Source organism: Notamacropus eugenii, chromosome 6, assembly GCF_028372415.1.
Source record: "Notamacropus eugenii isolate mMacEug1 chromosome 6, mMacEug1.pri_v2, whole genome shotgun sequence".
Classification (NCBI taxonomy): domain Eukaryota; kingdom Metazoa; phylum Chordata; class Mammalia; order Diprotodontia; family Macropodidae; genus Notamacropus; species Notamacropus eugenii.
Genome location: NC_092877.1, coordinates 85,872,228 through 85,944,316, shown reverse-complemented (window position 1 = coordinate 85,944,316; position 72,089 = coordinate 85,872,228). Strand labels below are relative to the sequence as shown.

General features: G+C 34.5%; 1 pseudogene; it reads left to right on the top strand.

Moving 5' to 3' along the window:
• Window positions 1-40,784: 40,784 nt before the first annotated feature.
• On the top strand, window positions 40,785-41,666 carry LOC140512077 (small ribosomal subunit protein uS2-like; annotated as a pseudogene).
• The last annotated feature ends 30,423 nt before the right edge of the window (window positions 41,667-72,089 follow it).

Sequence of the window (72,089 nt, the reverse complement as noted above, 5' to 3'; positions counted from 1 at the left end):
GACAAAAGGGGAGAAAATTTGGAACCTAAAATTTTGTGAAAATGAATGTTAAAAATTAAATAAATAAAATTTAAAAAAAAAAGATGAAAAGAAGAACTTAAATAGAAATCCCTTCCTTGAAGACATGCTCAATGGAAATGTTACCTGGAGCCCAGCTTTTCAGAATGGTGCTCTAGATTGCTGGAAGGGAAAGAATTCCAGGCTTTCTGTGATCTAGACTGTGTTGGCAAAAATATGTTGACTGAATTTGATTCCCATAAATACAGACAAAAATGATATCATCTTTCACTTTCTCATTTTGTTCCTTCTAATTTTCTAAAATCTTTATAGCTTCCCTTTAGGAGAATGACTTTGAAATGTAATTCATTCTAATTTATGGGATTTTAGAAATACTTAGGTGCCTGAGATAGCTCTGGAGTTCACTTATCGTATTTTCCTATAATGGAACTGAGTCCTTCTGGACGTCCTTAGTAATATACACTAACCACATATATTAACTAGCCATAAGAATCTCATACTCATAGTAAAATGAACCTAGCATATACGGATTGAGGGAATATATAATAAGGCCTTGAAGAAGCTTGTTTTCTATATTAATCATAACTTACTAAAGTAGAAAATCTTCAACATTTTTTGGGTCACAAATCACTTTGGAAGTTTGGTGAAGATCATATACCACTTTTCAAGAATTTAAAATGCATTAAATATATAAAGGAAATCAGTTATATTGAAAAAAGTACATTTTTCCTCACATAAACTCATGGATCTCCTGAAATCTAACCATGGATTCCATGGGGGTCGATGGATATTTAGAAGAGAATAATATGTTTAGAGATTATTAGGACAACTTGCTGTTTACTACACTTACTGAAGTAACTCTGAGTGTTTGATAAATTATGTGATGATAGATGCATTAAATACTACATTAGAACAGAATCCACAAATTAGAGTATGAATGGCAACTGCATTATATATTGTATGTATTTTAATTATATATTATAATGTCCAATTACAATTATATATTATAATGTCCAACTGACATTAAAGGAGTGATGCAACCTTTTGTCTTATATATAAAGTGAAAATAATGGCATTTTAGCATGAATGAAACATTGATATGTGCTAGAATCATTACGTATATTGGTTATTCTAAAACAACATAAGCATTCATCCCCACCTAACCCCCCCCCCCAAAAAAAAGAAAACTACAGAGCAAAAGTGAGCCAGCTGAGTTATTCTCTATAAAGTTAACTTTATTTCATAGCTTGATACTCATAGGAGGTCAATATCCTACAATGAAAATATCTTGGTACTAGAGTCAAAGCACTTAGGTTCAAATCTTACCCCCACCTTGATTATCTACGTGATTTTTGGCAAAGTACCAAGTAAAGCCTCAGTTTCCACATCTGTGAAATAAGGGGGTTAAATTAGCTGTTCTCTGAAGTCCCTTCTAGGACCAGATCTATGATTTAACAAGAGTTTGAAACAAGGTGACATGGTGGTCTTGGTGTTAAGAAGACAGAATAAATGAGTGACCATAGGTTAAATTACTTGATCTCTGTCTCCTAGAATACTCTTTAAGAGATTAAGTTAAAGATCATTTGTGAATCCATAAAGGCTGTGAGAGGTTATTCATCCTGAGTCTTCTCCAGTTTTCACTCATAGGTCTCTCCCTCCACATACATTTCCTTAAAACAAAACAAATCGAAATTCTTTTATAGAAAAACAAATGCTTTTCACAACTGCAGAAGGGGGCATATCTCTATTTTAATATTATGTTTGAAGTTATTTCTTAACACAGTATGTTTTCCTTTCTGTTTCAGAGAGCCATTATGTCTGTTTATTCATCTTTGAGCTGAAAGTCTTTTTTTATTAGTACCATTTTTACAAATTTAAGTCTAATAGATTCTTGTAAGAAAGGTCACTTTAAGCTTACAAGATGACCTTTAATTTCATACTATAAAGATTTCCCCCTGCTTGTTACATTGAGTTTATCTACTGGAAAGGAAGCTAAATAATGTCAGCATTCCTCTGGAACATCCAACTCATAACAAAACCTCTTGGGATTAGAAGCATTGGAATGATAAATGATATCCTAAAATTACAAATTACTACATTTAACCACAAAGGCACATATGCATTTTTTAATATAAAGTTTAAAAAAAAAATCTCCAGCACTTTTTATGCCTGTGAGGCAGATAGCACTTAAAATTAGAGTGGGGAAAATCTTTACACACCTACTTCCTTCATTTTAGCGGAAATGTAGTACTTTCCTTGGGAAAACAGTTTTTTTCAGCTGTCACTCTACTAAAATTTGACTAACTTCCTTGTCTTCATTGCCAAAGGCTTTTTCTACTGGGTGTTGGGTTAAAGAAGGAATAGATTTTTGTGTAAGTTGATAGCTTTCAAAGCATGCTGTAAAACTATTTTCTTAGAAGAAATGCACAGTAGATAGTTACTAATTTATAATATGCCATATCAGCCTTTCCTGTCAGAAAAGAATGCAATTTCAAAAATGGAAATAATAGTTAATCCTAATCACATTTTATTTTCCATGCCTTTAAAAAAACAGATACTACTCTTACCAAAGATGTTTTTTGACAAATGTCAGATGGAAAAGTAGGAAATATTATTACTGTATGTTTCTATTGCTTCCTCCATTATGTAAATATATGCCATTATAACTCTTTCATTAAGGATGTTAGGTCAAATATGATCATATGGAAAGTGGAATATATTATAATTTATTATAGTAAATCTATGCTATCACAGACATGCCTGCTCCCTCTAATGATAAAGAATGATACCCATATATATCTGTAAATGCCATTTCATAGTTGTCCACATTGCCCAATAAGCTCACACCAGAGGATGCTAGCAATGTGTTGTAGGCCTTCCTCATTTTGTCTTGATAATATGAGAATATAAATTTAAAGCCTTTCCAAAGGCCTTACCAAGATCAAAACCAAAGACCAGCTTATCTTAGTTTTTAAGCAACTGTATTTTTGATGACAGTCATTGCTCATTTTATCATTCATAATTCTTATTTTTAATGTGTTATAACTTATTTGTAGTGACTGTTGGCCTTTAGATGGTAATTCTAATTTAAAGAAGTATAAATAAGACACTGATTAATTATTAACTAGAAGTAATTTATTCATCTTATGAATGAAGAATTTGAATTCCAGATAGGCTTGGTAAAATCATTGACATTTGAAGTTGGAAATGACTTCAGATGCCATTTACTCAACTCATGCCTACAATGTGTCCTTAACTCTAGCATATCTTTAATACTTGAGGGTTTACTTGTGGAAAATATTTCAGGTTCATCAAATTTTAGCCTGTCTCAGTTGGAGTTCAGTAAGAGAACAGAGTTGTCTATCAGAAGATATCCATACATACATAGATTTGTATATACATATATGTGTGTATATGTAAGCATATACATAGATATAGATACAGATATCCTGATAAAAGGTTATCCAAGGCATTCCTCAATCTCTACTAAGTCTTCAGATCAAATGATGAAAAACTTTGTTCTTTCTCAAACAGAAAATGAAATTTAAAATTCTCTTTTGTAGAGTTAGAGAACTCCTTCACTGTACTAAAATAGTAATTTTAATGCTTGTATATTCCCTAACTGCCTTTTGGGCTAGATTTGATCTTTTTAACATTATGTGATATTGCAACTTTGTTGGAAACTGCATAGAATGTCAATGAGCAACAAACCAGTTTGTACTTCTAGTATTAAGGATTCATTTTGTTACCATATCTGTTCATCTACAGGGTGGCCTCCAAATCCTTTGGAGGCATTGGCAAGGATTCAGACAGAAAGAAGACTCATGACTTTTCTCATAAAAGGATGAATGGTGATCTTCTTTCTAGAATAAACAAACCTGCCAGAAATTCTATAATACCACCTATAATTTTCTAAGAATAAAATAAAGAAATGTTGCTTGAGCCTGATATGCCTAAGAAAAATGATAGACTGGGAAAGACCTATTTGCCTTTAAACCCAACCTCATGTTTCAGAATTCAGAAAGTTGAACTAGAAAATTTATTTTTTGAATAAAGTTCAAATCATATTGCATGCCAATAAATTATATTAAAATTCCAAATGTTTCTAAACTTCACAAGTTGGCATAGTGCACAATGTCAGCATTTACATATATTCATTTGTACCATTAATGCATATTATAATTTGAGTTGACATTCTTTGGGAAAGCATAATAATCAGAAACCATACTATTAACAGTGATAAATATATTCAGTTTTCTGGACATTAGTTCTTGTTAATGTATATTTGCAGCTGGTTGTCTGGGGGAGGGAGAAAGAGATACAGTCATACTTTAGTAATATAGCTAATATTTTCCCTTAATATTTATTGAAAATATTAAGGTGGTAGTATAAATACTTCTGATACAGGAAATAATTAAAGAATAAAGGAAGGAAAAAATGAATGAAAAGTTAAGTGTTAATTGAATAGAACAAACAAAATAGAATTATGGACAATATTATTTTCTGAGACCAAGGATTGAGTACAATATCATTGTTATTGTTCAGTCACGTCTGACTCTTTTTAGCCCTGTGAACCATAGTATGCAAATGTTGTTCATGGGGTTTTCTTAGCAAAGACACTAGAGTGATTTGCCATTTCCTTCTTCAGTGGATTATGGCAAAGAGAACTTAAGTACTTGTCCAAGGTCACACATGTAGTAAGTGTCTGAGGCCAGATTTGAATTCAGGTTGTCCTGACTATGGGTCCAGTGTTATTTCCACTGAGAAATCTAGCACTGCAACATACTGGAAGGTATGCAATCATCAGATTAGGAGAAGGGAGACCAAGTTCTCTCCTTTGTAATCTAATCAATTACTTTCATTTTACAGAGGAGGAAAACTTGGTTCCAGAGAGGTTTAGTGACTTTTCTAAGATCACAAACACAGATAGGCAATGGCAGAATTAGGATATAAAAGATCTCATGACTGCTCACTCTACTAAATCCCACTAACTTCCTGGGCCCAGAAGCTGTTTATCCCACATCTCAGTAACATATGTCCTCGTTTCTGGTGCTGCGACCCTCGGATGATAGGTTTAGAAGTAAAAGTATCCTTTGAACTTATCTAGTCTAACCCACTCCCTATACCAAAGAGAAAAATGAGGTCCTGAGAAGTTAATTGACTTGTACAGTATCATACCAGTGATAAACAATGGAGTCATGATTCAAACCTCTTTTACCCATCATGAACACACTATGATTCTACCCTATTGTGATAAAGAATGAGAGATGTCCAAATATGATTTATTTAGATTTATGTATTTGCTTGGTCATTATAGGCATCATTTAAATGTTAATACATGTGTATGTATGCATATTTCCCTCTATAATGTTCACTACACATTCTCATTTTAAGAAGTTAGGAAATGTTCTTTATATATTATCATTTTAAGAAATTAGGGAAAATCTCTCTTTTCATTGTTTTGTTTTCCCACAAAGAAACCAAATTTGAGAATCATGCTTCATGATATATTGAAGACTTCAACATGCTTTTCTTCTTTTTCTTCATAAATACTGAATTCCATTAACTATTTACAAAGCCTGTTAGGATGATAACATGACTATAAATAATCACAGAAGATCATAGAGCTATGCTGGCTCTATCTTAACCTATAATGTTTACCCAATTCTCTTGCTGGACAATGATACACATTTCCTGTGAATTGAAAACAAAATAAAACAAAACAAAAATTTACTTCTCTTTTTTTAACACAATTACCTTGGACTCATTGCCGACAAGAAGCATAATTATTTGAAAGGTCCATTATATTCTCTTACTTTATGCCTAAAGCTTACAGTACAAAACATACAATGCCTCAGAATTACAGCAGTCACTACTGAACATTCCTAACTCAAGGAAGGATTAAGCATGTCAAGAAATGGCAATTCTACTTAAAAAACTAAAACAATTGAAAGACCTACATTCTAGTAAACATATCATTTAAACAGATATACAAAAAGACCATTTCACCAAGAGATGAACTTGATTACTCTGGCCACTGACTGCTTTTTAAATGTATTATTTTTCTGACTGCCTACACATGAAATGAGTGTCATTAGAGAAACTGTCCCTGTTTGGTTATTATCTCAGATTAAGTAAATCAGATTTAAATTTTTTTCCAGCAATTCATGAAGAAAACGAAGTTGGAAGGTACCAAAATGATATCTTCCAGAAATATCAAATGCCTTTGACTTTTTCCTCCCTTTCTCTGTCATTCTCTGTTTTGTTTTCTGGAAGTGATGTGTACATTCTTTTGATTGACACATTTTCTTTGTATTAAAAAACTCTGAGCAGTTTTCTTGTATTGTTTCTTCTATTATGGTGTGCAGGTTTTGTGACCTATTGTATTCTGAGTAAACTATAATGAATAAGTTATTTATATAATTCCTATTTTTAAAATCAGTATATTTTGTTAGTATAGACATTATTTTCTCTATTTTATTTTATTTTATTTTCTCCAAGATTATCTTTTAATCAGTTATCTCTTTTTCCCCTTTGGTGAAACTTGCCAGGGAGGACTAAAATTATTCTATTATGTCAACTATTTCTGCCTTGTGGACAATAAATTTTATTTTCACAATTTTTACTTCTCTTTGAAACCACTTAAGAACTTTCTATTCTTGCTCCAAAATTTCAAGAATTCATTGAGTCTTCTACCTCATCACTGGTTGATTCATTTTCCTTTATATTTCAGTGTTTATGCATGGAAACCTGAACTCTTTCACCTGATCAGGATGTCACATTCCCTTCTGCTATTAATATCTTCCCTCTTCCTTTATTGCCTGTATTCAAAGTCTATCATTAAATTTCTTCCTCCTGAGATCTTTGGTAATTTTTGTCTTTTTTTCCCCTTTACACTATCGATATCATTCACTTTTAGATTCTTTTCCCTTTAAATATAATTTCCCTTGGATATGGAACTCAAAGTCTTCTCAGTCTTCCCTGTGGAGTAATTCATACTTCAGTAGCCTCAGTTTCTGCTCCTCATTGACTTCTGAGGGCTGGGTGGGGGAACAGAACTAGCCCCATCTGAATACTAGTCTCTTTCTCTTAGGTTTATTGGACTACCACACAGCCATGGTTCTCTTTATTTCTCAGTTGGCTGGCTGAGTTTTATTGTAGCATACAGAACACTATCACTCTGTCATCTTACTCCACGCAAGGTTCTGCCTTTTGTTTTTCTGAGGCAATAAGATGAGGGATCAAGGATGTAGAATGGAGTTCTGCAAACCTATTGTGTGTGTGTGTGTGTGTGTGTGTGTGTGTGTGTATACAACTTTCTCCAAGTTTGCTACATAGTGAGGAAGGGGATACTGAGCAAGTATGTTAGGGGTTCTTAAATACCTTACTCCAATGTTTTTGGTTGAATTGTTACTTTATTTAGGTTCTTGGTGTCCATGGCCATGGAGATAGCTAAAATTGTTTTATCTCTGTATAATTGCCTTCCTGCAGACAATCTGAGGATTAGAGAATAAATAGTCTTCTTATTGGTCACATAATTGGAAAGTTTGATTTAACTAATAAAGTGAATATTATATTCAATTCTAAACTTTGAATGGATGAAATTCAATATAGCAATTGAGCTTAATTTAGTGTTATATTGGGATATATTTTATTGTGATTATGAATTATTCTAAATGCTAATGTGATCAAGATAATTTAGTGTCATATTTGACCACGGAAAAATAGGTCTTTAAAGTGTCTTTGCTTTGAGAAAGCCTGCTAATTAACTACTCAAGAGCTTTCTATGAAGAGGTCTTTCTAAAGTAAAGAACCTGCTGAACTTCAAGGAATGAATTCTGATTAATTATTAAAAGGAAAGAAAGCTGACAAATGAAATTAATTTTAAATATTTTATGATATCGTGAAATTTCATGACCTTGCTGTTCCAGTTTATCAAAAGAATTGATAAAGCTGCTCTTTTCACTGATATTTATGATCGTTATTTTTTTAAATTGTCACCTTAAAAGAGTATTCTTTTCTCAATGTTTTTCAAAGTTAGAAATAAAAAGCATCATTCAAGTGTAATAAAGCATAAACCTGCATTACACGCACGCACACACACACACACATACTAAATAATATAAAAGTTTATTATCAATTACATAGTTACATCTTGGCTACTCTTAGAAAGGAGTACCTCTAGTTCACATGAAAATTCTACCTTTCATTGTGGCAGAAAAATACTAAGAGTTTTTCTGGCTTAGCCTAGGATAAGGGATGACTCCTACATATGTATTGAATATAAGAGTAACTGGAGTATAGCCAGGAATATGAGGGAGAGAAAAAATATATAAAGATTAAATTCAATACCAAAAGGGCACTAATTATTATATTCAAGAAACAAAATAAAGCAATGGGGCTTTTCACTACATAAACAATATTATTAAAGTTTAATAATTAATAGATTTTGATTTTATGGTATTTGGACTATAGAACTGTTAGCCTCCCCTAATTTTTGATTAGGATGGAGAGAGTAAAAGAAAGAGAGACAGAAAGAGAGAGAATAAAAGAGAGACAGAGACAGACAGATAGAGACGCAGAGATAATTTGGAGGGAGCACTGTCCCAAACTTTTGGTCTTTTGTATAGTTTCACCCCAAGAGAAGATTACAAATTTCAAATACATTTAAAAGACAAGATATAGGCTGGAAAAATGAGCAAATAAGAGAAACCGACTACAGAAAGTTTTGTGGGAACATGGAAAATCAAAACACAAATTCAGAAGGAAAAAAAAAAAACATTCAACCTCTGAAAATATCCCAAAATGAAAACTGCCAAATATTATATTATAGCCAAATTCCAGAGCTCCCAGATCAAGAAGAAAATACCTCAAGCATTCAGAAAGAAACAATCCAAATATTGTGGAGCTACAGTCAGGATTATACAGGATTTAGCAGCTTTTATACTAAAGGATTGAAAGACTTGAAATATGATATTCTGAAGTGCAAAGGAATTGTTAGCATAACAAATAAGAATCAAGCACCCAGCAAATCTGAATGTAATCCATCAGGGGAAAAAATAGATATTTAATGAAATTGAGGACATTAAAGCATTCCTGACTGAAAAAAACAGTTGAATAGAAAATATGACATTCAAATACAAGACTCAAGGGATTCATAAAAAGGTAAACAAGAAAGAGAATTCTTAAAGGCTTTAATAAGGTTAAACTGTTTACATCCCACATGGGAAATTCATATTTGTAACCTCTAAGAACTTTCTCATTATTAGGATAGTTAGAAGGAGTGTACATAGACAGGGGGCATAGGTGTGAATTGAATACAATTGGATGATATAAAAAAAATAAAATTAAGTGTGACAAAGAGGAATGCACTGGGAGAAGTGAAAAGAGAGAGGTAGAATAGGGTAAATTACTTCATAAAAAGAAGGTGTAAAGAGCTTTTAAAGTGGAGGGGAAGCTGGGAGGAAGTGGCAGGGGCCACTTTAACCTAATTCTCATCAAAATTGGCTCAAAGAGAGAATATCATACACACACAATTAGCGATAGAAACTTATCCTACAGGAATGTCAAAGGGATATCAGATTTGAGGAGGTAGTAGTCAGAAGCAAAATACTTTGGGGGATGAATAAGGCAAAAGGAGAGAAATAATAGGATAAATAGGGGAAAATAGGTTGGAGGGAAATATACACTAATCATAACTGAAAAAAAATTTACAGCAAATTTCTCTGATAAAGGTCTAATTACCTCAAATATATAGATAACTGACTCAAATTTATAAAAATAAGCCCCATTCCGCAGTTGATCAGTCTCAAAGAATATAACCATACACTTCTCAGAAGAAGAAATCAAAGTTATCTATAGTCATACAAAACATTCTCTAAATCACTATTGATTAGAGAAATGCAAATTAAAATAACTCTGGGGTACCATCTCATAACTATTGGACTGGCTAATATGACAGAAAAGGAAAATGACAAATAGTATACACAGTAACAGTAATATTTGAAGATGAACTGTGAATGGTTTAGGACATGATGGAAAATGTTACCCATCTCCAGAGAAAGAACTGATGGAATCTCAATGGAGATGGAAACATGCTTTTTATAAAAGTTTTGTTTCTCTTGACTCTTGTATTCGAAAAAACACTTTTTTCATTCATCTTAGCTTTTTATAAAAATGTCCAAAAGTTATTTATTTCTTTAAATATTCATTTTCTCTCTTAAAGACCATACCCAGTTTTGCTTGGAAAGATTAATAGTATAAATATTCTACCCCAAGCCCTCTGCTCCTTCAGTGCAGTAGTTGCTAAATCTTAGGTGATCCTGACTGTGCTACCATCGTATTTAATTTGTTTCTTTCTGACTCATTGAAGTATTTTGACCTTGGAGCTCTGGAATTGATCCTTAATATTCCTAGGGGTTTTCATTTTGGAGTTTGTCTCAGGAGGTGATTTTTGGATCCTTTTCATTTCTACTCTTCCCTTTCATTCTGAGATCTCAGGACAGTTTTCCTTTATAATTTCTTAAAATGATTTCTATGTTCTTTCTTGGAAAATAATTTTCAGAGAGTCAAGTAATTCTTAAATTAACTATGCTTCATTTGTTTTTCCAGATAAGTGTTTTTTTTTTCTGATGAGATATTTCACATTATATGTCATTTTCCTCTATTTGTTTAATTTTGGTTATTTCTTGATGCTTCATAGAGTCACTAGTATTCACTTGCTCAGTTTTATTTTTTAAGGAATTAATTTCTTCAGTGAACTTTTGTACATCTTTTTCCATTTGGCCAGTTATGGCACTGAGTCATTTTTCTCAAGTGCTGTTTTATAATATTTTTTTTCCATTTGGTCAATTCTGTTAAGGTAGTATTTCTTCATTAATTTTTTTGACTCTTTTATCAAGCTTGCAATTATCTTTTCATAATATTCTTACATTGCTTTCATTTTCCCAAATTTTTCAATTGATTTTAAATTTTAGCTTTCTTAGGAATTCTTCCCAAGCTTGTGTCAAATTCACATTCTTCTTTTAAGTTTTACTTATTAACTGTTTTGACATCATCTTCTTCTGAGTTTGTGCCTTGATCTTCCCTGTCCCACAGTGTTGTTTTTTTTTTTTTTTTTAATGTCCTGGTTCTTTGTTGTTGTTTGCTCATTTTTTCTTGACTTTGAACTATATGTTAATGTTGGGCTCTGTTCTTGAAATCATGGGGAACTGTCCCAAGCTTCAGGATTTTTGACACTACTTCATTCAGAGCTAATTTGGGAGATTTGTAAGTTTTTGGTGCTTTTAAGGGATGGCTGTAATCCAGAAAAAACTGTGCTCAATGCTGCCTTATAATCACAGGCAATACTACTCCTCAGTGTTCTTTGCTCCCTTGATATGTAGTCCTCTCTGTCTGTAGGTATAGGCAATAGATTTGACAAACAGTACCCCTTTCTACACCCAGTGCTAAATCAGGGATCCCTGTAGTTTCTTTTTGGCCAATTACTTAATACCATTCCTGTCATGGGTTTGAGGGCTCCCAAAGATAGGGGTACTCACTTGATGTAGTTGCTAATAATAACAAAGTGAATAGTTTTATTGTCAATGCATTTTTGCATAATGGGAAGATCTTTCCCATCAGTTAATAGTCCCATGTGACCTGTTTAAGTCACATGGAAGCCTGAGTCACATGAGTCTGCTCTGGGAGGAGGTTGACAATTAGATGAAGCAGAAAGAGTGGATACACATACAAGACCATAAAAAGAGAGAGGAAGTTACAAAAAAGCAGTTAGGGGTGAAAGAGTGAGAGGAAGCAGGCAGAGAGCTGTGAGTGTTCATTTGTGGGAAGGCTCTAGCAGAAGAAAGGTTTGGGGATGGTGGTGCCCCCTGCATTGCTGTTGTGTATAGATATCTTTGTTGCTATGATGGATTTGACTTTCTGGTGCTGGGATTCCACTTTCTGGTGTTTAAATAAATGTTTTTGTTCTGTTGTCCATGTGGAAAATCTGTTATATTTTGCAACTTAGAATTATGCTGGCATATTCACAGCTGCCATAGGCACTGCAATATGTGAAAAAAGAAGTAAGTAAATTGAAAAATAAATAAATAATGAAGTAAAAAAGTGACCTAGGAGTAAGAATACACTCTCTTTGGCTGAAAGGAATTAGAAATCACCTCTGATATTTGAGATATACACCTTCATTCTGAACAACCTATTTTCCCCTATGTCTTAGTTTTTCTGATCTATAAAATGAGAACCAAAAAAGTCTCTAAGATCATTTCCAACTATATACCTCTCATATTTACTCTACTTCTTTTATGTAAGTCTTTGTTTAAAAGACTACACAATACTTGAAACCACCATCTATAAAGACTCATAATATTGTAGTATGCATATGAGAAAGCAGGGTCACCTCAATGTAATAAAGCTTTGAAGGAACCTCATTTTACAGGTGAGGGAATTGCTAATTAGAATAATTAAGCATTAGTCTGTGGCAATGTCAATTGAGCTACCATGGGTGTTCCCCAGACTTCTTCAGATCCACTAGGATTCTAATCATTATTAATAGCTTGCTTTCTATGGGAAAATGCTTTCCCAGATTTGAATAAACAACTTCCAAATTTTTGGAACTCAACAATGTGTATGTTAAAGATTGCCTGTATTGAGGCAGATGAAAGAGGAACAGAAATTTCACTCAGAAGATATTACTGTTTTATTTTTTTAACCTAATCTTCCTCTATGATTTTATCAAAAACATGCAAGAACACAAAGGAAACAAAGATATAATTGTTAATTAGTAATGCTTTGAATGCATGGACATTCTACAACTGGAATAAAAAGCATAATTTTCTTTTGGTTTCAAATATGCACTGCCAGGCATATTTCATTTTCTCTTTTTGAACAAAGTTACCCTGGGCTTGGTTTTCACTTTATTTGCCTAAAATGAAAAGTCTGATTAAAAATTAAAAAAAAAAAAAACAGAGAGAAAGGATTGCTCCCCCACCCATATATCCTCCCTCAAATGGTTCTTTAATGTCTGGAGCAAAAGGAACAGAACCACTACAGAAATTTTTATCTTAGTCCCTAGGGTGAAGAGGAAGGGAGTGGTTCATCCAGACTAGTAGGATCCACTAAGCAATTTGTCTTCCTCAAACTCTGTAATGTTTCTTTCTTGAAACACTGTGACTATTCTGTGTCAAGAATGTGTGGAGCCTCATCATACCACTCCTTACATTTGAGAAATTGTGTGACCTTTGGCAACTGCTATATTTTGGACACATTTTCCTCATTTATACAATGAGGGGATTAGAGAAAATTATCTTTAGGTCTGTTCCAGCTTTAAAGACTGACTAAAATTTAATGTTAGTATCTAATGTTAAAAAGCAAATATGTAGATTTATTACTAATTTCCTGATCTCTTTTCCTCTTCATTCTCCCCTCTACATATTCACATAAGGTTCAATGTCGTATCTTTGAAATATCATCACCATAAAGATATTTATCAATTCAAACTACTTAATTATTTAACAATTTTTAATGTACCAATGACTTCCTTTGATCATCCAATAAGTAAGACATTCATTGTGTCTGGTAAGAACTCCTACTTCAATTGAAATTAGAACATTTAACTTAAGATTGCAAAACCATTTACTTTACTCTTTTACATATTTTTACATTTTTCATTTGAAAATGGATGTGGCAGTAGCAGAGAAAAGGAACTGATTCCCAAACAAAATGGTCGTATTAAATTAGACACATTTTATAATGTTATATTCTTGAAATAAGATATTTCTAAATCATGAAGTATTATAGGAATACAAATTATAACAATTACATTATATCATGATATTTTCCTTTAATTCTGAAAATTCCAATATATTCAGATTTATTTAGCATTAAATTTGTAGAATTTCTTACCTCAAATTTTAATTTTTGGTATGAAAAAAGATTAGTCAATATAAATATCATCTAAATACTTCCAAGACTGGCTCAGTATCATAAGTTCACACTGTTCTTCAAGCCATACATATTTGATTGTGGAATTGTTCCTTGAGATCCTTTGTTTTTTTGTTGTTTTTTTTTAATTTTAAGGGAGATGTTCTAAATCTTTAAGGTGACTTCCAACTGTCAAATTCTAAAGATGAACAGTTCTAAAAGGGAGACATATATGTGAATATCTAAGTAGAGACTTAAGATGCACAAGGTGTTGTACTAGGTGATAGATTATATACAAAGGTAAACAAGAGGCAAACTCTGCCTTTAAGATTACAATTTACTGGAGAGTGAGTTAAGATGGCTGTCTAAATAGCAATGGATTTTTTTTTTTTTTTACATAATGCCAGAGACTGGTGATTTTCTCAAGATGCAGAATTCCCTCTACCTATTCAGACTCCAATATCTTTATAGATTAGTCAGAGGATGTTGCCTGAAACAAAAGCAGGTTAAGTTGCTTTTACAAGAATTAAATATCAGAGGCAGGATTGGAACTGACATTTCCCTAACTCTAATCCCAGCATAGTACAATCTACACAAAGCTGTCCCTATAAAATAATTCAGTAAATACTATCATGTATAAAAAGTATATGATGGATATAATTTGTTCTAGGATTAGATAGAGAAATAATTTATATCTGTGATTAACTTTAACCACAAAAACAAGATTTTACCTGCAAAGACAACAATGTTGAGAGTAATCAGTTATCCATTATGAGTCTTCAAAGATGATTCAGGGCATTGAAAGGAGGGATGAAAGGGGGGGGGGGCGGTGCAGATGTTAGAAACATCATTGAAGGTGATCCAGCAGGAAGGGAAATTCAATTCAAATATTTATTAAGCAATCATTTTCTGTCAGGTAGGGTATTGGGGACACAAGTAAAAATATTAAAGAGTTCCTGCCCCCAGAGAGCTTATATTCTCTTGGCAACTGATTGAATATCTGAAACAAAATGAAAACAATGAAATCATATAACCAGCTGGTTTTGAGTATGAATTACTGGGGAAAAGAGGTGCTCTTAACAGAAGAAAGGAAAATGAATGGTAAAGATATAAAAAAGAAGATTGAAAAAATAAGAGAGGGACTTGGTGGTGAGAAAGGAGAGTACACAAAGTAGTTTTCTTTTTCAAGAAGCTTGATGAGGAAGGAAATGTGAAATGTCTATTAAAAATCTGAAAGGGTAGCAGAGCCCAAAGATCCTCTTATTAAGGTAAAAAGAGTTATATGTTGGAGAAAGAAAAATGACCTAGTGGAAAGGAAGAGGTTAAAAACCCAAGAAAAGGTAAAATACTACTGAAGTCCTGAAAGAGGAGACAGGAGATTTAATTGTGATTATAAGTGGAGACTTGCTTTAAATTTTGTAAAATTCTTTCCTCACAAGAAGTTAATTATGTTATTCAAGCAGTTTAATTCCTATTTTACAATTGTGGAAACCAAATCTCTGTGAGAAAAAGAGGAAAAATATTTCTTTCATAAAGAGAGACATAATGAATAAGAAGGATGAAGATATAATTTTTTTCAGTAGACAACAAAAGAAAAATTGAAGAAGCTCATATTGAAAAGACAGTATCAGAAAACTGAGAAGTGAGATTATGAAAAAAAGGAGACTGAGGTTATGATTTAAGTTTATGATATGTTTTTGTTACTTTTCTCTATTCTGTATTTGTGTCCTGGTGTTTGAATCTAAAACAAAATTTTTAAAAGAGTGGTTAAATGTGTAGGAGTATAAGTTTGATAGCTGGACAAGAGTGAAAGTATTTGAAACACTTATTATTGAGAATGTTAACTGTGACTGTGACTGTGTGCTTATGTGACTGTGAGCTTAGGAATGCTGCAGTTCATTAAAAATTAAAATGAGCATAAGCCAGTGGTCAACAATTCTTCTATGAGAAAAAAATAAAGGATATGATCAAAGAAGCATACGACAAAAATCAAAGGTGAAATGGTAATATGAAAAGATGAAAGAGAACCAATGTGTGTCTCACGAGTATTCTCAAAATGGCATGCAAACCTAACGACCGTCCCAAACACATTGGATGGCTTTGCTTTGGTCCACTAATGGGAAGACATGGAGAAGAGCAACACATGATTGACGATCATACATCAATTATTATCTACATTGTTAAAAGGGAACACTAATATCCATGTGCTCTCCACTCTGCTCAATCATCATCTATACATACATCATTACTTCATGATTCTACATTTTTGAGTAGCTTCCTCTGCTCTGAGTATCACAATTTATTCATACTTTGTGTAATTCCCATTCCTATATATTCATAAATTTTCCATTAAATGCACCAATGCTCTAGAGGCCTTCCTATGGAGTGGGGAACTCAATGTGTCCATCAATTATCCCAAATTCCCACTACCTGACCGATCCACCTACATTTCCAATTATACACATGTTGGGTGTCATAACATTTCACCCCACTTCTTGTATGATTTGAGAGATTAATAAAAGAATAACCAAGCATTAGTGACAGCTTGGCATTAGGAACTAGGAATCAATCAATGTATTTAATTTGTAAAGCAAAATAATAACAACAAAAATTCAGCACTACAACATGCCATCTTTCCTTAATTGCATGTAAAGGCAGGATCAAACTGAAAACTCATTCAAACTAGCAGTGGAACTTTAATTTGATAATTTGATGTATTATGACTTCATATCAAATAAAAAGAGTTCTAAGAAAGATCCATACATCCAAAGTGTACCTGGAGGTCTTCATGGAATTTAAATTATTGAATAAGTACTGAAGAAAGAACATTTTAAAAAATACTGTTTTAAAAGGAAGAGTCAGTAGCACTGCAATGCCCAAAAGAGAAGATATTTTATTCCAGTATGATACGTGCCCACAAGTGTTGTTATTGATTTTATGAAATCAGTTTTGTAACTAAGATAAAAACAATGTTAAAGCCTCCAGGGTTCTTTTTTATTCCTCTTTATTTTCAAATTGTGTAAGAAAATAATCTGTTTTTTTAAGAGGAGACTTAATGATTTTGAAATATCGCTTTATTTTAAAATGGAGGTTAGGTTAAATATTGTCTGAAGATGAAAGCAAAAATAACAGAAACAATATTGGATAAAATGTTTAAGTTATTTATAAAAAAAAAAATGACAAGTTCTCTAAAGAGTAAGCCATGAATCATATTGCATCTAAATATTACAAAAAGAAAGAAAAAGCATGTGAAGAATTAAAATTTTAAATTAATTAATTTAAAATTAAAATGCTAATTCACATTCTTCCTCTAATGTTTCCTATCTGTGTGACTTTAGGCAAGTCACTTAACCTTTCTGGGCCTCAGTTTGCTCACTGGTAAAAACGAGGAAGGGTACTTAAGCGCCACAGTGGCATAAGTGGAAGGGCAGGAATGGTGTCAAGAAAATTCATCATTCAAAGTTTAAATCCAGCTGCAGACACTCATTAGCTAAGTAACCCTGGGACAGTCATTTAAACCTGTTTGCCCTGGTTTTCTCATCTGTTAAAATGAGCTGGAGAAGGAAATGACAAAGCACTGTAGCATCTTTGTCAAGAAAACCCTCAAATGGGTTTTGAAAATTCAGACACGATTGAAAAATGAGAACAAAATAACGAGGAAGTTAGACTTCATAGGTCTGTAAGGTCACTTCCTGCTCTAGTACCCTAATTCTATGACTGCAAATACAGCATATACATTCTCAGTAAGTCAAATATTTACTAAGGTCCTATTATCTGCATGGCACAACAAAGAAGAAAAATAAAGATATCCCCTGGTTTCAAGGAGCTTACAACATAATAGGGGAAGACACATAAGCAGAAGCCAGGTGGGAAACCTGCAGGTATCTCTTGAAGACTGTTCCATTTATTTATTTGTTATTGTCACTTTCAGTCTGATTGCTAGGTTTCTTTTTACATTTACGGATTATTATCGCCTCATAAAAGGCGTCTTGTATTAAAAGATAAAAGTTAAACTAAAAGTAGTGATCTTATCTGAAAATTCATGCAACATTTCACATTTCTATCATCTTTCCACCTGTCTAAAAAAAAAAAAGCCAACAATCTCTCCTACTATCTACCCTATTAAAAAGAAAACGAAAATAATCTAGATAAGGACATATTTAAAGATTCATACTTGCTTCTTAGGGCATCAATATTAGGTGCTGTTTCCTGTACCAGATTCTCCTGACCCTTTCAAACTCCAGAGGTGAGAGACACCATACCATAGAGGCAATTGAGTTATTAAGATATTCCAGAAATGAATAAAGTCAAAACATCACGGTGGTGGCTCGAAGGCTCTTTGCAATGCTTCCACAGTCAGAGTTTGCTTTTTTCACACATTGTTGTCCAGCTGAACCACAAGGTAGGCACTTCCCCATTTAGATTCCTCTGGAAACAGGTTTTCAAAGTTTTCCACATGAAGAGACTCCATTTCAGACACTTTTTGCACAGCCAAAATTTCCCTTACACAAAGAACCTCATGATAATGGGAACTACAATGTAGTAGAGATGATTGTATGAAAAACATTTTTTTTTAAATTTTTTTATTTTTTTAATGTTTAACAATCACTGCCATACAATTGCGATTTTATCCCTCCCCACCCACCCCCCACTACCTCCCTCCCTCCCCACGACTGCATACAATTCTGTATAGATTCTACATATACTTTCCTATTGAGTATATTTTCACTATAGTCATGCTATGTAGTCAGACTAAGATAAATGAAAGAATCCGTATAACAAATCAGAACATGATACACAAACAGATACACATACACAAACATGATCTGCTACATTATGTGAGTGACTTCCATATTTCTCTCTCTGAGTGTGGAAGGCATTTTGCCTTGAGGTCCACCATTGGGATTTTTTTTTTTTTTTCAGAAGTTCTTGTGTTATTACAAAAATCTAAGTCTACCAGAAAAAACTCTCACACACTGTGGTTGTTGCTGTGCATAAAGTTCTCCTGGTTCTGCTCCTTTCACTCAGCATCAGGTCATATAAGTCCTTCCAGGCCTCTCTGAAGTCTTCTTGTTCATCATTTCTTATGGCACAATAGTACTCCGAAAAACATTTTTTTTAAAAAAAAAGGAGCTTACACCTTTTTTTTTTTTTAATAGCAGGATCTCCCAACATCATTTGTTTGATTTTGTCAGAAGCCACCTTTAGCTAAAACAGACTAAGTACTACATTTCATAGAAAATTAAGTTCTTCGTCTGGAGCAATTGGTCTTAGGGAGGAGGTGTCCTCATCCACTGTGTAGCACCTGAGGGGAAGAAACCCCGTAATGATCAGTACTGTTGATAGAGCGGAGTTCAGGCAGTAATAACTGCAGATACACAAACGAAAGAGTACATTAGTTACTCCTGGCATTTCAAAAACAAACTCTTCAGCAGAATTCCCTATGGGGTACAAAGACCAGAAATGTCTTAAAGAATAATGTTTGATCAGAGCTCTCCCTCCCCGCTGTGTCCCATCGGCCAGCCTGTTCACATCACACCTCACCGCCTCAGTCACCATCACGGCGACCACGTGCAGCGATGCCCAGACCCAGCAGCCTGGCATCACTGTCAGCGGCGGGCTGGCAAGAAGGTCATCGAGGTGAAGGTTTATATGTTTGTACACCACAGACGACTAACCCTTAAAGAATGACTCTTACCTTCCAGCGCAGGACATGGAGAGGCTCTGGAGTTCGTTGCTGTTGAAAAGGATGCACAGAAGCAGCTGTGACAGACCCTGTGGCCTGCTGGTTCAGGGCAGTAAATGTGCAGTGGCCCTAACCATTACAGATGTTATCCAGGACGCTGGGGTCCACCACGGCGCTACCACCGCAGTTACCAGAAGAGTGAGAATGGGGAGAAGAACGAGGAACGAAGGGTGGCCCCAGCCACGCAGGCTCTACTGCTGGTGGCGGTTCCTGCCTGGCTGCACGTGGAGGCGTCATCGATCACAGTATGGCAACCCTCCTGTGCAGACTACAAGTAATGCAGGGTGCTGCCAACCAGGGTGCAAGAGAACAAGGGAAACCAGGGAGGCGCAATATATATGGGATTATAGACTGCATTTCTGCAGTCAAGACAGCTCAGAGACGAAGGGAATGAAGAAAAGGAGAACCCCTAGCGTCGGTCCATATGATCAGGACTTCAATTACCAATGCAGAGAACCCGGAACAGCAAAATGGCTGAGTAGACAAAAGCAGCTGAACCAGACTGAGAATGTGGGCTCAGAGGCTAAACAGGGTCGGGCTGGGTAAATGCTTCCCATCTCCACCCTTATCCCGCGTAGTCCATCTCTAAGAAGAAAGAAGGTGAAATTCCAACAATACTAAGACATGAACAAAAGATTTGGAACCGAAGACCTAAGTGCTTGCTTTATGCTGTTACCTCGACAAATTAGAAGTCTCAGTATTTATGATTTTTATTTTTCCACTTAAGGAAGTCTCTTTTGGGGAATGACATATTATTGTGGGTTTTTTTTTTTTTTTAAGCCTGATTTTCTCAATAGACCTTTAAAGGTTTTTAAATTGCTTCATATCTGGTCAAGTTGAGATTTTTAAGAACCTCATCTTTAATTTATATGAAAGTATGCCTGATTATTTTCAAAAATGCACAAATGGCAAGCTCCTGTTAATAAAGGTCTTTAAATATTTTTTTTAAGTAAAATAATGTAAGTTGTTATGTCTATATCTCCAAGAGATCAAAGGAAGGAGGAAAAGTATCAATTTGAACAAAAATATATAGTAGCTCTTTTTGTGTTACTAACAGATTGTAAATCGAGGACATGCCTGTCATTTGGGGAATGGCAGAACAAATTCTGATACATCAGTGCAATGGAATATTATCATGCAATAAGAAGTGATAAGTAGGATTGTTGCAGAAAAAACAAAACAACTTGCAAAGCTTTAAATGAATTGATGCAAAGTGAAATAGTCAGAATCAGGAGAAGAGTATAGGCAGTAACAACAATTTCAGAATGATGAATTTTGAACAATTTACCTATTCTGATCAATACAATGATCCAAGAGCGTTCTAAAGGACTTAGGAAAATAGCTGTGCATCTCGACAGAAAGAAATGATGTAGGCTAAATGCAAATCAAAGCATACTTTTTTTTTATTTCATTTATATTTTTGGGGGGAGAAGGGGTCTTTTTTTTGACATCATGACCAATATGGAAATATGTGTTGCGTAACTGCACATGTATAAGCTTTATCATTGCGTGCGTTCTTGATGAGGGGGTAGACAAAAGAGGGAGGAATAGAATTTGGAACTTAAAATTTTAAAAAAAGATTGTCAAAAATTGTTCAAGGACAGTCTAAATGCCTGTGCCATTTATATACGGGGCTATTCTTCATTCCCAAAGCAATTGACACCTAGGAGCTAAAACTCTCTTCATATGGTGAGATGCTTCAGAATAGTCAAGTTAAAGGGAGCTTACACACTTCTGTCCTTATATAGCATATGCCTCTGAGTGTGTTTGGACTTTTGCTTTTGTTTTCCTGGTATGATGAAGAGCCTGTCTTTCTCACAGAAAGAGCTGAACCTTAACCCTCTCTTCTTTAAGCTAAAAAGAAGTTGGCAAAGCCTCCCTCTTCTTATGGGAAAGAGGTAGGGCCTCAGCTGAGAACACTATTTGAAACAAGAAGCTGGTAAAAGAAAGAATCTTTCCAACAACACTCCCAGTTGAGATGTCCAGCAGTGACCACAAACCCAATGGAACAGTTTCTATCAGATACTAATGGCCCATAAGTGGCTTTAAGATCAGGAGGAGCAAAAGGATGACATGGTAAGAAGCTATGAACACTGCACAGCCCTTAGTCATGAGTTGTTTCTCTACATATGCGCATGGTCTTGGCCACACATATACTGTACATGTCTTTTCAAGAATTTTCTCTAGCTGTGTCTCCCTTTCCCACTGATAGTGTATGTATTTCTGGTAAACTGACCCAAACTAATATAGTCTCTTAGTGACTAAGCATCATCACATCATTGGAATTATATGAGCCATAGTTTTGAGGGCATGAATACTTACAGAGAGCCTTGAACTGGGGTAAACTGCCAGAGGAATGGTAAGTATGAATGGGAGCACTATCCCCAAATGCTAATCCTACAAACTCATTGCTGTCCTCCAACTATTTGGTATAATTGAGTTCTTCCAAAATGTAAAACTTGAGACATTTCAAAGACTATAAAAACATATCTAACTCATCAAAATATTCAGATAATAGTATTACCTTTTATATAAGAATCATAGAATATAGAAAAAAAATCAAGTTGAAATGTTGCCACTCATATTTTAATAGGCATGATTTCAACTCCCTGTCTAATTAAAATGCTAAATTGTTCTGGGCCTGGGATTAACTTCCCTTAGAACAGAAATCATCATCCCACCCTAAGCAGAGAGACAATTCATTAATAGTGCTCTTTAAATACCATGTTTAGTGGAATAAAATGAATTATTGATCTAGCATCTACTGTATTCTTTGAATATATAGGATTAAAAAGAGTCTTAAGAAAGCATTTAGAACCATTGCCTTGCCTATATCCTGAGATAATATACAAATAACGCTCCCAAAATGAGAAATTACAGTGTATTAAAAAAATAAAAGTATTATTTTATACAGTGTATAAAATGAATCCCACTATTATGTTTAATATACTATCCACAGTGTTAGACATCTCATTGCTAAAAATATAAGAATTTTATGCAATATTATGTACTAAGAACTTTGGATACTCAATATGTTTTGTTTCTTTTTTATTAAATGACTGGCATGTAACCTCAACTGCCATGTTACAGTTTGGTCTTCTTGTTCAGTATTGAATGGGAATGGAATACAGCTGGTCATGCAAAATTATTTTAAAAAATCTTCCTTAGTTCTTTTCTAAGTAAGTTAAAAAGTGTCAGCACCACCTGATCCTCATTTAGGGCTTGACTGTATATAGATGAAATAGAAATTAAAACCTGACCACTCATATTTTTTGGATGCTCAAAATATATCCTTCCTATATTTTTTTCTGATTACAGTGCTCCTCTAATCCCATCATATACACCCCAATAATTTCTTTTTTCTTCCTAGTTTTTATTTATTTAGTTTATTTTTTTTTATTTGATCCTTTCTTGAGGCTCCTTATAAATGTTCACTTCTGTCATTACATACAAAATGTCTGATATTAAGAGTGGCTTCAGTGTGCTAACTTTCACATTTGATCCTTGCTCAGTACTTCTTCCCTATGTAATTGTTACAATTAGAGACTAATCACTTGGTCAGCAATTATGAGTGAAAGCATTGATGCAGCACTAACCTGACCCAGCTATTCTGCTCAGTTTCCATCCTCTGTAAAGCATGGAACCAACTAGTGCCAGCGATTAGGTGTAATTAATAGAAGAAAAGGAAGGTAGGAAAACTCTTGGGAAAGGAGAACATATTTTAGAATTATGATCCAGATAACAGAGGATGCTACACTAGGCCAATAGAGGGTGTTGGTTGAAGAATTGTTAAAGTGTCCACAGGACTGTTAGGAAGTAGGAGAAATGAGCAGGAAGCATATCAGGATGCTGTAGCACACGGAATCAGAGCAGGGGATGATGCAGGTTTATTTCTTAGAACTTTACCTGAATGAGCTTGTATGGTCATGCTATGCAAGTCACATTGTCTCTTCATAGCATTTACCTTGTTACTTCTTCAGAGATCAGTTTTTCTATGGTTCTGAACACAATTCCCCAAAATTCAATGCCCCTTTGTAACTCAAATTGGATGGGCTCATGTCTATGGAAAACATTCACCAAACACACATGTTGCAGTTTTAAATCAAGTGTTCCTTATAGGTCTACAATACGGCAAATCCCCTAGAGGATGTACCTGTATGAGATTCAGATTTCCTTGACTATGTACTTGCCTTGTTCATTCACTGTTTCTGTGAAAGAGACAGACAGAGACATGGAAATCACCCAGACATTTGCTGTTTCAGTTCTAAACATTAATAATAAAAGTGATATAGAGGGATAGAAATAAATGTGATAATATATTACCAGATAACAAATCTGTTACAAATGAATGAATTTTTTAACGTCATCACCAAGCTCAATTTCTTTGGGTAACAGAATTTCTTAGGTAATATAAAGTCAAAGACCAAATTTTCTCAAAATTGACTGTCATATTTAAATTACAGATTTCTTTTTTCATCACTTATTTTTACTTAGAGTTTTACAGATTTTCTTATCCAGTTTCATCCATGAAAGCAGCTGAAAATCAATTTAGCAAGTATTTACTTAAACACCTAAAATTAGTAGGTAGCATATAGAGTTTTAAGTAATTTTATAGAATGTGATGCCATATTTTATGTTATTGTTTTAATTTTGTCCGTTAAAACAGAATATAACTTATCTTCCACCTCCAGTCATTTGCCAAATCATGTTTTCTTCTGTTTTTTTTTTTTTTGCCTGCTTCTACATTTCAGACGTGTTACCCCCACCCAGCACCATGTCTACTCACAGAGTCATTCCAGTAACTTAGGCTTTCGTCATCTAGAGCAGTGGTAAGCAAACTACAGCTAAATCAGTTTTGTAGCCTGTTTTTCTATGGTCTAAGAGCTAAGAATGATTTTTACATTTTTAAATAAAGTCATTGTAACAGCCAGGCTCATTCATTTATGAATTGTCATTGAATCCTTTTGTATTACAATGGCAGTTTTGAGTAGTTTCAATGGAGACCCTATGTGCAGTTCTCATCCTTCTTTGCATTACTGTTCAATGCACTACAAATCACAGTGACATGTTGAGTGTGAGGTGTCAGCATATCATGATATGTTTTTTTATAAAGTTTTTAGCAGTGCATACCTGTCAAGACAAGAAAAGCAGAGAAAAACAAATTATGATTTGTTGTTGTTCTTTTAATTTCAGTTTAAAATAGATTGAAATTTTTCTAAATGAGGAGAACCTCTTTCAAAAACTATTATTGAACACTAGCTTTGGAAATTACATTTGATAATGTTTCTTAATGATTCCAATCTAAGTTATAAGGCAAAACATTATTTTTATGTGAAACATACTGTGGTGAGGTTAGGCAACACTAGCATTGTCTAAAGCACAAATAATATCAAATTGCTTTATAGAGACATTTAAATGGGACAGTGGATAGAAGGATGGGCCCAGAGTCTGGAAGATCTGATTTCAAATCCAGTTTCAAATATTTCCTGTCTGTGTGGCCCTGTGGCTTTAGTTTCCTCAGTTGGAGAATGTAGACTATAAAAGTACTATCTCTTCTAGCACAGGGCTTGGCACATAATGGGTGCCACCTAAATTCCTATTCTCCTCCCATTCCCTTTAAGAAAACTATCCATTCCAACACAAATTTGCAGTGGATATATTTCCCAAGATCGAACTACAGTTCAGGCAGCATATTTTGGATCTTGATAGGATACAAAAAAAACAATCCATATTCCAAAATCCATTTAACCGTACAATTGAGTAGCTTCCACGTAACCTTCAACTGGAAGTGATTATTAATCTGTAATGTAATGACATTCTCAAAGGAAAATATTTAAAATTTAAAAGGTTTTTATAAATGCCTTCCAAGGGATGAATATGCTCAACAAAAATCAAATGATGAATTTGCTCAAGAAAAATCAAATGTCTATGGAATAATATCAGTATATGACAATACCAATCTGTATAAAAAGATGTTCTCAAAGATGAAATGCATAAAATGTTATTACAGATCACCACTAACAGATGAACATTCACGGTCAATTTTGGTGATAATGAACCCTGAAATTTTAAGCTTCAATTAAGAGAAATGCTGCACCATCTAAGAAGAATCTGGTTTTGCATTTTAGAATAGTATTGTATTTTACGCAATTTCATGTAAAAACAACTATTATTATTTTTTTTTTATTTTGAGTTCCAAATTTCCTTACAACCTCTCTCTCCTTCCCCCTTCCTGAGATGATAACTAATTGATTCGTTATACATGTGCAATCATGCAGACCATATTTCCATATTAGTCGTGTTGTGAAAGAAACAAGACAAGAAAATAATAAAGTGAAGAACAGTATGTTTCAATCTGCATTCTGACACCATCTGTTCATTCTTTGTGGTTGGATAGCATTTTTCATCATGAGTCCTCCACAATTACCTTAGATCATTGTATTGCTGAGAATAGCTGTCATTCATAGTTGATAATCATACAATGTTGCTGTTGTTATTTTGTACAACGTTCTCCTGGTTCTGTTCACTTGCTTTTGCTTTACTTCAAGTTAGTCTTTCCAGGTTTTTCTGAAATCATCCTGCTTGCCATTTCTTGTGGTATACTAGTTTTCCGTTATAATCACATAACAAATCTTGTTCAGTCATTTCCCAGTTAATGGACATATCCTCAATTTCAAATTTTTTTTGATCACTAAAAGAACTGTTATAAAAATATTGTACAAATAGGTCTTTTCCCCACCACCATCACCATCTTTTAAATCTCTTTGAGATATACATTTAGTAGTGGTAGTACTAGGTCAAATGATATGTAATTTTATAGTTCTTTGAGCATAGCTCCAAATCGATCTCAGGAATGGTTGGATAGGTTCACCACTCCTCCAATTTTCCCACATTCCTGCCAACATTTATCATTTTCCTATTTTGTCACATTAGCCAATCTGATAGGTATGAGGTGGTACCAAAGAGTTGTTTTGCAATGCTCTAATCAATAATGATATAGAACTTTTTTCATATGAATATAAATAGATTTGGTTTCCTTTTCTGAAAACTCCCTTTTCATATCCTGTCACTATTTATCAATTGGGGAATGACTTGTATTCTTATAAATTTGATTCAGTTCTCTATATCTTTGAGAAAGGAGATTTTTATCAGAGACACTATATCTCTACTCAGCTTTCTCCTTTCCTTCTAATCTAACTCATTCTCATTAGTAGAACTACATTACAAAGAAAAATATCTACTTAATTATATTTTGAATTCTGAAAATAAAAATTGTGAAATGTGTTTTTTTTCCAGTTATTATATAACTGCTTATCTATCTTATGTCTGTCCAATACCTAATACCCAGGATATTGTTAACTTATATTAATATCTGTTTAATATTCATAAATATTAATTTAATTACATTAATTATACTGGTAAGCTCAAAGTGAGATCACTCAACCTAGTTTTATTCTAAGAATATTTAAAAGAAGAGCTTAATTAAATTAATTTAGGACAGTAATGGCAGGAAATCACATTAAAACAGAAAAGAGTAAAACCTTTCAAAAGGAGCATTTATATGGATTATCATGGTATGTATGAAATAATTTTGTGTTTTAAGAAGTGTGAAATATGGAATTCATGAAGTTAAAAATAGAAAATTCTCATAAAGATAGGAATCTGTCTGAGATTTTTGTCAGGATTCCTCCTACAAAGCCTTTATGAAGAATTCCAGGGGGTGAAATAAAGATGGCAGAGTGAGAGCAACTATTCACCTAAGCTCTTAGACAAACTCCATCAGATACCTCTAAAAAGAGAATGTGACCAAATTTTGAGGTGCCAAATCCAATGGGACACAAACTGTGGCAGTTTCACAGTCCAGGACAGACTAGAAGATGTACAGGTAGAATCTGTTCCACAAAGGTGAAGGAGCATACAGTGCACAGCACAGCTTCCCTGCCACAGGATGGCTGAAAAGGAAAGCCAGAGGAGGTCTGAGGAAGTGGCATCATGGCGGGATGGCAGCTCAGGGCTAGAGGCCAGCAGAGTCAAGCAAGTGAGAACCCTGGAAGGAGTCCAAGGTATCCACAGCAGGCGGTAGGAGGCTCTCAGCTCGCAGATTAAATGTCTGTAAGTCACCCACTTGAACTCCCCATAGCCAAAATGGTGGAGAGGTCAGTAAATGCTCTCTCTTCTTCCCTCGTTGACCTTGAAAGAACTATAAAATATTTCCCCAGAAAAATCCTGAATCAGTGAGATCAGTAGAAGGTGCAAAAAGTCTCATAGCATGTGAGGCTAGGAAAATAGCAAAGGAATATTTCCCTTACTGTGGCTGAGGAACACAGCTGTCCCAGACAGCGGGAGCTCCAGGGCTGTGGTGCCTCACACTAGGACCCAGGTGTGCCTAAGCACTCCAGGGGAAAGGGAAGACAGCCTGGATCACCAAACACTGAGCTTACCTCTGTTCCAGCTCAGCTGAAGAGATCTCCGGAGAAGAGACCACCCTTCCCCCACACTTAACTAGCTAGCTCCAGGGCTAATCCTGGGAAACACAAACAGATTTCACCTGCCTTTGTTTTCTGACAACAACCAGATGAGTATCGAGTTCTTTAGAGTCTAGCTGATGGAACCAGAGACCACAACTCGCAAAGCCTCACCATAATGAGCAAGAAGCAAAAGAGGAAGGAAAAGACCATAGAATCTTTCTATAGAGACAAGGACCAACACACTAATACCAAAGAGGTCAGTACTGAGACTGTGCTCCCATCTGAGAATTCAGAAGGGATTATGAGCTGCTCACATGCACAGAGAGCACTCCTGGAACAGCTGAAGAAGGAAATAGAGGAAAAAATGGCCAATGATTTTAGAAGTAAGAAAAAAGAATTAACTGAAGAGAACTGCTCTTTAAAAAGGAAAATTGAAAAAATGGAAAATGAAGCACAAAACCTAACTGGGAAAACTGGATAAATGGAAAAGGAAGTACAAAACCTAACAGGGAAAACTGAAGAAATGGAAGAGGAAGAACAAAAACTAACTGGAGAAAATAATTCCTAAAAGGAATAATTGGACAGATGGAAAAGGCGATGCAAAAGTTAACTGAAGAAAACAATTTGATGAAAATTAGAATTGGACAAGTAGAAGCTAATGCCTCCAAGAGACATCAAGAATCAGTCAAACAAAATAGAAAGAATGAAAAGATAGAAGAAAATGTAAAATATCTATTTAGAAAAACAGCTGACCTAGAAAATAGATCCAGGAGAGAAAATTTAAGAATTATTGGGCTACCAGAAAGCTATGATGAAAAAAGAGTCTGGACAATATCTTCCAAGAAATCATCAAGGAAAACTCTGCAGAAATGCTAGATCCAGAGGGCAACACAGTCATCAAAAGAATCCACCCTTCACCTCCCAAAAGGGACTCCAAGATAAAAACACCAAGAAATATTTTTGTCAAATTCCAGAACTATCAAGTGAAGGAGAAAATATTACAGGCAGCTAGAAAGAAACCATTCAAATATTGAGGAGCTACAGTCAGGATCCCACAGGACTTTGAAGTTTCTACATTAAAAGATAAAAGTTATTGGAATATGATATTTGCCAAGGCAAAGGAGCTGGGACTACAAACAAGAATCAATTACCCAGCAAAGTTCAACACAACATTTCAGGCAAGGAGATGGACATTCAATGAAATAAGGGATTTCCATACTTTCCTGATAAAAATGCCAGAACTCAATAGAAAATTCAGTCTTCAAATGCAGGTGTCAAGAGAGGAATGAAAAGGTAAACAGGGGAAAAGAATACTTATTACTCATTTGGGCAAACTGTTTACCTCCCTATAAGGGAAGATGATACTTGTTAATCTAGAGAATTGAATATCTAATGTGAAATATAAAAGGGATATTCAGAGATAGAGGGAATGGGTATAAAGTAAATTATGTGATGATAAAAATGTGATTTAAACATGCAAAGGGATTACAACAGATGTGAAAAGTAGGAAGCAGAAAATGGTAAATTACATCACAGGAAGAAGTACCAAATTATATTACAGTAGAGGGAAAGAGGGGAGGGAGATGAGCATTGTTTGAGAGGTAGTCTCATCTGATTGGGTTCAAGGGGGGAACAACAAGCTTAATTAAATATATAAATCTAAATAGCTATATAGGCAGTAGGAGGGGAAGTGGGAAAGAAAGGGGAGGGGAGGTTAAAAGAGAGGGAAGAAGTACTAAGGGTAAAGGGCAGTAAAAGAGAGAGGGGCTGAAAGAAGGAAGAAAAGACTGAGGGAGGTGGTGATAAGAAAATTAAAGCTCTATTATGGAGGAGAAGGGAGAACTACAAGCCCAAACAGTGTGAAAAAGGATAGAGGGAAAAACAGAGATAATAATCATAACTGTGAATGTGAATGGGATGAATTCTCCCATAAAACAAAGATGAATAGCATAATGGATTAAAAGCTATAATCCAACAATATGTTGTTTACAAGAAAAACATTTGAATGGGGGGGGGGGATACACACAGGGTAAAGGTAACAGGGTAGAGCTGAATATGTTGTGCTTCCACTGATGTAACAAAAGCAGGGGTAGCAATCCTAATCTCAGTTAAAGCAAAAGCAGAAATAGGTCTAATCAAAAGAGATAAGAAAGAAAATTAAGTTTTGCTAAAAGGCACCATAGAAAATGTCGCACTATCATTACTAAACATATATGCTCCAAATGGTATAGCATCCAGATTCTTAGAGGAGAAGTTAAGGGATTTATAGGAAGAAATAGACAGCAAAACTATGCTACTGGAGGAACCTCATCTTCCCCCTCTCTGAACATGTTAAATTTAACCTTAAAATAAACAAGAAAGAAGTTAAGGAGGTGAATAAAACTCTGGACAAGGTAGATATGATAGATCTCTGGAGAAAACTGAATGGGGATGAAAAGGAATATACTCTTCCTCATCAGTACATGGCACATATACAAAAACTGACAATGTACTAGGTCATATAAACCTCACAATGCAGTGCAGAAAGGCAGACATAGTCAATGCATCCTTCTCAGATCATAATACAATAAAAATTATGTGTAATAAAAGACCATGGAAAGATAGACCAAAAATTAATTGGAAACTAAATAATCTAATCGTAAAGGAGTGAGTTAACCAACAAATCATAGAGACAATCAACAATTTCATTCAAGAGTATGACAGTAATAAGGCAACCTACAACTTATGGGACACTGCAAAAGCAGTTCTTAGGGGAAGCTTTATAACTTTGAATGCCCACATGAATAAAATAGGGAAAGAGGAGATCAATTAATTGGGCATGCAGCTGAAAAAATTTGAAAAAGAGCAAATTGAAAATCCCCAATTAAATACCAAATTAGAAATGCTGAATAGCAAAGCAGAGATTAATAAAATTGAAATTAAGAAAATCATTGAACTAATAAAAGTATGAGTTGGTTTTATGAAAAATTCAATAAAATTGTTAAAATTTTGGTCAATTTGATTTAAAAAAAAAAGAAGAAAACCAGATTACCAATATCATAAATGAAAGGGATGGACTCACCTCGAATTGAGAAAGAAATTAAAACAATCCTTAAAAATTACTTTGCCCAACTTTATGCCCATAAAGTTGACAATATAAATGAAATGGATGATTATTTTAAAAAAATATAAATTTCCCAGATGAACAGAAGAGGAAGTTGAATATTTAAACCACTCTATCTCAGAAAAAGAAATTGAACAAGTCTTCAGTGAACTCCCTCGAAAAAAAATCTCCATGGCCAGATGGATTTACAAGTGAATTCTATCAAGCATTTAAAGAACAGTTAACTCCAATACTATATAGACTATTTGGAAAAATTGGGGAAGAAGGAGTCCTCCCAAATTCTTTTGATGATGTAAATATGGTTGTGATACCTAAAACAGGAAGAGACAAAACAGAGAAAGGAAATTATAGATCAATTTCTGTAATGAATATAGATGCCAAAATTTTAAATAAGAGTTTAGCAAAAAGAATACAGCAAGTTATCATGAGAATAATACATTATGGTCAGGTAGGATTCATAGAAGGAATGCAGGACTGGCTCAGTATTAGGAAAACTATTAGCATCATTGATCAATAATAAACCTAACAGATACTACATGATTATCTCAATAGATGCCAAAAAAGCTTTTGACAAAATATGACATCCATTCCTATTGAAAACCCTGGAGAGCATAGAAATAAATGGAACTTTCCATAAAATAATAAGCAGTATCTATTCAAAATCCTCAACAAGCATTATATGCAATGGAGATAAGCTAAGTGCATTTCCAATAAGATCAGGAGTGAAACAAGTATGTCCATTATCAACACTATTATTCAATATGGTACTAGAAATTTTAGCTGTAGCAATTAGATAAGATAAAGAAATTGAAGGAAATAGAATAGGCAAAGAAGAAACTAAGTTAGCACTCTTTGCAGATGATATGATGGTATACTTAGAGAATCCCAGAGATTCAAATAAAATACTACTTGCAATAATAACTTTTGAAAAGTTGCAGGTTACAAAATAAACTCTCACTAATCTTCTGCATTTCTATATATTACTAACAAAGCCCAAAAGTAAGATGTAGAAAGTGAAATCCCATTTAAAGCTCGGGTATACAGTATAAAATATTTGGGAGTCTACCTATCAAAACAAATCCAGGGACTATATGAACACAATTACAAGAAACTTCTCGCACAAATAAAATCAGACCTAGTAAGTGGAAAAACATCAGTTGCTCATGGGTAGGCCAAGAGAATATAATAAAAATGACAATACTACCCAAATTAATTTACTTGTTTAATGCCATTCCAATCAAACTATCTGACAATTATTTTCTAGTGCTGGAAAAATTAATATCATAATTCATCTGGAAAAACAAAAGGTCTAGAATAACAAGGGAACTAATTAAAAGAAATGCTAGAGAATGTGGCCGTGATCTACCAGATATCAAATTGTATTATAAAGCAGCAATTTTAAAAACGACTTGGTACTGGCTAAGAAACAGAAGGGTAGACAAGTGGAATAACAAGGCACTCAAGACACAGTAGCCAATGAATATAGCAATCTATTTTTTGATAAACCCAAGGACCTCAGTCTCTGAGATAAGAACTCACTATTTGACAAAAATTGCTGGGAAAACTGGATAAAAGTGTGGCAGAAACCAGGCATAGAGCAATGCCTGACTTCATACACAAGAAAAAAAAGTCCAAATGGGTACATGATCTAGGTATAAAGACTGATACTATAAACAAATTAGTGGAGCAAGGATTACTCTATTTATCAGATTTGTGGAGAAGGGAAGAAGTTTTGACTAAAGAAGAGATAGAAAGCATTAGGAAGTGCAAAATGGATAATTTTGATTACATTAAACTGAAAAGTTTTTGCACAACCAAATCTAATGCAACCAGTGTTACCAGGGAAGAAGAAAACTGGGAAAGAATGTTTGCAACTAGTGTCTGTGATAAAGGTCTCATTTCTAAAATATATGGAGAACTGAGTCAAATGTACAAGAATACAAATCATTCCCCAATTAATAATTGTCCAAGGATATGAACAGGCAGTTTTCAGAGGAAGAAATTTAAGATATCTACAATCATATGAAAAAATACTCTAAATTACTATTGATTAGAGAAATGCAAATTAAAACAACTCTGAGATACCACATCACACCTATCAGATTGACTAAATGACATAATTGTTAGATGATACATGTTGGAGAAGATGTGGGAAAGTTGGAGCACTAATTCATTGTTGGTGGAGCTGTGAGCTGATCCCACCATTCTGCAGAGCAGTTTGGAACTATGCCCAAAGGGCTACAAAAATGTGCATACCCTTTGACCCAGCAATACTGCCTCTGGGACTGTATTCCCAAGAGATCATAAAAATGGGAAAAGTTCCCATATGTACAAAAATATTTCTTGCAGCCCTCTTTGCGTTGGCCCAAAACTGAAAATCAATGTTAATTATTACAGAATTTCTAGATACCACAAAATGCTTTCATGTAAAATGCATAATGGAACCTCCCATTGGTAATTGTAAGAGATTGATTACAGAAAAACACTACTGCTTTTAAAATCCTTTTAAACAATAGGGACATCTTAAGGTGAGTCTTAAGTAGTTTACATAAATTTCTGAACATGTTCTAATTTCAGATAAAAATAGTATTAGATTTTCCAGTAAGATTACACAAAAAGGCTCACATGTTTTGCTAGTCACTTGCTACTGATCATAGAAATTTGCTATAGAAGGAAAAAGTAGGGACATATGACATACCAAATATGACAGGATAAAGCATCTTTGACTCTGTTTGGATTCAGATAGGAGTGAAATTCTCCAATTATGCAGTAAGTGCTTCATAGCCAGACTCAGGTATAGTCAGGTAGGAAACATTCCTTTTTAAAGGAACACACTGGGGAAACTGACCAGGAGGATCCTATCCTAGATTAACTCTAGAATTGTCCCCTCATTGTTTTGTTTCCAGATACAAGCATCATCTGTTAACAGTACAGGATCACATTCCCTCTGAGTGGCTTATAGCATTTCTCTCAAATACTGATTCAATGCAAACAACTGTACCCAAATTCAAACTCAAAACAAAAGTAGTTATGGTCCCAAATGCCTTTTACCTTAAACACCTAATAATACTAATCACAGTTTAGAGCCAGATACAGTTATTTCTATTCTCATGGAGTTGCAATAAGCAATAAAATTTACCAGGACTCACATACATAAGGAATTCCATTTAACATCTTTCATCCTCAAATTTAAAACTTGTCCTGATGTAAAAACCAATTGTTAAAAATTCTTTCTATCTATTACAACTTCTGAGTAAGTCATATTCATTGCCTATGAATTACATAAGCCAAACAAGTTCCTTTCTTAGGGCTGATGACCTTGCCCACATGGATGGTTTCCAGGGACCTTAGCAGTTTTATCAAATAAAGGGAATTGGCACGGACCCCATGTTTGCCAACCCCCAAACACAGAGGAGGACTGTTCTAAGTAGACAGAACCAATCTAAATAAAGTTTTCACTAAATTCCTTTCTTTACACACACAGCAATCAATTAGCAATTTTAAGTTTAGCATTAAAACAGTAACTCCAAATAACTTATTTAACAGTCTTACAACTTTTATAAATGATAGCCAAATTGTTTTAGCTTTAACCTCTTTAACAGGCAAAGGTGAAAATACTTGGTTTTCTAAATGGCAGTTATAAAATATTATAAGACAAAATTAATAGGGCTGATAAAATTTGAAATAACATAACTGGTTTTACACAATTTTCCCAACATCTTTTAGTTTCAACAAAATTCAGATTAGCATCATCTCTAGCATCATTTCTAGATTACAGTGGTCACTCAATTTTTACCATACAAGAAAATTTTTCCATTAGAGGTGACATGTTTCATATAAAATATGACCAGAGTAACTACTTTTTGGTTATTTCCCATTATACAAAAACTTTTCTCTTTTAAGTGAGGCATAAGATAATTAAAATGCTAGTTGGTCTGCCTCTGTGATATGAGGGGTAAAGTTTCCCCGATTTCTTCTTGTTTTTCTGCCCACCTTCACAACCTGGCCAGGCTTAGAAGGTAGAAAGAGAGAGATAATTTTACCAACAACTTTCAACAATTTCCAAAACTTTTATGCTTTCCTTAAACTTCATATCCATGTTTTTCTCCTAGTGGGCTTTGGTTAAAGCCTCTTTATAACTGCACATACGTTATTTCTTTCTATTTCTGATCGGAAACTGCCTTTACAAATCATATAAACTAAACAATATAAGATTTGTTTTCTTTCTCTCTCCCATCCTCCTCTCTGATGCTCCAGCAATCAGAGACAGGGAAAGAGGGGGAGGGAAAGAGATAAGGCATTCCAAAGTCCAGCTGCAGTAAAGGTGGCTGCATTAATCACACAGATACATAGAGGCAGAACGCATATACAGACAATGAAAAGAAGAATCTAAAAACTGAGAAGAGATTTTGATAGGAAAGTAAGACTCCCAGAGAGCCTAGTTTTTCACCAAAATCTCCCGACTTTCCAAATTCTGTGCGCAGGATTGGTTGGGGCCACCACTGCACTTTTGCTTCATGTCCCTGTTTGGGCACCAATTGCCAGCAGCTGGTGGATTGGCGGTGTGGCAGTGATAGAAAAGAAAGAGAAAATAGTGGGGGGTGTGGGGGGAGCTAGCAGAGCCTGTACAATCTGTACATGACTAGTTTATTGATCTGAGGGTCAAGATTTATGTATTCTCTTAAGCAAGCAAGCAAGGTTCTTCCCATGAGACTAATTTTAGCTTACATCTTTTACTTCTTTATCTCCATCCTTTCTGCATAACAGTCTCGGGGTGCACAGTCATGGTCAGGACGATCTCATCCTTGCTTTTCAGGTGTAGGATGGTTTGCCAATCCTGAGAACATTAGCCTTTATGCTAGCACAAGTCTCAAGTACCTCATATTCCAGACTCCATCAGAATCGGCCCTGTATAGATGCCCATCAATTGGGGAATGGCTGAATAAATTATGGCATATAAATGTAATGGAATACTGATGCACTGCAAGAAATGATGAACAGGAAGACTTCAGACAGGCCTGGAAAGACTTATATGATAGATGCTGAGCAAAAGGAGCAGAACCAGGAGAACTCTGTGCACAGCAATGACCACAGTGTTCGAGAGTTTTTTGTTTTGTTTTTTTTTTTTTTCTGATAGACTTGGAACTTCATTGCAATGCAAGGACTTAAGAAAATTCCCAATAGTCTTTTAAGGCAAAATGTCTTCCATACCCCCAACATGACATTGGTGAAAATGTATTTAATGGGAATGTATGTATAGAACCTATATAAAATTGTATGCTCTCTCAGGGAGGGAGGGGGGATGCAGGGGGGTAAGGAGGGGAAAAATAATCTAAGTTAGATGGTAGTGATTGTAGAACACTGAAAACAAATAATATGTGTGTGTGTGTGTGTGTGTGTGTGTGTGTGTGTGTAATTCCAGTGGAGTTAGAATCTTTTAAAGCAGTTGATACTACAGATCAGTGTTTATTAAGAGAAACTATACAAATTTTAAAGTGAAAGATTTTTAAAAAAATGGAACGCAAAAAAATTGGAAGATTTAACTACCATTTTGCTACACTATGATACAGTAGGTAGTGCTGATTGCTTAAAGCAAGGGCATATGACACATTTGTTCTAGTGCCAAATGATATATTTGTTCAATTTCTGTGGTCTTATGTTAAGCATAATTATTTCAAAATAAAATATGTATTTCCTTCAATTCAATCCCTATATTAGATATGTTTCAGCTGCCTATGTTTTTTAGTTACTTACCAAAAAATCATATAGGTCAGCATTAAAAGTGATCTGAAAATAAAACAAAAAAATAACAGCTACAGTTGTCAAACACACAATTAGTAGGCACATGCAATGGCATTACACTCCCTTCCCCAAATATTGTCTCAAGCAAATTAAAAAGTGATTGGGAAATATTTAGGAAAATAAATAAAATACAATAGAACATAGATAATATTAATATTGGATTTTCTAATTCAACATGTAGCCTACAGAATCTTTTATGTGCAGTTCAGTAGGCCCCTGTTTCTATTTGAGTTGGACATCAGTGATCCTCTTATTTTATACATGAAGAAAGCATAAGAGAATGAAAATGACTTGCCAAGGGAAATAAGTAAAATAACTAGGAGTTGAAGCTATTCCTCAATTAACCAGTAAGCACTTATGAAGCATCTCCTAGGAACTAAGCATTTTTCTCCTTTGGGTAGTTTTCACGCATCACTCACTCAACTCTCCTCCTATCTGTTTAGACCTATGCCCTGTACATTTGTTTGTTTACCCTAGGACTCTTTTCTGTTCTCTTCCATTCTTCTATTTTCCCTCCATTCTTTCTTTCTCCTACTCTCCATCTTTTAGTTTCTTCAGTTCCAGTCTATCTAAAATTGATTTCTGGATACCTCCATCTGTATGTACCCTGGTTAGCTCAAAGCTGAATTCTAAGTCTAAGAGTTTGCCTTGACTCTTGGCTCTCAATCCATACCCAGTTACCAAGAATCTATCCTTATTCCTCTACTCACATCACAACTACCCTGTTCCATAACCTAATCATCTCTCACCTGGATAATTATAATAATTTTCTAACTTGTCTACAGTTTACTCCCCACCCCTCTCTAATTCAGCTATCACCCAGCTATGTCACATTCCTGTTCAGACTGTTCCAGTGGTTAACTATTGTCTCTAGAATGAAATATAATCTCTTTTGACTTTTGAAGCCCTTCACAATGTTCCTCCAGCTTATCCTTGCAGGATGACCACAGATTACTCCTCTTGATGCATTCTATGCTCTAGTCAGACTGACTTATTCACTGTTTCTTTCCTGTAAATGTCACTCCATCTCCCACCTCTTAGCCTTTGTAGATGTAAGCAGAAACGCCACATGTAGGAAAGCCTACCTATGCTGAAGTTTGTTGATGGTGGCTAAAAGGAAGAATTAATATCTCTAGCTTCTTTTCCACAAACTCCTGCCACCCCAGTGTTCTCCAAGGGATACTTTAATTACTTCCAAGAGAGGAAGAAGGAAGTTGAGGCTGGAGGCCATTCTGCTCTTCTTAGAGAAAGAGAGTACCTGGACAGAATTATATCTTGTGTCTTAAATATTATTAGCTTAGAAAATATGATTGAATTCAATCTCACTTTTAAATACCAGTTACAAAACTCACACATGTAGCAATAGCAAAGAAAATTCATAATGCAAATTGGTAGCAAAACAAAAAATGAGAAGTTATACACAGGAGGATATATATCAGCTAATACAAAGTGAATGTGCTATCTCATCAGGTGTAAGGTAACTCAATCCTGAAGAAGGCTGGGGCTCTCCTGCCCTTGTCAATCTTGCTTCAATGCTGAGGCCAAACAAGGCATGCATGAGGAAAGTCCCTGAGCCAGTAGGCTTTGGGGTAGAGGTTTCATGGAGGTTGTCCCTCATGGCTGGAATGTTCTCTGCCTCACATATTCTTCTTCCCCTGAAAGTTTATTTAATGCAAATTCTGAGTCCTAGAGGTTTGTTTTTTTTTTTTCTAATTAGCCCAGTTGTTATTACCCTCCACAATTGTTTTCATTGTAGTTCCCCAACCCAATTCTACCTCCCACTACCCAATCAAGGAAGCAATATTTGTTTTTATCTTTTGTCCCTAGCACATTTCACAGGGCATTTTGAACTAACATTCACTTTTTTTTTGCCCAGTATAGTAGGAATTTAAGTATTTATTTGAATTGTCTCACTACATTAATTTTTTTTTATCCCCAGCATAGTAGACATTTAATTATTTAATTGATTTGACATTTTAAATTGATTTGCCCCTAGCACACAGCAACAGGACTCAGGAATTCATTTAATGTAAGTCAATTGATCCCCATTTTATCACCAATGCACCGACATTTTAGTATTTATTCAACTGAATTGACTACACTTCCACAAGTTCTTACCTTACCATCGTTACTCATTCCCTAGTAACACCTTCATTTTCTTAAGGAACTCTGGATTTTTTGGCACATTGCCCAATTTATTTGCGTCTTCAGAAGAGAATTTCATAAATTCACATGGGCAGTAGCTATTAAAATTTAATATACTAATGATATTTGCATTATAATTAGTAATAAAGAGTCCATTTTGCTTAAGCCAAAGGAATGAATTTCTAATTGTGAAATGTCAAATGTCTGCATATCAATTTTTACATACAATTTTTTTTTGACCAGATGTCTTTCTTGAAACCTCTAACCTCCTATCATTTAGATGACCACCACTTCATCTCCCTTATGTTTATTTGTTCTTCTTTGGGGATAAAATATAAACTAACTTCTTTCTCCAAAATTCCTTTCTGTGTATACTCAAAAAATCCATCTCTGGGATTGACACTCTGTGCAATTTTGTTTGGCTAACTTAATTTTCTCTTGTCATTGATACAGTGTTCCCTCCCCCAGACTATTTAATCTCACTTCCTGGGTTTCTCTCAAAGCAATGTGGATAATGCAATCACAGGCAGTAACTCACTTTACTCCTGTCATTGATACAATACCTTCTTCCTAGACTGTTTGAGCCTGGAATTTTATCTTTCTAAGTGTAATGGAACATGTAAGCAAATGATATTCCACATTTATTGGAACATCTTATTAATGTTTTTAAAAGGGCCAATAAGTTTTTGTTCTTGATGGAATTTATAGAAGTTAGGCCTTTGGACCTCAAAGAAATAAGCATTTTTTTCAAAATATGATGATAATCTGGATATCCCCCTAACTCCCAACGTGCTAATGCAATTTGAAAATTCATTTAAGCATAAAGGTAAGGAAAAGGGTAGTCAACATTCCACTGTAATCTGTACTAATAAGGAAACATCTAGAGTATTCTGCTGTATTTGGATGCCACATTTTAAAGAGACATTGCTGAATTAGAGCATATACAAAATAAGATGCTCAGCATGAAGGAATTAATAAAAATGATAATAAATTGAAATGATACTATATAAGGTCATAAGAATAAATTATTGGGTTTACCTGGAAAAATAAGAGATTTGGGGGGGGGAAGGGGATGATAACTGCCTTCTGATTTTTGAAGGGCTATAGTACCTGAGCACTCAGATGTGTGTTGCTGCAGAGGGCAGAATTTGAACCAAACAACTGAAGTTTCAGGAAGGCAGTTGTCATCTCCACAAAAGGAACAATTGTCTAGTGCCTGGAGCTGTCCAATAATGGAATGGGTTACTTATGGAGATATTGTTTTCAATCATAAGGAATTCTGAGACTAAATGGTCTTCTTGCAGAGTGTTGTCAATAGGATCTCTATATTGTTTGAGAAGGTAGACTAAATGACTCCCTTTCAATGTAAAAATCTATAATTCTCCATTTTTTTTTTTTTGTATTTTACACTACTGAAGTGATCCTGATTAACCAAAGAAAACATTATTGCTAATCGATGGTCCATGATCTTAGGACCATACATTTAGGGTTGAAAGTAATCTTAGACTTTCTGCACTGCCCAGAAAAGAGTTCCATACTGCATTGTTCTTGGTTTCCATCCTAATTTTAAAAAGAATCTTTTACAATGTCTGGAGCCCTGGATGTCTTGTAGATGAAAGAGAAGGATGTTTTCATATTCCTTACTGCAGAGAACCTTTTGGGTGGCACCAAATTATACTTCTAGATGGAACAGTATATATACAAAAAAAAAAAAGAGTGATGGCAACTACATCATTAATTTGAAGAAAACTTGGGAAAAACTTCTTCTGGCAGCTTGTGCCATTGTTGTCATTGAAAATCCAGCTGATGGTAGTGCTATCTTATCCAGAAACACTGGCCAGTGAGCTGTTCTGAAGTTTGCTGCTGCCACTGGCACCACACTTATTGCTGGATATTTCAAACTGGTCACCTTCACTAACCAGATCCAGGCAGCTTCCAGGGAGCCTCATCTCTCGGTGGTCACTGATCCTTGGGTAGACCACCAACCTCTGACTGAAGCATTGTATGTTAATCTCTGAACTATTGCATTGTGCAACACAGATTCCCCACTTTGAGATGTGGGCATTGTCATTCCATGTAACAACAAGGGAGCTCACTCAGTGCATCTAATGTGGTGGATGCTAGCCTGTGAAATTCTACATGTTCATGGTAGCATCTTCTGTGAACAGCAGTGGGAGGTTATGCCTAATGTTTACTTCTGCAGGGATGGAGAGGAGATTTAAAAGGAAGAGCAGGCTGCAGTGACAAAGTAGGAGTTTCAGAGTGAATGGACTGGCCCAGAATTCAGTGCTACTCAACCAGAGGTAGCTGATTGGTCTGAGGGAGTACAGGTGTCATCTATGCCTATTCACTGAGTTCTCAGCCAGCCACTGAGGACTGGTCTGTGGCTCCTACTGCTCACACCACTTAGTGGATAGGAACTGAGGAATCCCTTAAGGTCCATGATCTTCAGTTTCTTCATCTGTAAAATGAAGGAAATGAAATAATCTCTGAGTAGACTTCTAAGTAGAGATCTATAACAACAACAATAAGTAGTGATAGTAGCAGCAGTCGTGGTGGTGGTAGTAGTGTTTTGTAAGTCTTACAAATTGGAAAATATTTCATAACCACTTTGGAAGTAGGAGTTATTATTATACTTATTTGATAGATGAGGAAACTGAGATAGAAAAAAAGTTAAATTATTTGATCAGAACCACAAATCTAACAAGTACCTAAGGCTCATTAAAATTCAATTATTCCTGATTCTAGGCTTAGCTCATCAACCATTGTACTACCCTGCTACTAACTTTATGTCTGGCAGTTAGAGGACACAATAACCTAATAGTATCCTAAAATAAATAGTATATATCAATGTCTACCTTATATTAAGAGAAATCTAATAGTGCGAAGGGGTGACTGATCTTCAAGTCAGGAAAATGTGGATTCAATTTATGCCCACACAGCTTTGCTTCTGAAGTAAGATACTGATAAATTACCAGTTGCAATCAGTCATTGGGGTTTCAACACAGAAGTTTCCTCAGAGGTGGAGCCAAGATGGCACAGTAAAGGCAGGGATTCACTTGAGCTCTCCCCTAAACTCCCTAAATACCTTTAAAAGTGACTCTAAACGAATTCTAGAGCTGCAGAACTTTCAAAATGATGGAGTGAAAAAAATTTCAGCCCAACAAAAATTAGAAGGTCACAGCTTAGATCTGTTGCTTCAGGGTGAGAGAGAAGCACAGTCCAGTGCAGACCATACCAGCAGAGCCCCAACCCCAGCAAACCTTCTGGTTTGAGCAGGCCTTGGAAGTGACTGAGTCAGCAGTAGGAGGAACAGTGACTGATTCCAGAGCTCTCAGCCTACAGATGGTAAGGGGGTTGAACAACCAATCAAAAAGAAATTAAAGGGGTCTTTTTGCTAACATTGAGTCAGGGATTTCCCATATTTAGATCCATGCTGCAGTCCTGGGTAGCAGTGCCAGGATGAGAAGGAACATTGGTTTATCAACAAGGACACCAGCATACACAGGAGGTCTTGCTGTACAGGTTCTTAGATCTGCTTTTCTAAAAGGAAAGCAACTTTTGAGGGGTCAACAATCTACTTTAATCAAGTACATATATCATAAACTTTGTTCAGGAGAAAAAGTCAGCATCCTGAACTTCAGAGAAAATACAAACAGAAATTACAAGCAGAAATTACAAACACACCAACACACCACACACAATACATACATCATTACCAGAGAGAGAAGCACCAACAGCTGGGTTTTGAAACTAAGTGACTCTTTAGAGGCTACCCTGAGTCTCATCTGTCACACAAACCTTCCAAAAAAATAAGCCTCAAAGTGAAACTTCACCTCAGAGTACATATGCAGTTTTCAGAGCTGGAGGGCATGACCCATGTGACCCAGTGCCTCATTAGAAATTAGTAAAAGGTATTGGAGGCCTATTAAAGGGTTGAAAAGACCTTTAACTCTTCCCTACCCACCCACCATTAACCTTACTTTATGCGTGTGTGTTCATCCTTTGTTGCTATAGAAGACCATGCCATCAGAGAAATAATGACATGACTTGCACTTGACTTTATTTTGAGTGAGGGAGGGCTATGCATGTCACCAGCCTCACTTCTCCTCCAGAGCCATCTGAATCCAGTGACCAGATATTCATCAGGACGACTGGAGATGATCCAGGATGAGGCAATTGGGGTTAACTGACTTGCTCAAGGTCACACAGCTAGTGAGTGTCAAATGTCTGAGGTAAGATTTGAACTCAGGTCCTCCTGACTCCTGCACTGGTGCTCTTTCCACTGTACCACCTAGCTACCCCAATCTTACATTTACATTACTACTGGCATAGCAGAGCTTGTGACCACTGGAGTGGAGACCCCACAGTTCTATATCAGAAAAGAATACTCATGGTCACTCAGAGACCAGAGCACAGGCCAGGAGAGAAGAAAACACCTCCCCCCCTTATATCATACCACTTTGGAAGAACTGAAAACTTACAAGTCCCTAGAAATTAGCTGAAAAAGCAGCTCCAAGCCTCTAAAGCTTGGGACAGTACCCCAATCACTCCATTTGCAGACCCCAACTTTAGTACAGAGTTAAAAGTCAAGAAATAGGTTGAAGAAAGTACAGTACTAAGGTAAGTGAACTTATCAACAGAATGCCAAACTTCCCCATTTGCTGTAACCATGTTACACATGTTGTTCCATGTATGGATGGTGTGATGGTGGCTGATGGAGCACCTGTGTTTTCTTGGTGTTAATTCTTAGGCCAAAATTAGCACAGGCAGCAGACAATTGATCCATACTTTGTTTCATCTCAGCTTCAGAGGCTGCATTGAATCCACAATCATGTACAAACAGAAATTCATGTACCAACAATCATGCACTTCTACTTTGGTTTTGGCTTGTAGCCTTTTCAAATTGAAGAACTTACCATCAGTATGGTAGTTGACCTTGATGCTATGTTTCAGGTAAATGACCATCTTCCAGGTGAAGGATTGGCCTATTAAGGAGGACTCTAGCAAGAATTTTGGCAGCAATGACTAAGAGAGGGACCACCCTGTGACTGACACAGAACAATCTATTCCCTTTGCTTTTATAGAGATGGAAAATGAAGGTATCCTTGACCTCCTGGGGGATAACTTCCTCTTGCCAAATAACCTGGAAAATTCAGTCAGCTTTTGTATGAGCTATGGTCCCCCTACCTTGTAAATCTCAGCTAGAATTGAATCAGCACCCAAGTGCTTAGCCACATGAAAGGAGCCTAATGGTCTTCAAAACCTCTTCTTCTGTTGGAAGTTCAGCTAAACAATGGTTAAAGGTCCTCTATATCATTAAATATCCAGTTTCCCCACTAAAGGATTACATTCAGTTTGGTTGGGTAGGTAATTGTATGGGTAACTTTTTATAGTTTATGTTGGCCTATGTTTGGATAAATATGATAATAATTTTAGTGTTTACCACACACATTTCCTAGGAGGAAAGGGCTTTTTTAATGGTAAAATGTTTTAGAAATAGAAAGTACTTTTAATTTTGTTGTTCAATCATTTTTGGTCATGTCCAACTCTTTGTTACCGCATTTTGGCTTTTCTGGGCAAAGATACTAGAGTGCTTCTTATTCTTCTCTAGGTCAATTTAAAGATGAGATAACTGAGGCAAACAAGGTTATGTGACTTGCCCAGGGTCACACAACTTGTAATACTAGCTGTATTTGGGGGCACATTTGAACTCAGATCTTCCTTACTACCATCCTGATGCTCTATCTATTGTGCCGCCTTTTTTTTGATTACATGTAAAGACAAATTTTAACATTCATTTCTTCAAAATTTTGACTTCCAAATATTCTCCCTCTTTTCCTCACTTCCCTCTTCCTACCTTGGTGCTAGGGAATTGCTATCAAAGTCACTGAATTAAGGGAAATAAAAGTCTTCAACATCAATAATATCTTAATTTCACTGAAACTTGATTTCAATAAACAGTTCCTTCATTCTAGTGCAGGGAAGGAGGTGGGTCAGGCATTATAGTAAATAAGGAGTTTATACAAATATTATTTCACTTGATCCTGACCAAAAAACCCTGCAAGGAGCTATTATCATGCTGATTTTACAAACTAGGAGATTGAAGCAAACAGAGGTCAAATGAACTGTCCAGGATCACACAACTAAATAGTATCAATACAGGTTTGAACTCAGGTCTTCCTAGCTCCCAAAACCAAGCACTCTATCCACTTCACCACCAATTTTCTCTGCACACTACACTGGTATTCTTCCTATATCAGGACATCTAGAGGAGGGCTCCAAGCACATTTTGTGAACCTCCTCTGGAGGACTTAGAGGAAGATGGGGAGAAAAGTGATCGAGGATAGCAAATATGGACGGGTTGTGATTTATAATGCAGGAAAAGTATTATGGATGAGATCATGGACTCAATAAGATGTTAAAGTGTTTACCTTCAAATGTGTCATGATTTTAACTCCTCTAAAAAGGCAACAATAGGAACTGTCGCACATTGTAATTTCTATAATATAATTGTGGCACATTTCTTCCAGTCTATGTAAGTGAGATCAATTCCTATTTTGTTAAGCACACTGAAGATAGCATTATATCCTACTGGTTGAAATGCTTTCTTATAATCAACAAATATGAAACATATTGAAATTCAATATTCTTGGCATTTTTCTGTTAGCTAATGTTGATAATAGATAAAAAAAGCAGTTGATCATCCCAGAAGAATTCAGTATGGTTCCTACTGATATACATTCAAGGTCAAACCAAGTTAAATCATTACATTTTTAGGTACCTAGAATGTCCCCACAACTATACTACCTGCAGAAGGAGTTACAAAAAACCAAAACAAAACAAGACAGATGTGCTTAAACATACACTTGCATATTTGATTCTTATGGCAAAGCTGTGAAAATAAAATAATATATAATATAAGCACATTATATATAAACATATTATATGTATATATATATATAAAACCTATATTTTACATTTGATGCCTTCAATTTAAGAAATACTCAATAAGCATGTCCTTTGTACTTGTTGTTGTACTAGAAACTGGAAACACAAAGGAAAATCAAAACAAAATAATATCTCTCTTCAAGGAACTCATATTCAATGTGCAGGAACAAAAATCTCAGGTAAGTAAATTTCAAAAGACTGGAATGGTAGGTTAGAAATAAACTCTGAAGGTCTTTTGTACTATTCCTGGAGAGTCCACAGAGTATCACCATTAATTTTAATTCCATTTTACAGATTAAAAAACTTGGAAATTAGCTAAATTGCCCATTATAGCATGGATACAAAGTATCTGAGGTTGAATATGATGCCAGGTATCATGAATTTGAATCCTGTGCGCTTACCATTAAGCATCAGTATGTTTCAGTAATATGTTGTCTAATCATGACTTGAAACCCCAGATTTTACTCAGGTGGTAACTGCCAGATCTGAGAAATAAATGCCAGTCTTCTCACTCCAGTTCCAGTACTCAAACCAAGTTTTGGCCATTGCTTTAATCGAATCAGTAAGGATTCAAAAGCAGCATAAAATTGTGATATATACATTCTTACCAATAGATAATACACACACACACACACACACACACACACACAGAATTGTATTCTCATACACACAGAGATATACAGAGGTATATAAAATTTGCTTACAATATATTCAGTGAAATATTACACTTCATAGTTTCTTGATAATATTAGATAAAACAAAATGCAAATCAAACTAGTTTTGTTTAGATGAGAAAAAAGGAGTTTAGTCTGTCAGTAATGAAATACAATGGACAAGTGCTAAAATCAGTACATTCAATGGGAACATTATTTGACTTATGTCTGAAATTTTATATCTAAGATATAAAACCACAATAATTACTGAAGACAATCAGGTCATAAATGATAAGAATTATATGGTCTCATACTTTAGAAATTACCTATTAGATAATGTATATGTGTGTACTTAGGTATATAAAATTAGTCCATGATTATTAAATTATTCTACACACTTGAAAGGAGAAAGGAAACATTTAAAGAGTCTCCAAAAGTGAAAAGAAATTAAGATACATCTGATATCTATGCATTTCTCAATATTAACCCTACCTTTTATAAAAGTTATGCCAATAAGAGGTTATCTTACCTTTTCCTTGAAATTTTATGTTTCTCTTTATTATGCTTTCAGAAATGTTCAGTTGTCTACATTGCTTCTAATATAATCACATAATATTTCTATCTTTGAAATATCTTTTTTGTGAATAAATAATTTGTCAATAAACTCATATTTGATAAGGATTTAAAAATCAGCTTAAAATAATTTCTTGGAAGTATAGAATAGATACTTAAATTGATGTATCTATACAGACAAATTTTTAATGAAAATATTTTGCCCAAAGGTGAAAAAAAATCGAAGCTATATTTTAAAGCCATTGATAAAGTTAAATTCCCTGGTATTCTCCAATAGAAGACAGAAACCTGTATTAATTATTCTTGTACCAGCTGAGAACCATGATTAAAATTCTGAATGAGGTGAGACTGCAAAGGGGCATAAGCTTGAAAGAATCAGAATTGCTAACCAATTTACCCTCTTGATATGACAGATAGAAGATGTTGAAGCCATACTTTTCTGCCATAAGGCATAAAAACGGACTTATTCACATCTCTAAACCTGTTTGTTTTTGGCTACCATATATATTGTGTCACTATAGTCAAGGCTTTGAAGCTTTAAAATTTCATATTCTCGGCTCTAGGTTCCATTCCAGAATGCTTTATTGGTGCTTTAGCAGGTTTTTTTTTTTTTTAATGAATCACTTATTTGCAAGAATATAGGAAAGTACAAACAGTGAGAAAATATTATTGACAGAGGCAATAGTTTCATTTTTCCATTTGTTCTGAAGTAGTAATACCCATTTTGTATTTTTAATTGTATTACTGTATGTAATCCACACCATTTAAATGTAGGCTATCCTGAAGTATTAACCTCCCTCTTAAAATTATAGAAAGACAGAAAGAATGATAAATAGATATCAGTACAGATATGGTGATAAAAACCATTGCTTACAGGACAAATTTTGTTCTTCCATAAGCCAAATTTAGGGAAAACTACAGCTTAATTTAGATATATAGTCATTCCTTCACCCATATTTTAAGCACTTTGGCTAGCAAAATAATCTAATTGTCATTTGCTGCTAAGCTTAGTCAACTTTATGATCATGTCAGTTTGTGCTATTTTGGTTGCCATGTTATGATGCATTTATATTCTCTGATTCAAGTTTTTAAAATTGCCATTTGGTGTTGTCATCTACTTAGTGTGGATTTTCAAGTGAATGCTTAGCGATTGTAATAACAGTAACACAGAATTATAAAAACTGTTTTGAAGTTTTCAAAATATCTGTCCTCTGTGGTAAGAGGTGAAAGGATTAAAATCCCCTTTGTCAAGTGACAAAATTGAGGTTACGCAACTTTGCCCCTATCATACAACTAGTCTTACTTAGAAGGGATTTGGGTTTCAGGTCTCTTCATGCCAAGTTCAGCAGTCTGTGTATTAAAGTAGCTTACTAACCATTACAGTACCTTGAAGATCATAAAATAATGGTTAAGCATTATCTTATCTTATGGTTATAGAGCACAGAACATTAATATATTCATCTGATTTAATTTAAATAACCAATATGATTAGTTGTCACACAGGTGGTATAAATGTTATTGTCCTATTTGAAGAAGAGGAAACTCAGATCCTGTGACTTCACATAGTCATTTAGCTGGTATTATATCCAGAACTAATGCCAGTTTTTCTGCCCACAAATCTATTGCTTTATTGTAAATTTGGTTGTTTTGGTTTTGTTATGGCACAGTAAAATGCCATATTGTCTTTTATGAATGAAGTGCTTTACATTTCTTGCCTGTATACTACAAATGTCTGTTTATCACCATCAAATCTGAGTCAGCAGTCTGACTAGGCTTAGTTTTGGTTGGGGAATCCTTAATGATTAATCATCTAATATAGTTTAGATATCTCCCCTCCAAACCTCCAAGAGTTTTCTCTTTTTTGGAGAAAGAATAAATTTGAAAGGTAGCATAGCATAATGCTATGGTGTCAAAATCAAATAGGAATGGACATCTAGCATTGCTAATTGATTTAGGAAACCGCAAACTGATATTACCTATGTTGTTCAATATTTTGATCAATTTTTTTAAACATTTCCCAGTTACATTGTAATTAGTTGGAGATACTGGGGAGTTTTCTGACCATTTGCACCTCTCAGTAATAGTTTGAAACCTCTGGTGTAAAGAATAGAAAGATGATTTGAGAAAGAGCAAAGAGTTGACTTTTCAGTTCTACCTCTGTTACATTAAGGTTAAGTGACTCTGGACAAGTCACTTAAACTTTCAGGGCTCTAGAGAACTCTGCAAGAGAACAAGTTATAGAGAAACTTCTGACAACCATTTTTTTTTATTTTTATAAGTTTTCTTCACTGTTTTAAAAAATTTATTTATTTATTTTAGTTTTCGACATTCACTTCCACAAGATCTTGAATTCCAAATTTTCTCCCCATCTCTCCCCTCCATCTAACCCAAGACAGCATGCATTCTGATTACCCCTTCCCCCAATCTGCTTTCCCTTCTATCACATCCATCCTTTCTCTCATCTCCTTTCCCTGTATTTTCTTGAAGGGTAAAATAGATTTCTATACTCCATTGCCTGTATGTCTTATTACCAAGCTGCATGTAAAAACAATTTTTTACATTTGTTTTTAAAACTTTGAGTTGTAACTTCTCTTCCTTCCTCTCTCCCTACTCATCCCCATTGAGGAGGCAAGCAATTTGATATAGGTTACACATGTGTAGTTATGCAAAACACTTCCATAAAAGTCATGTTGTGAAAGACTAACTCTATTTCCACCCATCCTATCTTGCCCCCCATTTATTCTGTTCCCTCTTTTGACCCTGCTCCTCCTTAAAAGTATTTACTTCTAATTACCACCTCTTCCCATTTGCCCTTTCTGTCATCCCCATACCCTGTTTATCCCCTTCTCCCCTATTTTGCTGTACTGTAAGATAGATCTTCATATTAAATTGAGTGTGCATGTTATTCCCTCCTTAAGGCAAACTCGATTAAATTAAGGTTCACTCTTACCCTCTCAACTCTCCACTCTTCACCTCCATTGGAAAAAAAAAAAACCAACAACTTTTTCTTGCCTCTTTAATGTGAGAGACCAATTATGCCATTCTATTTCTCTCTTTCTCCTCCCAATATATTCCTCTTTCACCTATTAACTTCATATTTTAGTTATCATCCCTTCATATTCAATTTACCTTGTGCCCTCTGTGTATACACACATATGTGTGTACATGTATGCATGTATGTATGAATGTATATATCATCCTTCCAACTACAGTAATACTGAGAAAAGTCTCGAGTTACACATTATCTTTCCATGCAGGAATGTAAACAATTCAACTTTAGTAATTCCCTCCCACTTTCTCTTTTCTGTTAACATTTTCATGCTTCTTTTGATTCTTGTGTTTCGAAGTCATATTTTCAATTCAGTTCTGCCCTTTCATCATGAATGTTTGATAGTCCTCTCTTTCAGTGAATGGCCATTTTTGCTCCTGAAATATTATACTCAGTTTTTCTGAGTAGGTGATTCTTGGTTTTAATCCTAGCTCCTTTGATCTCTGGAATTTCACACTCCAAGTCCTCCCATCCCTTAATGTGGAAGCTACTAGATCTTGTATTATCCTGATTGTGTTTCCACAATACTTGAATCGTTTCTTTCTTATTGCTTGAAATATTTTCTCCTGGACCTGGGAGCTCTGAAATTTGGCTACAATATTCCTAGGAGTTTTCCTCTTGGGATGTCTTTCAGAAGGTGATAGGTAGATTCTTTCAATATCAATTTTACTCTCTGGTTCTAAAATATCAGTGAAGTTTTCCTTGATAATTTCTTGAAAGATGATATGTAGGTTCTTTTTCTTTTTTTTCATTGTGACTTTTAGGTAGTCCAAAAACTTTTAAATTGTCTCTCCTGGATCTATTTTCCAGGTCAGTTATTTTTCCAATGAGATGTTTTACATTGTCTTCTATTTTTTCATTCTTTTGTTTTTTGTAATTTCTTCAGTTTTCAGAATGTCATTAGCTTCCATCTGCTCCATTCTAATCTTTAAGGAATTATTTTCTTCTGTGCTCTTTTGAACCTTCTTTTCCATCTGGCCAATTCTGCTTTTTAAGGTATTCTTATCCTCATTGACTTTTTAGATTTCTTTTGTCTTTTGGGTTAGTCTATTTTTAAGGTGTTATTTTCTTCAGCATTGTGGGGTCACCTTTAGCAAGGAGTTGACTCATTTTTCATGATTTTCTTGCATCCCTCTCATTTCTCTTCCCCATTTTCCCTCTACTTCTCTTGCTTGATTTTCAGAATCTTTTTTTGAGCTCTTCCATGGCCTGAGACCAGTTCCTATTTTTCTTGTAGTAACTTTGACTTTATTGTCTTCTGGTTGAATGTTTTGATCTTCCTTGTCACCGAAGTAAGAATATATAGTCTGATTTTTTCCCTATGTTTGCTAATTTTCCCTAATTTTATTTGACTTTTGAGCTCATTTTCAAGATAGTTCTCTGCTTCCAGTGGTGGTGAGGGAAGTTGTTGAAGGAGCCCCCTGACATAGGATTCTCTGTATCAATCAAATAAGAAGTTCAGTTCTTATTCTAATCCCTTTATGGAATTAACTAATTTCGAGTATATTTGAGTCATCTAATGTACTGAAAAGTCAACATTTCTAAGCAATAATTAAATATGGAGCATTTATATTCAGGCAATACTGTAACTGGGTAGCACAATGGATACAGTGCTAGTGTTACAGTCAGAATGACTCAGCTTCCTGAGTTCATATTGATCTCAGACAATTATTAGCTGTATGAACCAGAGCAAGTGACTTAACCATCTTTACTTCACTTTCCTCAATTTTAAATGAGCTGGAGAAAAAAAACAGCAAAACACCTTCGTATCCTTGCCCAAGAAGCAAATTAAATAAATAATGGGGTCACAAAGAATTGGATGTTACTGAAATGACTAAATAATAGGAACAACAATTCAGACAAAGATAAATAGAAAAGTGTTTAGCATTAAAGCCTTCTTCATTGAAGATAAGAAATAATATTTACCCTAATTACTGATAGGTATGATTTCTTATTTTCCTTTGCACCCTTCTTAGAATGACTTGGTTTAAGTTACCAGATAAGATACATAGCACTAATGGAAAAAAAATCTGGAGTCCTCATGTTCCCTCACAATCCTTTCTCTGTGTCTTTCTGCCATATGCCTGTGGTCCACAATTAGTATCCATTATTAGCACTGCCTTGCCAACTATAGGATTTGAATATGTGTACTATATTATTAAACTTCCTCTTAATCATACTGTGTTCAAACTCTCTTTTGACTTGTAAACCTTTGCCTCCACCACTTCTTTTCATAATAATGAGAAGGCATTCTGTCTTCCAACTACATCTCAGTCCACTTATACGATATCAAAAAGAAAGTTCTAACCTTAAATTTCAATAAGGACAAATCTTAGTCACTGATATTTACATCAGTCATACCTAGAAATAGTAATCACACTAATCCTGAAACTAGTAGCAACACAAAATGATCTGACTATATTTTCCTTCTTTAAACCCAGGATGATATCTTCTCTGCTGTCCACATGTTGATACTTCTGTCTCTGTAAGAATAAGTAGAGACATATAACCCTTTTTGGGGTGTTTTTTGAGGTTTTTTTTTTTCTCCAAGACAATTAGGTTCCCTTTCTGTTAATGTTCTATTATCAGTAACAGAGTTGAAGATTTAATAAACCCTAATACTAGCATAAAATGATTTCTTTCAAAGGTAGAAAATAACCCCTTGGTGAAAAACAAGATAATTTCTCTATTTGAACTGGAAAGGTAACAACCCAATAGCTGTATTGAGCATGAAAACTTGTAATGCTATAATGTTCCCAGAGAATTAAATGCTCCAGCCATCAACCACAAAGAGCATCTGAATAACCCAACTGTTTGAATAATTGTAATGCACAAGTGCCCATTACAGTGCATTAGCTGAATCTTTAAAAGGAAATTCTATGAAGGAATTCACATATAAAACAACAGGAAAAAAAGGCTGTGTTATATTCTATAGGCTATTATTAAGGTGTTTCTTTACCTTTCATAACTTGGCATCATACATGTATGTATTCAATTCAAGTTATATAAAGTCATGCTTCCTACTGCTTGCAATGGTAATATTATTATCGGGACTCCTGAAGATGTAAAAGCAAATGTCTTGATAAAGTGGAAGAAATTTGAATGGAATACAGTGGACTGCTGATGGGGACAGGTTAGAATCAGAGACACAAGGAAAGGTCAAAACCAGAAGACACAGAGCTAACTTTATTTACAAAATGCTAAGATTACTCCAGACTTTTAAGAGAATTTATTTGACCTGAATTATGACTTTCTGCTTCAAGAAAAAAATCCCAGACCCTGCTAAAAATTCAACTGAGCAAGAGTGGAGAACTCAGTATCTAATTCCAGTTTTAATCAGTTCTTATTATTTTTTAAGGTTTCCCATTATACTGGGCAAAAAAGGCTCTTTATTACTTCTATATATTGCACTTATGTCTACTCTTTGCAGCATTGAAGGATCAATCTAATACCTTTTAGGAATGAGGCATTTGATATTTAAAATTGGCCAACATGTCATTAAAATAAAGCTTAAGTCAGCATTCAGATATTAGAAATGGGATTACATTTAGGAGACCTGGAAGAATAAGACCAAAGTCCAATATCACTGGGGTTTAGGAGTGAAGAGGGAGCTGAAAGCAATGGAAGATCGATATTGGAAACAAACAAAACATTAAGCTGCATTAAATCAAAAAGACTATAGAATCATAAGAACTGAAAATTTCTTAATATGATGACTGACTGAATGATATTTGAGTTTGGAGCAACATAGAGGTTATTATAGGACAGTTAACTGACATACTCTTACTAGTAGCTATTGTATTACTGGTTTGTTTACTGTTCCCAAAGCAAGAGATAAAAAGTTGGAAGAGGGGGAAGGAGATGGGAATGGGGTGTGGAGAATCAATGAATGTATAAATTAGTAGAGTAATGAGTGAGATGGCCAAGTAGCCCTGGGTTTCATGATAAATAATGTGAGATTGTTGGGCTTGGCTAGATGTAGTCATTTAGAATAAAAATTAAGCATGGTTTAAAGACATCATTTTACAGATGAGGAAACCAAGGTACATAAGGGCTAAATGATCTGTTCAATTTTATACAGGTATAAAATTATAGTTACAGAATACTAGGTTGAATGATTTTACTTACAACTCTAATCAATAATTACCATTCAGTGCAGAAGAGAACTGAGGACTCAAGTGAGTCCACAGTTAACAGAAGAATAAACAGCAAGAAGAAAAATGCCTAAAATCAGAACAGACGGATAGAACAATTATTAAATCAGTTACTGTGTGTCAGACATTGTTAAGCAATGAGGAAATATACAGAAGCAAACAAGTCAGTCCTTGCCCATAGAAAGCTTATTTTCCCAACAGGGAGGTCCCATGCCCCAGTATGAACATCTTGTTTGGAAGGGATGATGCTTAATGATAATGCAATGTCCCATTTCTGTGATATTCTGAAAAAAACATCATAATAAGTGTCTTTAGATTCCTAGTCAGAAGGGAACATAAAGAAATAAAATCAATGAGTTCAAACAAGAAAGTGATTCTAAAAAATGAAAAATAAGTGAAGGCAGTAATGTTAGTCTTAATTTTAGTGAAAGCAGCATGAGAGAGAACACTCCTGACTTTGTAATCCCCAATGTTCTCAGAGAAGGAGATTTCCCTTCCAAGCAATATACTTTTGTGGGGGAATGTTTGGGGAAAATCAGGACCAAGTAACTTGCTTAGGATCACCTAGCTACTAAGTGTCTGAGGTATAAACTCATGTCCTCCTGACTCAAGGGCTGGTGCTCTAACCACTGTGTCACCCACTTGTTCCAAAGAACTTATATTCTAACATAGGAAGAAAGCACATAAAAAGGTACTAAAAGGAAAGGGTGCTAGAAATTAACACCTGAGTGGAGAAGGCAAGGTATGAATATTGTTAGAAAATGGATATACATTGAACTCTCATATTGTATCACTTCTGAAGTCTCTACCAATTTTTATTATCTATTTGTTTGTGATACACAAGCTCATAATTATGTGTTTTTGCTATCATACAGGTACAATCATTTTAGCTTTCCAATAATTTCAATTGTGAACTAATAGAATTTTATTATATATACCCTACCAACCTAAGGGTCTACAGACAATGATATACTCCCATCTTTACCAAATACTTAAATTACAGTAGGTATCAGTAGAATTCTATTTGATCACATTTAAGTCCTCATTGCAGAACATCCACATTTTAATAGATAAAATAGAATGATATCAAATTTTAAAAGTTCTGGTTTTTTTGTTTTGTGTTTTTTTTTTTTTTTGCAAAAACTGAGATAAGCATTCTCTTCAGTACTTATTTTAGAGAAGTAAAGTATTTCTCACCTTCCATTTATGAGCAAGCAGCTAGGTCCTGAAAACCAGTGAAAGCTAGCAGAAAGTCACTGAATCCTAGAATAAAAAACTTGGAACACTGAAGAACCAGAATCCAATTATCACATAAAAACATCAAGTCACAAAATGGGCAGAAAAAATAAGCTAAAAAAGAAAAAAAGAACCTGACTATAGAAAGATATTATGATGGCAAAGAAGGTCAAGGCGCAAACTTAACATTGTCAAAATGGTTATATGTGAAGCTTCAAAGAAAGCTTGGTCTCAGGTCAAAAAAGAACTCTTGGAGGAGCTTAAAAGTGGATTTTAAAAAAACAAATTAGAAAAATAGAAGAAAAACTGGGGAAAGAAATGAGAGTAATGGAAAATAATTTTGAAAAGAGACTCAATAACATGGAAAGATATGCAAAAATTCACCAATAAAAATAACTCCCTAAAAACTAAAATTGGCCAAATGGAAAAGCCCACTCAAGAATGTAATTCTTTAAAAATTAGAATTGAGCAAATAGAAGGTAATGACTCATGAAACATTAATATCTGATTAAAAAAATTCAAAAAAATTAAAAAAATGTGAAATATCTTATTTAAAACATAGAAAATAGATCCACATGCAGGAGAGATAATATAAGAATTATTGGAATACCTGAAAGCCACAAAAACCCTGCAAAATATCTTTGAAGAAATTATTAAAACTGCCCCAATATACTAGAACCAAAGGGCAAAATAGAAATTGAGGTAATTAGCCGAACAGCACCTGAAAGAGATCCTAAAATGAAAACTCTCAAGGAATATCATAGCCCAATTCCAGAGCTAACAGATCAAGAAGAAAGTACCACAAAGCCAAAGTGAAACAACTCAAATACCATGGATCTACTGTCAGGATTACACAAAATTTGGCAGCTTTCTCTTTAAAGAACCAGAGGCCTTGGAATATGACACACTGAAAGAAAAAGGAATTAGGATTATAACCAAGAATTACCTATCTAGCAAAATGGAATATAATTCTTTTTTGGGGGTGGAGGGGATAATGACATTTAATGAGAAAGAGGACTTTCAAACATTCTTAAATAAAAGATCAGAACTGAACAAAAAATGTCATCTCGAAATACAAGACTTAAAGTAAACACAAAAATAGTTTTAAAAAAAGATGAGAAAACATGACTTTCAATAATGTTGAACTGTTTATATTCTTATATGGTAAGATAGTATTTGTAACTTTTACACACTTTATTACTATAAGGGTGATTAGAAGAAGCATATGTAGACAGAGGGTGTGGATATAAGGTGACTTTTATGGGATGTACCCCTAAAACAAAGTAAAGGAATGAGAAAGAAGATTGTCAGAATTCTGTCTGACATAGGTCTTGAACTCAGGTCTTTATGATGTTGAGGCCAGTACTCCCACTTTCTCTATTTCTTCTTCTCCCTCCTCTCCATATTATATATGAGCAGATACAATACATTTATATGAAATACGTAACATAATTTCTTCTATTTTTATTTTTCCTCTTTCACTTTCTTAATGATACTTTGTGGAACATCCTCTACACAAATCATTCCAGGAGCACTCTTTCTTAGGTCAGCCTTAGGAAAAAATGACTTAGAGCTAATTCAGTCCTTCACCACCATGGGTACAACAGGCTCTGAATCTCCCACCCTGAGGCTATGATACCAAATTCATTGGGGATGTTTAGTTGCTTCTACTAGAAAATAAGAGGAACATATGTTCTTTTTTCCTTATTGGAAATTTTCAAATTTATTCAATAGGAGACTAAATGTTTAAACCAATTTCTACATATCTTATTTTTGTTCTATATTTTAATTTTGTTTCATAACCTCATTTTTCTAAATCTGCTTTAAAACAAGAAAAAACAGCAAATGATTTAATGTGTCATACTGAGTAGAATGGTGAGTTGTAAAATAGGAACAAGGATTCAAATCACATCTCTCATATGCATTTTGTGACCCTATCCAATTCACTTAACTCCTACATGCACTTCAAGCAACAACCTAGAACTTATGTATAAAACATGACAAGACTTTTTTTTTTTTTTGCCAAGGTAATTCCAGAGAAGAAATTCCAATGCTAATGAAGTCACGAATCCTTCTCAAATTTACATAAACAATAAAAAGAAGGTCCACAGAATCTAAGTCATTCCCTAGTCATGAAATAGCAAACTATACAGTATGATGGTGTGTACTGAAAATGTTTCCTCAACCTTTCTGGAGGATACTGACCTTAAACTTCAATGTAAATGAAACTTAATAAATGCATCACCAATATCATTATTTTTTTTCTTTTTCTATTCTTTTTTTTTAAATAAAATAAACAAGAATTCAGAAGGTCTTTATTAGAATGACCTTTGATGGTATCCAATTCATTAATATTTGGACCTGCTATCCATGAGATCTACTTAGTAAAGCATTAGAAGAAGTCACACACTTCTATAATTCAAAACTCAAAGTTGATATGATCTCAAGAAATGCTAAAGTTCCTAATTTTCTGCCCTCATAAACAAAAAAAAAAAATCCTCTTATCATCTGGTTAATACATACATTTAAATCTTTAATTTCTGTTGAAATGTAAGTACTTTTGGGTAAAATACATTTAATATTGCCAGTCATTTATATTTTCTATGAATTAAGCGTATGAATGATTGTTTGAGAACTAGTAGGGAGGTATAAGGATAGAGACATTTTGAAAGGGCATGAAATAGCGAAACTAAGACAAATTTCACCTACTTCACAGTTTTGCTTTGAGTCACATCCTGACAACATGATTCTTAGTGTCCTTAATTACCTTCTAAATTCATTCTGATAACCCTTTTCTACCTTCATCTTAAGGATCTGATGTAGGTGACAGATGTGACCTATTCAAAAACAACGTCAGTGAATTAGTCTAAAAACACCAGGAACAGGCTGATCTACAGCTATGTTCTCTGCTCTAAGTTAATACCTTATGACCTAGTTTACCTCACATATCAACATGAATCAGATACAGATACAGTTCCTTTAGGCATAGTTGGTTTTATGCAAACTCTCAGGCAGGCTGAGCTTGTACATGTACAATGCTATCTACAGTTTAGGAACATATCTATCTCCCTTGATGCAAGGGCATAAACTCATTGGTTACGGGAAATTTGGTTTGGGGGCAGAGAGGGTAAAAGGAAGAAGTGTGGATGCACCCAGGGTTTTGTTGGCACTGGAAATCATGTCATACAGGAAGCTGTTGTCTTGTATAATATTGTAACTCTTCCTATTCCCGATTTTAGTGTTCTCTACTATATCAAATGATTGTGTACACACACACACACACACACACACACACACACCTCTGTTTACATACACTATTCCCCATTGAATGCGAGTTGTTTTTGTTTTTGCCTTTCTATCTTCAGTACCTATCAATAATTTTTGGTCTGAATCTATGATTTCATCAGTTTAAAAAAACTCCTGGGGTGGGAATTTCTTCCATGGTTGCAAATTGCAAAGTTATCTCTAATTAACCGCATATTAGAGAGTTGCTTAGACATTCAAATTTTAAATCACTTACTTTAGTCATGTTGCTAGTACGTCAGTGACAGAACTTAGATGCAGGTCTTCCCAACTCCAAAGTTCTCCCAATTCCTGCTATATCATGATGGCTTGCATGTAGGAAGAAATGAGTGAATGTTTCTTGGATTTTACTGTAATTCTGAATTTATATTAGTACAGGAAGTAGAACATAAATATGCGAATCACAATAGATACCACAAAACTGAGAACTACTTCACATATGTTTGAGGTCAGCAATAAATCAAAATCGTATGTGATCATTAACCAATCCTTCCAAGTATAAACATTAAAATCATAATGTTTATTACATATACATATATAGATACACATAGACTATATTATATAATATGTATACATATATAGATTTAGATACATACAGATTATATTATATAATACATATGTATACATAGAGAGAGAAATAGAGAGACTTTATATTTATTTATTTTGTAAACCATAGAATTACCAGGCCTAATTTAATTATAGAAAGCATCTATGAACTTCAAATAAATTTTCATTGTTACAGTCAGCTGACCAGAACATTAGAATTTATTTCATTGGCCATTGTTCAAGTGATCATATTCTGCTTTTTATCCAAGAAGTGTGGCAAGGACAGATAACAAAAGCTAAAAACAGCTATTAGTGAAATACGTCTTTTGCATTTCATTTGGGACTTAGTCAAAGAGTATAACTGAAGTGTAAGAGGCAAGACCTCTATCTTTAATGCCAAGTAGTATTTTGTTATATCATTTATTATAGTGGAGGAAAAATCGTAACCAAGACCAAATGACTGAGTTCAATAAAGCAAAGGAATTTTTGCTACATATTTCTTTGTTGACTAGCTCCCAAACATTTTTTTTTAAAAACAATCTCTAATGCTCCTTCAGTAAATCTTACTTCATAAACAAATGAGTGAGGAAGTTTCATTTTATGATACTTCTAAACATTGTTTATAAAAAAAACATTCTGCACTTTCTAAAGCAGATTTGCAATTCTCTTTGCACAATGGCAAAAGAAGCCAACTCATGATTCTTGAGTTAGAAATATGGTTTGTAAGGGTTGTAGTGCTGGACAGCTATATTTCTACTATACACTCAGGTGTTAGCTAAGATTATGTTGCTGACCATTAATGAACATGGAATAATACTGCTTTTCCTTTTATGTTTTTTTTTTATTCTTCTGTCCTTTTGTTTGGGATAGTTATCCTTTTTCAGAGGTAAGGTACTAGGGAGAGTTGATTCTCATACTGGTCAATTGTGTGTTTGTGTGTTTGTCCTTTGTTTTCGAAGACCATGACATCAGAGAAATGATGACATGACTTGCACTTGACTTTGTTTTGAGTGAGGGAGGGCTGTGCAGGTCACCAGCTTCACCTTCTCCTCCAGAGCCATCTGAATCCAGTGACCAGATATTCATCAGGATGACTGGTGATGAAATGAGATGCAATGAAAGACCTTAGCCTTTTTAGGCTAGGCCTTTCCTGGTACTCACTTATTCTATATGTATAAAATATCCATAACGCTTAGTAGTAAGTAGTAGTAAAATACAAAATAAAACAGGTCAATTAGTTTTATAGAGAAAAAAATAGTTAGATGCTTGTCTTACAAATGTGCACAAATAATTATTCTTATGAAAAACCAAATCCAAATGTTGATGACAGGGAAAAGCCACCAATGTAAGTGGAAAACCAAAGCAAGGTAATGTTAACCCTGTGTTGGGCCATTAGATCATAGAGTCAGAGCTGTGAAATATCCTCGAGATGTAGACAAGTTCCTTATTTTAGGGATGAAGAAACTTAGAGACAGAAAGAAGAAGCATCTACCCAAAGTTACATGGTTATTAAATAATAAAGCCATCATTTGGAAGTTTTATTTATCATACAGGCTGTCTTTAAATGAAGAGATGTTAAGTGATTTTGCAGTCTCCTTCAGATATTCCTTTACTTGGTTTCTTCTCTTTTTTCCCTAGTCCTCTTGAAAGACAATTATATTTAAATAATTCTAAAATCAATGTTGTTATTCCATCATTAGTTGTGTTCAACTCTTCAATACCCTGTGAACCTCTGTCCATGGGATTTTCTTGGCAAAGATACTGTACTGGTTTGCCATGAACAGAGGTTAAGTGACTTGTTCTTTGGAGGGGGTGTAGGCAAGTAATAGAACAGTAAGAGAGTGGGTAAAATTTAAGTAGAGGAGGCAGGAACGATAGGAAACAAGAGATATGCTGAAACAAAAAAAAAAGGTCAGGAGTAGAATATGTTTGGTAAAGTATCTCTCTCTCTCTCTCTCTCTCTCTAAATATATATATATATATATATATATATGTCTAAATGTATTTATGTATCTATAACTATAGAAAAACACAATCTATAGCATATAATAATATAGATATAATATATCTATAATAATAGCCTTTGGGAGTGAGGGAAGGAGAAAAGAACAAAGTAAAAAAACGCACAGTAGAGAATAAAAAAACTCAGAAGGAAGCAATGAAAAAATTGTCAATTTTCACTATAAGTATTATTTATCATACAGGCTTTCTTGAAATGAAAATTTATTGTTACACAATTTGAATACTCTCTTATGTCCTGCTATGCATATTAAATGATTTTTTTTCTTTTTAACTTTGTATTTAAGTTCTAATTTTTAAGTTTATGATTTGTTTTTGATTCTTTTTTTCTATTCTGTATTTGTGTTCTGGTGATTGACTCTAAAATTAAATTTAAATAAAGAATATTTATTGTTATCCCCTTCTTGTTATTCCTCTTCCATACTATCGTTCCCTTTTCTGAACTACTAAAACATCTATTATCTGTCTATCTATCTATTAAGAATTTGGGTAATATAATTTGGTGATTCATTAAGAATAGATAGAGTAGGACAGAGCTAACATGGTGGAGAGAAGTCAAGAAGTTTCCTGAGTTCTCTACAGGTTCCCTCAGAAAAAAACAAAAACAAAAACATTAAATCGAGCCTCTAAACAGATTCTAAAGTGACAGAACCTACAAAAAGATGGACTGAAAAAATTTACCAACTTAAGATAACTTAGAAGGACTTCGAGAAATGTATGTTTCACTTGGGTGAAAGGGACCCAAATCCCAGCACAGATGGGTGTCAGGACAAGACAATGGAAAGCTCTTAGCCACAGCACAGACTGACAACCAAAGTCCTCTGTCCTGGCTCAGCAGGCTAGTGCCACAGTAAATCAGCTGTGAGGCCTCCAAACCAAGTGCAGAAGACAAATTTTCAGCCACAGAAGCCCAGTAAAGCAGGTACAACTAGGCTGAACCACCAGAGAGCAGTGGTAAAGCCACAAGCACCTGAGCCCCAGTGTGGGAAGACAGTGACAATGCTCCTGTACCCCAACAGAAGGAACATGGGACAGTGACTCCTCTGACCCAGGAGCAGAGTTCAACTTTTAAAAATGAGCATAAAACAAAAAATAGCCTCTACCATAAAAAACTACTAGAGTGACAGGAAAGATCAAGACACAAACTCAGAAAAGGACAACATTGTCAAAATGTTACATGTCAAACCTCAAGAGAAAATATGAGTTAGTCTCAAGCTCAAAAAATCCTCTCGAAAGAGGTCAAAATTATTTTTAAAATAATTTGAGAGAGATAGAAGAAAATTGGGAAATGAAATGGGAGTTCAACAGGAGAATTATGGAAAAAAACAAGAGTTGAACTTGAAAACCTAAGCACAAAAAAGGACTGAAGAAAGCAACTCTTTAAAAAAAATGGCCAAATGGAAAAGGAAGTGTAAAAGCTAACTGAAGAAAATAATTCCTTAAAAATTAGAATTGGGAAAGTGGAAGTTAATGGCTCCATGAGACAACAAGAAACAGTCCAATAAAATGAAAAGAATGAAAATAATAGAAAAAATGCAAGATATCCCACTGAAAAAAACAATTGAACAGTTGAATAGATCCAGGAGAGATAATGTTGACTATCTGAAAACAATGTTTTTTGTTTTCTTTTTATATATATAAAAAAACGAGCCTGGGTAATCTCTTTGAAAAAATTATCTAGGAAAACTGCCCTAATATCTTGGAACCAGAGGGTTAAATAGTCATTGAAAGAATCCATCAATCATCTCCTGAAAGAATCAGCAAATCAAAACTCCAAGGAATATTGTAGCCAAATTTCAGAATTAGCATGTCAAGGAGAAAATACTACAAACAGTCAGAAAGAAACAATTTAAATATCAAGGAATCACAGTCAGGATTACACAGTATTTAGTGTCTCCTACATTCAGAATGTGAAAATGGAATGTGAAAAATAATGTGAATTACAAGCAAGAATCAACTACCCAGCTATATTGAAAGTAAGCTGACATTCAACTGACATAGGAGACTATCTGACTTTCCTGATAAAAAGACCAGAGGTGAACAGAAAATTTGATCTTGAAATAAAAGACTCAAGAGGAGCATATAAATGTAAACAGAAAAGAAAAAATTCAGTAGTCAATAAGATTTGAACTGTTTTCCCAACGCAAGAAGATGATGCTTCTTAACTCTTAATAACTGCATCTTTATTAGAGCAATTAGAACGAGTATACTTAGAGGGTATTGGTATTAGTTGACTTTGCTGTGATGACAAAAAAATACTAATAATTAGGTGATAAGGAAATTTTTTTTTTTACTGAGAGAAGAAGAAAAGGGGAGTCAGAATAGAGTTAATTAAATTTCATTAAGAGGCATGAAAGTCCTATTAGAGTAGAGGGAATAAAGAGAGGGGGGTGAGAATTGTTTGACCTTTGCTTTCATCAGTTTTGGCAGAATGAGTGAATAATATACACACTCAGTTGGGTGGAGAAATATATCTTACCCTATATCTAATTAGGAGGGGAGAGGGAAAAGAAAAAGGAGGGGGGTACTGGTAAAAGGGAAAGCAGAGTGTTTGAGGCAGTGGTCAGAAGGAAAATAGTGGTGAGGAGGGAGAGGTTGAAAGGAGAGAGAAAAGAATAAACAAAGGAAAAAGATTTGAGGGAAGTACAGATAATAATCATAACTGTAAATGTGAATGGGATGAACTCTCCAATAAAATGAAAGCTAATAGGAGGGTAGACTAAAAACCAGAACCCTACAATATATTATTTGCAATAAACACATTTGAAGCAGAGAGAAACACGCAAAGTAAAGGTAGAAGACTGGAACAGAACACATTACACTTCAGTTGAATTAAAAAAAAACATTAAACATACCATTGACAATGATGCAATATCAATACTAAATAGGTATAGTTATTCCTATACTATCTAGTGTTTTAATAGGAATGGGTACAATATTTTGTTAAAAGCTTTTTCTGCATCTATTGAGGTAATCATATGATTACTGCTGGTTTTGATATTAATATGATTAATTTTGCTAATAGTTTTCCTAACATTGAATCTGAACTCTGTTCCTGGTATAAATTCCACTTGGTTTGAGTGTATATTCTTCATGATAAATTTCTATAATATCTTTCCTAATATTTTATTTAAAACATTTGCCTCAATATTCGTTAGGGAAATTGGTCTATCATTTTCTTTCTCTGTTATGGCTCTTCATGGTTAGAAAGTCAGTATCATATTTGTGTCTTAAAATAATTTGGTAGGATTCCTTATTTGACTATTTTTCCGAAAATTATATATAATGTTGGAGTTAATTGTTCTTGAAATGTTTGGTAGAATTCACTTGTAAATCCATCTAACTCTGGCGATTTTATTTCTTAGGGAGTTCATTGATACCTTATTAAAATTATCTTTCTAAAATATGGCTATTTAAATATTTTATTTCCTCTTCTGTTAATCTGGGCTTTTTTTTTTTCTAAATATTCATCCATTGTACTTAGAATGTCAGATTTATTGGCATACCTTTGGGCAAAATAACTCCTAGGTATTGCATTATTTTCTTCTTCATTCATGGTGAATTCACCCTTTTCATTTTTAATTCTGATGATTTGCTCTCCCTTTCTCTCTCTCTCTCTCTCTCTCTCCCTCCCTCCCTCTCTCTCTCTCCATATATATATATATACACACACACGTATTTAATCCCTCCAACTACCAAAATATTGAGAAAAGTTTCAAGAGTTACAAATATTATCTTCCATGTAGGAATGCAAGCAGTTCAACTTGAGTAAGTCACTTATTATTCTCTTTCCTGTTTACCTTTTCATGCTTCTCTTGTTTCTTGTGTTTGAAAGTCACATTTTCTATTTAGTTCTGGTCTTTTCATCAAGAATACTTGAAAGTCCTCTATTTCATCGAGTGAGCATTTTTTTCCCTGAAGTATTGTACTCAGTTCTGCTGGATACAGATTCTTGGTTTTAATCCTAGTTCCTTTGACTTTTAGAATATCCTATTCCAAGCCCTTCAGTCCTTTAATTTAGAAGCTGTTACAACTTGTGTTATCCTGATTGTATTTCCACAATGCTCAAATTGTTCCTTTCTGGCTGCTTACAATATTTTCTGCTTGACCTGGGAACTCTGGAATTTGGCTACAATATTACTATGAATTTTTCTTTTAAATCTCTATCAAGAGGTGATTGGTGGATTGTTTCAATATTTACTTTACGCTCTGGTTCTAGAATATCAGGGTAGCTTTCCTCAATAATTTCATAAAAGATGATCTCCAGGCTCTTTTATTGATCATGACTTTCAGGTAATTCCATAACTTTTAAATTGTCTCTCCTGGATATATTTTCCACGTCAGTTGTTTTTCCAATGAGATATTTCATGTTGTCTTCAAATTTTTCATTCTTTTGGTTTTGTTTTTTAATTTCTTGGTTTCTCATAAAGTTATCACCTTCTATCTGCTCCATTCTAATTTTTTAAGAACTATTTTCTTCAGTGAGTTTTTGAACCTTCTTTTCCATTTGGCTAATTCTGCTTCTTAAAGAATTCTTCTCTTCATTGGCTTTTTCAACCTCTTTGCTATTTGAGTTAGTCTGTTTTCAATGGGGTTATTTTCTTCAGCAGTTTTTAGGTCTCTTTTAGCAAGCTGTTGACACACTTTTCATGATTTTCTTGCATTGCTCTAATTTCTCTTCCCAATTTTTTCTCCACCTCTCTTACTTGATTTTCAGAATCCTATTCTAATTCTTCCATGGCCTGAGACCATTGCATGTTTTATCTGGAGGTATTGGATTCAGAAGACTTGGCTTTTAAGTCTTCCTCTGATGGTATATATTGTTCTTCCTCGTCCAAAAAGATGATAGAAAATACCTGTTCACCAAGAAAGTAACCTTCTATAGTCTACTTTTTCACCTGATTTGGGCATTTCCCCAGTCAATTTACTTGACTTTTGAGTCCTTTCTGAATTGGAGGGTATAGTCTGGGGACCAATAGTTCTTAGTTCTTCCAAAGTGGCACAAATAAGGGAGAGGAGGTTACTCCTCTATGCTCTGGTCTGTGAGAAAACACAAGCACTCTTCTACCCAGGATCTGCAAGTAGGGTTTCCTGTCCAGAGCCTCTACCAGCTCTACCAGCCAGGACTTCCCTTCATCCCCTGGGCTGCCACTCACAGATGAAATCCAGATCAGCATCTCAATTCCTCCAGGTTCTTTAGCCTGAGGGCTTCTAAAATGGACATTGCCATTGCTTGGGGCAGGGGCTAGGGCAGGCCATGATTTCAGGCCCTGAAGCCTGCTCTGGTCTTGTTCATGCAGGTGCCACATGGCCAAGGCTGTGGGCTGTGCTCCATTCCTTTAATGTCAGCCTTCCAGGCTATCTTGGGCTGGAAATCTCTTTCCCTCTGTCTTTTTGTGGCTTCTGTTGCTCTAGAATTTCTTTAGAGTCATTTTTACAGGTATTTTATGGGCTATGAGAGAAGAGCTACAGCAGGGCTGTCTACTCCACCATCTTGGTTCTGGCCCTGCTACAAAATACTTTCCCCACAAATAAAGTTAGATCTAAGCAACTGAAAATAAAGGAATTGCCCATGAATATGCCACCTAATACAATAGAAATAATAATTCTCCCTAAATTAATTTACATTTTCAGTGCTGTGCTAATCAATCTACCAAAAATTCTTTTATAGAGATAGAAAAGTAACAAAATTCATCTGCAAGAATAAAATGGCAAGAATATTTAGGTATTTAATGAAAAAAATGCAGACGAAGGTGGTGTAGTCATACCCGATGTAAAACTGTATTATAAAAAAGCATTCATCAAAAACAGTTGGTACTCTCTAAGAAATAGAGTAACAGATCAGTGGAATAGATTAGGTACACAAGACACAGTAACATAAAGCCTCCAGCTTCTGAGATAAGAACTCACTATTTGACGAAAACTGCTGGGAAAATGGGAAAATAGTATGGCAGAAATTAGGCATAGACTAACACTTCACATTGTATATTAAGATAAGTTCAAATTGGGTATGTATTTTAGACATTAACAGTGATACCATAATCAAATTAGGAAAGCAAGGAATACTTTACCTGTAAGATCTATGAAGAACAGAAGAATTTATGAGCAATCAAGAGATAGAGAACAGTATGAAAAGCAAAATGGATAATTTTGATTGTATTAAATGAAACAGACTTTGCACACACACCCAGGAAAGGAAATGGTACAACCAAGATTAGAAAGAAAGCAGAAACCTGGGAAATAACTTTTACAGTCAATGTTTCACTTAAGGCCTCATTTTTAAACATATAAAGAACAATTTAAATTTATAAGAATACAAATCATTCCTCAATTAATAAATGGTCCAAAGATAAGAACAGGCAGTTTTCAGATGAAGAAATTAAAACTACCTATATGCATATGAAAAAATGCTCTAAATATATATTGATTAGAAAAATGCAAACTAAAACAACTTTGTGGTACCACCTCACATTTATCACGTTAGTTAATATGATAGAAAATGAAAATGATAAATGTTGGATAAGATGTGAGAAAATTGGGACACTATGCAGTGTTGTTGGAGTTGTGAACTGATCTTACCATTCTGGAGTGTGATTGGGAACTATACCCAAAGAGCAATCAAACTGTGTTTAACCTTTATTCCAGTAACATCACTACTAGGTTTGTTTCTCAAAGAGATTTTAAGAAAGGGAATAGTATCCACATGTACAAATATATTTTTAGCAGCTCTTTTGGTAGTGGCAAAGAATTAGAAATTGAAGGGATATCCATCAACTGGGGAATGGATGAATTTGGTGTATGAGTGTAATGTAATATTACTGTGCTATAAGAAATGATGAGCAAGCAGATTTCAGAAAAACCTGAAAGACTTTAATGAACTGTTGCTGAGTGTACTAAGTAGAAATAGGGAAACAATGGACACTATAACAGCAGCACTGTGTGATAATCAGCTATGATTGACTTCACTCTTCTCGGTCATACAGTGATCTAAGTCAATTCAAAAAGACTAATGATGGAAAATGCTGTCCAGGTCCAAAGAAAGAACTATGGAGTCTGAAGAACACCGTTTTCATTTTGTGTGTGTATGTGTGTGTGGGGCTTGTGTGTGTGTGGCTTTTTCCTTTTCTTTCATTTCCTCTTTCAAAATATGACTAATGTGAAAATATATTTACATGATTAAATGTGTATAATACACATCACATTGCTTGCCATTTTGGGAAGGAGAGATTGGAGGTAGGGAATGAGAAAAAATTTGAAACTCCAAATCTTATGAAAAATGAATGTTCAAAGCTATCTTTACATGAAATTGGAAAAAAAATAGTATTTACCACAAAAACATATATATGTGTGTGTGTGTGTGTGTGTGTGTGTGTATATATATATATATATTATATATATACACACACACATATATAAGTATACAAGTATATATATGTATGTGTATGGATATGTTTGTATGTATATATATAGGTATGTATGTATGTATACACACACACATGAATCTAAAATAAAAGAAAAGATATAATATCATAGAGTTAATAGGGAACTGGCCTCAAAGCCAGAAGACCTTAGGGCAAGTGCCATATCTGATACCTTCTTGTTGTCTGACCCTGGACAAAATCTATTCCTCCCTACCCCCATTCGTTTGCCATATACAACATGTTGACAGGGTCTGTCATTTTATTGTACCTTTAAAACCTGTAGAAAAAGAGAAGAAACAGAAGTATATGTTGAAGCATTGGGGGCCGGGGAGGGGTGGAATAAAAGAGAAAGATTATATTAATTAGTTTCAAAGGAACAGACTAGATTTAAAAATAATTTTACAAATTCACCATGGAAGCTATTTGAAAAGAAAAAAAGAAGCTGTAGTAGGAAACAGTAAAAAAAATGAACAGGGATATGAAATTAAAGCCATCTTATAACAGTAGCTGATATGTCATTTTATGCCTATTTATAGTAATAAACTGAAGGAAGGGAATGTTTACAATTGGGAATATGGTCTCATTAAATTAGTTCCTCTTGGAAAACTTGTCAGGAGGAATTATCTAAATCTAGATTTTGCTTATAGAGTGGATTTAGGTCACCTGAGAGAACAAACAGTCTGCAAAAATCACATCTTTCTCACTTGTGGAAACCTGGTCTTATATGGCTTATCTACTAGAAGTGGTTGGCTCATAATGACAGTTTGTTTTCATTGGAAATGAGAGATTTTTGACAGTTTTCCTAATTTTTCTTGTCCTTTACATACTAAGATGAGGAATTTAATTTTTTCATATATATTTTAAATATTATACATATAGTATACATGTGTAGCGTGTGTGTGGGTTTGTGTGTGTGTGTGTGTGTGTGTGCATACATCCTCTTCTCTACAGTTTTATCCTGCAGGTACTTTCCAAAGCAAAACTGAAGTCCTGAAATCTTAGGGATTACTTAAGATATTTACCTTTCTTTTTAAGTCTATAAAGCCAAAATTATGATACTACAGTAAAGCATATTTCTAACTAGTTGAATTATTTTCTTGTAAGTGTGTTGATCAATGAATAAACGCCAGCATAGAAATTTTGAAGTAGCAGCTTCAGGACTCTTTTCAATCATGGCATGTACTCATCAACTTTTTTTTTTTTTTAATGCCTTGGATGAAGACAAAAAAACAAAGCAAATTCAAGGGCGGGAAAGCTTAAAATATTTGAAGGTGATATAAATCTCAGTAATAAAGCCCGTATATTGAATATCCCAGTCTGTCAAGACTTTTTTGCATCTTAATTTTTTTCAATGGTCTAAGAGGATCTACTCTATTTTTAGTATTCAGGAGAATAACATATGGTTCCTGTTCTTAGGATCTTACAGTTTAGTTTTAGTTATAATATATGCACAAAATAACTAGATAAAAATTTATTTATAAATTGTATGATATATTTAATGATGAGTTAAGCAGCATTTCAGAGGAGGTATTGAAATTAATGTGGGCTCTGGGAGTTAGACTTTTTGGAACAGATGGATTTATACTAAACTTTAAAAGCATAGTACAATCTGAGTATGAAAAGAGAAAGAAAATTCAAGACATGTGAATCAATCCGCAAAGTTTAAAGAGATGATATGCACAGCATGGGGCCTGAAGAGAGAACAGTGAACTGACAACCCTGAGTAAAGGACAAACACCCTATTAAAAAGTAATGGAAAATAATGCTGTATAGGTAAATGAGGGACTGATGATGGAATATTTTAGAAGTCAAATACTTTGGATTTGAAAGAGGATGAACAATGAGAGTTGTTATTATTTAATGAGCTACAATGAGACATGATATCAGTAGCATTTTAAAAAGAATTGTAGAAGCAGTAAGCAAGATGAATTTAACTGACACATTCTTAGAGGTGGGGAGACTGACCAGTTAAGATGTTGTGTAATTCAGGTATAAAATTACTAGACTGGAATCTGCAGAGAAAAGTATTATAATGGCAATTTAAATGAGATGATCTTTCTAGTTCATTAATAGACTCATATGACTTGCTTAAATCACATAGAAGCCTAAGTCACATGTAGTAGGAGGAGCTTGCTGAACAGGCTGAACAGAAAGGGTGGAATGGAACTGGGAGGAAGCTTGTGAGAACAGTTAGGAGGGAGGAGAGGGAGGACACAGACAGACAAAGCTAGTGTTGTAAGTGTTTGTGGGAAAGCCCCAGAGTGGGAAGGAGGGGAAGACTTGGGAATGACTTTATTCCCTGCAGTGATAATTTGTATTGACTTCTTGGTTATTATGACAGATTTGGATTTCTGGTGTTGGGATTTGTTATTCTGGTGTCTGAATAAATGTTTTTCTTCTGCCTTCCATATGGAGAGTTTGTTATATTTTGTAATTCAGAACTGTGCCAACATATTCACAGTTGCCCTTGGTGCTGTGAATAGTGCCTTGGTGATGCAAATATTAATCTAAGATAAATTCCAATGGAGAAATCAATAGGTTGAGTAATGACTATATGAAAAAAGAAGGATATGTGAGAAGAACTTGTACAATAAGGTTAATGGATCATATCTAATATCAGCTCTAAAATTCTGAGTCCAAATCTATGACAAAGTTTTTAGCTAGAAAAAAATTCCCTGACAAAAAATAGGCCATTCTCTCTCTCTCTCTCTCTCTCTCTCTCTCTCTCTCTCTCTCTCTCTCTCTCTCTCTCTCTCTCTCTCTCTCTCTCTCTCTCTCTCTCTCTCTCCCTCTCTCTATCTCTCTGTCTTCACAGTATATACATTCTTCCCTACTCCTTCCTCCCTAATAGGCAACTCTATATATGACTTAATTGGTTATGCTTTACTGAGGGTCACTTTAATCTACATGTATCAAAACTTCCCTTCCTGGGATGATTTGGGTAATACTTAGAATACCAGCATAAAAAGAGGGAAAGACTGGCTG